Source organism: Triturus cristatus, chromosome 7, assembly GCF_964204655.1.
Source record: "Triturus cristatus chromosome 7, aTriCri1.1, whole genome shotgun sequence".
NCBI classification, from domain to species: Eukaryota; Metazoa; Chordata; class Amphibia; order Caudata; family Salamandridae; genus Triturus; species Triturus cristatus.
The window spans coordinates 1,618,754,066-1,618,826,154 of record NC_140590.1 but is presented as its reverse complement, the minus strand read 5'-3'; the positions used below and the strand labels follow the sequence as shown (position 1 = coordinate 1,618,826,154).

General features: G+C 46.8%; 1 protein-coding gene across 1 annotated transcript; it reads left to right on the top strand.

The window, feature by feature from the left end:
* The first annotated feature begins 36,349 nt into the window (after positions 1-36,349).
* On the top strand, positions 36,350-49,002 carry TCF15 (transcription factor 15). The gene is made up of 2 exons (XM_085619560.1): positions 36,350-37,689; positions 47,607-49,002. Exons 1-2 carry the CDS (start codon positions 37,216-37,218, stop codon positions 47,679-47,681), a joined length of 549 nt encoding a protein of 182 aa, XP_085475686.1. The 5' UTR covers positions 36,350-37,215; the 3' UTR covers positions 47,682-49,002.
* Positions 49,003-72,089: the final 23,087 nt, after the last annotated feature.

Sequence of the window (72,089 nt, the reverse complement as noted above, 5' to 3'; positions counted from 1 at the left end):
AGCTTCAATTGTTTTACCAGAATCTTTACACCCCAGAATGTCCTCCCACTCCTTCTCTTATTCAGAGCTATTTTGAGAATCTCCCTAAACCGTCTAATTCTCACCTTAATTTTCCGGATCTTGACCTCGATCTCTCACTACATGAACTCTCTGCAGCCTTGACATCCCTTACTAAAGGCAAAACCCCTGGCCCTGACGGCTTTCCTGTGGAATTTTATTTGCACTTTTCAGACATTTTACTGCCTAAACTTTTAACCCTCTTTTATTCATTTTCCTCCTCCGGCAAGACAGAAGGCACTTTTCAAGATGCTACCATTTGTCTGATCCCCAAAGAAGGTCGCGATCATCAATTTTGTAAAAATTATCGCCCGATTTCGTTAGTCAATGTAGACTACAAAATGTTTGCCAAATTACTTGCAATGCGCCTAGACCCCCTTATGCCTCATCTCATTGGCAAAGAGCAATGTGGCTTCGTTAAGGGTAGACTTACTTCGGACAACTCTCACCTTTTTCTTAACGTCCTAAATAAAGCTCCCTCACTCTCAACCCCTCTTGCCGCTATCTCTGTTGACGCAGAGAAGGCCTTTGATAGGGTTGACTGGCCTTTTTTGTTTGCTTCATTGCGGTGGCATGGCTTTGGCCCCAAATTTATATCCCTTATCTCTCTCCTATATTCTGCTCCCAAGGCCTCGGTACTTGTGAATGGACAACTTTCTCCATCTTTTAATCTTCAGAGGGGTGTTCGCCAAGGTTGTCCTCTCTCCCCACTTCTTTTTGTCTTATCTCTTGAACCCTTTTTAGTTTCCATCCGCAATAACACTTCCATTTCTGGTTTCCCATATGGTTCTAATCAATTGAAACTTTCTGCCTATGCGGACGATATCTTATTGTTTATTTCTGATCCTGAATCCTCCATACCCCCCTTGTTATCCGAGTTTAACTCCTTCTCTTTGGTTTCAGGTTATAAGATCAACTCGGACAAAACCGAATTTCTCCCTCTCACCTCATCCTGTCTCCCCCATCTTTTCTCTGCTACTGGTTTTGCCTGGAGTAGCTCCAAGATTAAATACCTTGGCATTTTGTTTTCCAACTCCATCTCATCCTCGGTTAAATTAAATATGTCGGCAGTTATTTCCAGGATTGATCAGGCGCTCTCAGCCTGGAATCCTCTCTTTCTTTCCTGGTGGGGTCGATTGGATTCAATTAGAATGATGATTGCTCCTATTCTAATTTATACCTTCTCTATGTTGCCGGTTCATATTCCTACATTTTACTTTAAAAAAATTGATTCTCTTCTTTCTCGATTTCTTTGGAAAGATAAGAAATCCTGAATTTCTCTTGCCACCCTTCGTAAGCCCAAATCTAATGGTGGGGTTAACTTCCCTGATTTCCGTCTTTATCATAGATCCTTTTCTTTACGTCAGGCCTCGAGATGGATCTCATCAACTCTTTCTCCTTTCACGCCCCTTTGGCTTCTCATTGAACACTCTTTCCTATTACCCTTCTCCTTTGCTGAGGTGGTACGATTCTCTGCCAGGAATCCCTATTCTCTCTGTCCCCTATTCAAATATACCTCTTCTCTTTTAAATCCTTTGGTTCTTCCCTCCATGGTCACACGTACGTCCTTTTTAAATTCCCCTATCTGGTATAATTCTCTTATTCTTCTAAAAAAATAGACCCATTTTTTGGAGATCGTGGAGGGTAAAGGGCGTAATGTGGGTCAACCAACTTTTTGACGGCATATCCCCTTGCTCTTTTCCCCAATTTCAACTTTTATTTCGATGCCCTCGTTCCTTTCTGCGGAAATTCACAACCCTCATGGCAATTATCCTTGATCGTTATTATTCTCTCCCCTCTACAACATCATCGTCACCTCCTCCTCCTCTTCTCAGTATTCTTGCTACACTCCCCAAAGCATCTCTCATCTATAAATCTTTTCTATCTCCTAATCCTAATCGTGTCAAAACTAAAGTGGAGCTTTCTTGGGAAACAGATTTTTGTTGTACTTGGCCGATTGCTCTTTGGGATAAGCTGTGGTCCAGATCTTTAAAAATTTCTCGCTCTGCCTCTCTTACTCAATCCTTATTTTATCTGTATCACAGACTCTACCTCTCTCCCCTTTCTTTATCTCGTTTTACCCCCTCCTCTGACTCTAAATGCTGGACTTGTGGCTCTTCTGATGCTGACCTTTTTCACATGTTTTTTCTGTGCCCGGTTGTTTCTACCTTCTGGGGGAAAGTGTGGTCATGCCTCTCTCGTATCTTCCCTCTCCCTCCCTCTTTCACAAACTCCTTTTTCTTTTTGGGTAGTCTTTCTGAACCTTTGAACCTACCCGTTCATCTACACGGTCTCTTTGACCTGACGCTTGCTCTTGCCTTCCAACACATTTCTTCCAACTGGAAATCTCTAGCTTCTATTTCCTTACAAGGCTGGTGGAATTCTTTATGCCATTTTCACAGACTGGACGTCTCCTTTGCCTCCACTTGTAAACCTGCTCGTAATGTTGATCTTTTCTGGTTGCCTCTCACCACGTATCTGGACTGCTTGGCCCTGAAGAAACCTATACGTCTCAATGCAGAAAATTTTAAACCACCTTGAATGTCTTGAACTCTCTCCTTTTGTTATCCCGTATAGGTTTATTTAGTACTATTGCTTGTTTATGATGGTAATTTTGCATCGCTGATTTATATAGTTTGAATATATGCCGTAATTATTAGATAATGCATGGTCCGTATTATTATCCTTATATCTTCCCCTTCCCCCTCTTTTCCTCCCTTATCCTATCCCTTCTCTTGTTTCCTTCAATGTTAAAATTCTCTTAAAAAATGCTTTGTGGGTTTCTAACAGTGATATCAGCAGTATTAAGTTTTTTCACTGGATTCTGTATTATTGCAATGTATGCTGATATCTTCCTTTTGTTATCAATTCTTTAATAAAGCTTTCAAACATAAAAAAAAAACCAGGGGAGGGAAATTGGCTACTGTGTTAGGGGCAAGGGCCTGGAACTTCATGCCAAACAAATTAAGATCAATGGAATCTGAAGAGCAGTTTAGGAAGGCCCTAAAGACATGGATCTATGGAACATCTGAAGAATCTTGCCTTGCACTCATCTAGATCCTAACTCTTCACTGCAGAAGCCCGTTATCTTATAGCGCCAGGAGGCTCATTTGGGAGCGACAGTTTGCGCTTTATAAATGCCACATTTCATTTCATTTCAATTAGAGAGAGGTGAGTGAGAGGTGGGTGAGGTAGAGAGAGGTGAGGTAAAGAGTTGGCATAGAGCGAGAGAGAGAGAGAGAGAGAGAGAGAGAGAGGTGAACAAGACTGGGGGGACCTATAAGAAGGTGAAACAGAGCAGGGAGAGTGAGAAGCAGAAAGCCATGGGAGAGAGAGAAGTTAGCAAAGGACAGATATAGAGGTAGGCCTAGCGAGAGATGAGGTCGAGAGAGACAGATAGAGGCAGACTAGAGAGAGCTATATTCAAAGCGATGAGGTACAGGGAGGTGAGGTGGAAAAAGATAGAGAGGTGGGTTAGGTACATTAAGATGGCGACATATGTAGGGAGAGGAGTGAGGTAGAAAAGGTTAGTAAGAAGAAAATTAGATAGAAAGTGGTGACAGAGGTGGTCGGAGAAGGGTAGACAGAGAAATTAGGTAGTGTGAAGGGAGGAGATTTAGCGAGTTGTGAGGTAGTGAGAGATGAGATATAACAAACAAACATTGGCAAAACCAATAGGTCACGCCTTTGGGGACCCATTGGCTTTGCTAATGCCTTTTAGCTGTGGGTTACAGTGCCTACAAAATATAATAGGAGCCACATTTTGTTTGTTTACCGATCCAAGGTTTTAGTAATTATTTATTGTCGTTGAGGTCATGGCTTGTGATGGTTGTCGGAGAGGCAAATAATACTTTGACAAAATTCATAGTGCATGTAAAATGTTCTACATTCACTATGAATCTCCGCAAGCCACTGTTAGCTTACCCGGCTAATCATAGTCGGGACCATTAACACAACTTCTGGTTCACCAAATGGATACAACTACAACTAGCTGAATCTGGAGCTGACCAACATAGTTCCAGTGCGCTGTACTTACGATTTCTCGCACACCTGCATCACCACGCATCAGGCGTGTGAGCTCTACCAACACAAACCACAATATCCACAACACGCGATAATTACTACCGTCTAATAGGGATTGAAGGAGTCCCGAGGATGAAACGCGTATTGTAGGCGTCTGTGTTTTTACTTGTCCTAGTGTTAAGGGGTTCACTAAGTCATCGAAGTCTAAAAGAACTGGAAAAAATAAAAGTATTGAAAAAAATATATATTCTGTGAGTAATCTTTTTATGGAACTGGTATTGTCCTGCCGTTGCCTTTGTACTTTATTGTGGTGTCACTCATTCCTATTCACTCCTTTGACATCTGTCGGTAGTCAGGTGTTTCCCAGGAAAGAGCACAACTTTGATACTTCATTGCAGTGGTTCTTAACCTGTGGTCTGAAGACCCCTGGGGATCCGCGAGGCCTACTCAGGGAGGTGGGAGGGGGGTCCGCGGCTGTGTTACCAAATCAAATAATATTAAAATGAATAAAGTATATGCAAATAAAGAAGCAAGATTGAAAATGTGAAACTTTTTCTATATTTGATTGTGAATTTCTTTGCTGTATACGTGTCTTTTTGTGTGAATTGTTTTGAAGTTCAAATTAGAAAAATTGCTTGGGCGGGGGGCTCCCCACTTCCAATAATAACTCAGTGGGGGGGTTCTCAGATTCCAGTAATGATTCAGTGGGGGCCACAGAAGCCAAGAGGTAAAAAGCTACTGCTTCGATGTATTCCTTCTAGACAGTCGCAGCTGCTACCAAATGGGGGTGGGAAAGTGGCGGAGAGGGGAGGAAGAGCGGGGGGCAGAGGGAATATAAAATTAAAAACATTTACCTGGTTATGGACGTCCGCCGCCCCGCCTCACCTCCGTCCTCTTCTCTTCTACCGGGCAGCAGGAACCAGGAAGTACTCAGACTCCCAGACTCCCCTGACCAATCACAACGCTGCTTTACAGCAGCGTGGTAATTGGTCTGAGCGCCATGGGTCAGCGCTCACACAGGGGCTGGGAGGCTGTGCATGTTCTCCACCCGGGCTGTAATGCAGCCTGGGCGAAGAACATGCAAAGTGCGACTCGGGCCAGCCAAAATGTCATGCCCACTTAGGAAGTGCCTACCACTCCTCCCACATAACGTTGTGTTATTATCATTTTATTTTTCCATTTTGAATTGCTCAGTGAGATGACACTCCTCCGTCTTAACGGAGGAGCCACCACTGCATATGTATTCAGGAGGATTCTATGGAATCTTTACCATTTAAGACGACTAGCCACTATTTGGAAGTGCAAATATTATCTCAGTGCTAGAATCTCCCTCGTGCGTGTGTGTGGCAGTGTGTAGCACAAAGCGTTTTGGTGCCACACAGATGCTGACAATATGCAGTAGAAATCTAAGATAGCACATGTGCAGGTGCTGTGCTGTGCTGTGCAGGTGCTGTGCTGAAGGTTGGCTTCACGGTTAGTGGGAAGTTATGCCCTGTTTAGTGCATGGAAGATTGTGCGGCCTCTGTGTGCGGAGAGGTCTGAGGGGTTCCTTGCATACACAAAGTGCGGTGCTCCTTCAGTAGTGGTTCTTACGTTACCCGCTGACACTCAGTGCGACCTTGGGCAAATACCATTAAGTCAGCTCAAGAATAGCAAATGGCCGGGCTTTCCCTTTACAGCCCCATTAAAGCATCACACATGTCAGAGCCCCCACCTCTGCCCTCTAATGAAGCGCCCTCTAAAGCACCCCGCTGTGATTTTACCACCTCCTCGGAGCCCCTTCCTCCCCCCTCCCCCCACCACACACATTTTACAGTTAACCTGTTTTCTCTTTCTCGGCCTGGGGCCATATGGGATCAATTCCTCTCCGAAGATCTTAGGGTTGGTTGGACTCGATAATAATATACAGGAACAAACACCACAATCTGTCCAGTTGCGTCCTGGAGAACCAAAGAGGAGTTCTGATGCGCGCTTCCGGCTTTGGAACTGGGGACCCAGGTTCGAGTCTCGGGGTAGGCTGAACATCCTGTGATTCTGGGACAACTATAACCTTATGTATTTTTCATTTGACATATTTTTCAACTTTCTAAAGTCTTTTTTAATTGATGCCGATAAAAAAAAATCAGATTTAAGGCGTCAATGCAACCTTGGTTGAACCTCGTTGTTGTAGGGTGCAGTGTGCTATAGGTGTTTTCTTTCCGTCGTGTTTGTTGCGCGATGTGTAGTGTGGAATAAACGGAGGAAGCGTTAAGACTGCCCTGCCACGATAAAGTTGACAATACAACAAATAGACGGTATGATGGGGCTGTTTGACAATTTAAAGAACAAATTTGCCATTTTAAAAGATCTTCGTACAGTTCAAAGAATAAAACAATATAAAAAGAGATCATTAATAAAAATAAAAAAGAATAAACATAAAAAATGGCCATGCTAAAGGTTGATGCATAGAAAAATATTCAATAACCGTGTTACAAGTGCTCTCCTATAAAAACAGGCATTTAAATTATGTCAGCATTGGTTATAAAGCAAATTTAAGCATTGTTGTATTTAAGAAAAAACTTTAAACTCATTTATTTATCTGAAGCCGGGACACTCACGAGTAGCCGTGCGCGTAATAAATTCATATAACATAACATAACATAAACACCCTTAAGTTTTTTAAAAACTCTTGTTTCCATGACTACAACAAGGTTTTGTTTATGATTGTTAAAATACTTTAAAATCCCAGGAAGTTTCAGCATAAAACCTAAAACTATCCCATATTCGCCTGTTTGGGTTGGATAAGAAGCCTTAACTCCACCTCCATGTTCTATCTTTGACCTCACACATGATGTCACTAATGGCACTATGGACAATTATGTCATGTATGACATCTTCTATGCCATGAGAGGACTACACACAGGACATAAGAAAAATCGGGCATTGCTGCACACAAAGATCATGCCGCATACAGTGGAGGACACAGCTGTATGTAGCATGCAGAGGGCGCTGTCACACAGCCGTGTGCTGTGCAAAATAGTATGGGGCAGAGGGAACACCAGGAAAAGTTAAACACCATGCCCTGTATGGAACACGGAGAGGACACGTGAAAGACTATGCCTCAATGCAGGGCATCTTGGCACCTTCATCATTTATTTATTTATAAGTTCTATATAGCGCTAGCTAGACCCGGGGGTATCTGAGCGCTTTACATACATTGGGGACAAAAGTTGCACTGCATAGCAGGACATAGAGATGCATAACGAAATAAGCCAAACATTATAATTAGGTAAACATTACATAGTAGGACATAAGGGTGCATGCGGATAGAAGCAATGCATTAAGATTAGTCACAGTGGTGAGGGGAAGGGAGGGCGCTCAGGAGGTTGAAACAGTCCAATAACCGTCTATCCTTGATGGACGAGTGGGCAGGGAGTCCGCTAGGTTATTGAAGTCTCAGTTCGTTGGCTTGGACAGTAATCGTAATCTGTGATCCGTGGACCCCTGGGGCAGAGGTGGCTCCTCCATTTGAGCGAAAGGCACGGCGCCTCACAATCCCCAAAGCTGGAAAAGAGAATGGTAATAAAGTGTATTTATTACCATTTTATTTTTCAGCAACCTGTCCCAAAGAGTCAGGACGGGCGGGGAAGCAGCAGAGAGCTGTGCGCTTTAAAATGCGCATGTCTCTGTGGCCGGTCGTCTTAGACAGCTGTGTTAGATAAAGCGCAAGCCTCTAGTGCTTTTGGGAGCACTGAGAGAGCCTTCTCTATCCAATCCTGGAGCTGATCTCATGCTGTGAGAGAAGCACCAGGATTGGGTAGTGCAGTTTGTGGCATCGGGAGCTTCCTGGAAGACACCCGAGGGAGGAGGATGTCATGCTGCGCAGTTAAGTATTTTTTGGGGGGCCCCCGCCCCTCCACCATTGGTACAAGCCGACTGCCACTACCTGGGGGACCGCAGCGCTTATTCAGGGAGGCACAGAGCCATACGACCTCCAACCATCATATAAGCATTTTGAGCTAACAGTAGCGGCTGTTTCTGCGAATCAGTAGTGGGGCGGGGAGGGGGCTTGTGTGGGAAGTGGGGAGAAAGAAAAGAAAAAATACTTACCTGCTGGGCCGCCGCCTCTCTTCCTCCTCTTCCTGGCTTCTGTTCGAGCAGGAAGCCGGATAGGCTCCCCTAAGCCAATCACAGAGCTGCAAAGCAGCATTGTGATTGGTAAGCACCCAGGCTCCCCTAAGCCAATCACAACTCTGCTGTGCACAAACACACACACACACACCCTTTTCCAGTCTCCGAGCAAGGAGCCCCAGACCCTTCAGAGCGGCCTCTCAACAACAGGCACGGAGAAGCCTGTCAATTCACTACAGGTGAGCACAGAAAACAGAGGCCCATTTCCAGAGTTGGTTCCTTTATTCAAAGTAGAATGCACCGTCAGCTTCTCTTTTTCCTACACGTTTCGGTGCTCTACCTTGATCACGGGTGGAAGCCACAGCCAAGTGCTTAAGTGCATCCACATTACTTTTTATATTTTGTAAAGTATTTTTCTACATAAATGCATAAGCCCATTCTTTCAGATAGCCAGGCATAAGAAGTGACAGGGAAGAACACAACAGCAGAGAGTGAGACAGCTACCAAAGAACATGAGAAAAAAGAAGAAAACACTTTTGTAACAAGAGTTAGGGAAGGAGAAAAAGAGAGAGAGTGACCACTGCAGAGAGCATATTCCCAAACCGTGTCGCGCCTGTGATGCTCCTGAATGGCGACTGTGAATTACAAAATCTGGTGACACTTAGATTGTTGGAGTCTTGGAGCTGGTGGTAGCCTGGTAGTAAGTTACTGATGGGAGAGGATTAACCCATGACTAGTGCTATGGACATAATGCTAGTCTGGCATGTGGTATCGAAGCCAGTGCCCGTCCCACAGTGTCTCCTGAACCTTCCTTCGGAAGATCTTTCCACCTGTTAAAAGAGTATGTTTGTAAAGCTAGAATCCATGGATCACCTGTTAGCCTCAAATTAAACAAACCTTGTGTGGCTCAGCCATAATGACAAACCATTGAAAGTCACTTCGCAACCTGAACTCTGACCTCCACCCGGCACTGCTCCTGACCTCACATATGACTTCAAAAATGACCACAGAAGAGCAGCTCCTCTTTAAATGTTGATTAAATTAGCTACTCCACTGGAAAGAACATTCGGATTTCGTTGTTGTTTAATACATTTGTACAAAAATTCACGCAAAAAGAACGATTTACTTTTGTTCAATTCTTGAAAGTTTTGTGCAAATTGGACAAGGTCAAAAAAATCGAAACGTATGTGGCGTCCCAAACACAGGGGTGTATTCACAACTTTAATGGTAACTCTGATGTTGGCCACAACAGAAATATGCCACTTATTGGTATATTGTGGGCATACATGGCATGGTGATACTCAACCCTGATATAATGCTGGCTATAGCATAACAGTAGCCACTTTTAGCACATGATAGCCATCCCTGGCTTGTGATGGTTATAGAGTGGCTTATGAGCCACAATTTATCCACATCAATCAGTCAATCAATCATAGCAATTGTAAAGCGCACTACATACCCGAGAGGGCCTCAAGGCGCGGGGAGGGGGAGGAAGCTGTCACTGTTCGAAGAGCCAGGTCTTGAGAACTCTTCTGAAGGTCAGAAGGTCTTCGGTCTGCTGTAGGCGGATGGGGAGGGTGTTCCATGTCTTGGCGGCGAGGTGGGAGAATAATCTGCCGGCGGCGGTCACTCTTCGGATGCGGGGGACGGTGGCGAGGGCGAGGTCTGCGGAGTGGGGGTGTAGAGGCTGAGTCGGCTGTTGAGGTACATTGGTTCGGTGTTGTGGAGTGCCTTGTGTGCGTGGGTGAGGAGTTTGAAGGTTATCCTCTTGTTGACAGGGAGCCAGTGAAGGTATCTGGCAGTATGATAATGATAAACTGATGTTTTGTACCAAGCGTATTTATTAAAATGAAAAGATGGTATATGAAGACATAAATATTATTTTCCCATGAAAAAAATTGTCAACTGATGTTCTGGCACAAAACGCGTGTTTCCCAAAAATGAAAAGACGGTATTAGTGTTTTTAATGAGAATAATAAACTTTTGTTTGGGGGGTCAGTGAGTTACTTTTCTCAAAATGAAAAGCCTCTATTTGATAGCAAATTATTTGTTTTTCCATAAACTGTTATTTGGTGCAAAATGACTGTATTCAATATGTATTTAAAGCCGATATCTGAGTGATAATCCCTGTTGCTGTCTGAAGCTCTACCCTATATGGTTAGTGGTGCCCAGCGTAGGTTTAGGAGGGCAGAATCCATGGCAGATTTTCACCATGTGCGTAAAATGTAAGTTTGCGTACAATGAATCTAAATTTATCTATTTACGTAGTCAGTGATTATCCTGAAATTCTGGCATGGACCCTAGCCTCCGACACCTGCGTTGGGCACCTCTGGTGTACTTCATCTGTTGTCTGAGCCAGTGTTTAAGTTGTAAAAAAAAATGTGTCAGGGCCCTCGTCAGGAGACCACCACAGTTTGCACCACCCTATGCCAGCGCTGTCATGTCATGTATATTGAATTAATAAACAATTGTTGTTCTGCTCATCTTTTAATTGTACAAAGAGCGCCACCATGTGTCAGCTGTGATAAGTGCCTGTGTTGACAATTAGGTACCGGTGCCAAGCACTGGAAACACCTACTCAAATTAAGCACTGGTCTCAACTAGTATGGCATTAATAATCTGAGTGATATCATTGCTGTATGAGAGTACACAATTTGCGAAGATCTGCTATTTGCGGCCTGAGATTATGAGTCTTGAATAATAAAGAGATTGTCAGTGGTGAAATTTAACTGAGAATCTGCTTGAATGTGAAAGATGGAAAAAGTAAAATACAGAAATGAAGGCAGATGAGATGAAAAAATAAGCATTGGCAAAGCTAGTGGGTCTGGTGTTGGTTGCCAGTCTTTTGGTTTAGTCACAGCTTGTTTTGTTTTTCCTGATTTAACTATATTTTTGAGGAGCTGCCTGGCCCTCCGCAATATAAACAAATAAACATTGGCTAAAAACAATATTTATTGTTTGCATCGCCACACACGCTGTGCCAAAGCCATCCCTGGTAGTGAAGATAACTACTTTGTGTGGATGTGCTTTTTTGTGAAATGGCAGAAAGCTGTCACTCACTACAAAGTCAGCCAGTGGCTGAAATAGAATGGCTCATTGTCCCATTTAGTGGTGGTGAGAAGAAAAATGTGAATGACACAACAAAAGACCAATAGTTGAAGAAGGCTGGCTGACAGCCCCTTTAAGTATCTATAATATATTTATAGATATATGACGGTTGTCAGTCGGTAGTTATAGTTAGATCCTTATTTCAATTCAAAAAGCATTTTTTCTTTTGCCTATATCTTTGGCGCCGTTTGATGAATCTTCACGAAATTTTCATATTTAATGCCCCGCTCAGGTCAGCTCCTGTCTTGAAAGTTTCGGAGTAATTCGTCAAGTGTGGGTCGATTAAAAAGGGGGGTCCCAAAACGTGTTTTCTCCGTGTTAATTTCCACAGGAAACTTTTGACACAGCTACAGCTCGAACTGCTGAACAGAATTACACCACATTTGGCAACAAGGTAGCTTTTGGTCCAGAAAGCACACTTTTCTTTAAATGGTGTGAATCCGTTCAGTAGTTTTTGAGATATTTAAAGATTTACAGATATCAATATTTGAGAATTGTGAGATCTGATTGGCTGAACCCTCCCGATCACGATCTTCACTCTAATTGGCTGCTAACACTTCAAACCAGGAACTGTTGGCAGCCATATTGTGACTCGGGAGAACCGAGTCACAAGAAAAAAGGTAAGAAAAGGATTTTAAACAAAGAAAAGGGGGCAAGGTAGGAAAACCCTGACCCCCTAGGCCTGGTCAGGGTTTTCCTACCTTGCCCTGGTCCCCCAGAGCCCAAAAAAGCATTAAAAAATATATATTTTTGGCGGGATTCACGCCCTTAGTTTCTTTTAATCCCCCGGGTGAGCCAGGTCCCGCGGATAATGTATAAGTGGTATGCGGGGGCCCACGGGGGACCCCCACAGCCCCGGGGACCGCCACCTCCGTAGGAGTTTGCAATTTATGCGCGGGGGCACGCGCCCTTCCCACTTTTTAATAATATTTGAAGCCCCGGGGATGTGGCCCACGAGGCCCCCCCAACCAAAGTAAATAAAATTATTTGGTTGGCATCAGGGCCCCGCCCAAGCTCTACTTTCGCTTCCATGAAGCAAAGCAGATTTGCTTTTAGGCAAAGGGAGCTGCATGTTTGCAGGTTTCTGGCACGTTATAGTTCATTGGACATTTCACTCGTACAAAACCAGAGAAATTCAGCCATTATAGTTAGTTGAGCTAACTATAACTTGCGCCCCCGCAATGCACTGCTGATGACGTCACATATTACATCACTCATGACATGGTTAATGACATCACTGATGACATCTCAAATGACATCACTGATGACATCATCCACTTAATATGTGATGCACCTCCTCACACCCTAATATACCGTTTCATACACCTACTGAAAAATACAGACTAACATTCTCGAAACCATAGACACACTAATACCAGTTAGTACATACCCACTCACTGATTCATAGGTCTACACACACATCCACTCACCCATACAGTTACTCATACAGGCAGTCACTCATCAATACAGCCACTGATATTTATTTATTTATTTGAGTTTTATATAGCGCTGGCTAGACCCGGAGGTATCAGAGGGCTTTACATGAGGTTCCACATTGTTACAAAGATTCATCAGTTACAAATTATATCTGTTGCAAGCATTAAAGAGCATAGAAGACAAGATGAAAGGAGCGTAGAAGGGTGAGGTAAACAGGTGGGAGGGAGATACGGTGGAAACACGAAGGAAAGTCTGCCCAAAGTCCGGCTGGGTAGGTGACGGCCGGGGGGAAGTCCACAGCCCATCTTCTCTATAGCTATCAAGGTAGCTCCACCGGGCATCGGTCAAAAAGCAAGGTATCAACGATCGGTGGAAGGTCAGTGAGGGAGGTAGTAGACACAGCGGGGAGACATGGAGAACTATGCCCAATGTCCGGCTGGGTAGGTGACGGTCAAGGGGGTGAACCAGGAACAATCTCCTCTATAGCTGTATAGCAGCTCCACAGGGCATCAGCCATGTTGCTCAGGTCTCATCGGAAGGGGAGAACAAGAGTAGACAGACATAGAAGAACAAGACCCCACTAGAGGATAAAGGGAATGGGGGAAGGGAAAAGAAACAGGGGGAAGGGAAGGAGATCAGTTCTGGAATCCCGGCAGTGGACAAAAAAGTATCTCAAGGGAAGGAGAGGCCTGTCTGCTGGGACTCAATGATCAGGGAAACATCTCCCCCGGATGACGCTGCTGCTGAGATCTCCATGGAAGCGGAGAAGACGGTGGTTGGTGTTGACCAGCTCGGCATCGGAGAGGGAATTGGGGTCTGCCATTGTGTCAGCTGGAGAAACGAAGGCAGCGGAGGCCGCCATATTAAGGACAGGCACATCATGACCGGGGCTATATAGATCCTTGTGTAGACGTAGATGCGGGAGCTGGTCTCAGTCACATTGAAGTCCTGCTCGTGTGAGACCACAGAAGGCCCAGATGCCAGGCTGATGGGGAGAAGTGTGGGGTAGATGGGTATGCACTCATACACCTATACAGATACTCACACACCACCACTCCCCGATAGCGTTACTCAAGCACCTAGTCAGTCACCCAAAGAATTAATCACACTGCCATTTACTCATTATACAGTTATACACACGCCACCTCACTCATACAGATACTAACACATACTTACTTTCCTATACAATCACTGAGACAAGCACACATTCATCCATACAGCCACTCTCACAATCACTCACTCTCACATATAGTCACTTATATACTCCAACACTCACATATACTGCCTTTCACATATCTAATTAGTCATACATGTACCATTGAGACATTCATTCACTCACCAACACAGCCATACACACACTCTCCCATCCATACAGCCCATCATGGACACACTCATGAAGCCATACAGCCAGTGAATGACCCACTCACACATCCATGTAGGGAGTCACACACACCCCACACACCCACACAGGCACTCAGGCACCCATACAGGTACTCAGACAACCAATCATTAACCCATATAGACACTTATGTAGCTACTCACCAACCTATGCCCCCACTTACACACCAACTGACAGACTGATACAGATATTCACACAGATTAGTCACTCACCCATGCATTCACTAAGACACGTTTAATCAGCTGTAGTTGTTGCTTATTTATTGTATACAACTAACCACCACTGACAAAGCCAATAGTCCTGGCTTGTTGTAGGTTAAATGTTACTTGTTGTATTATATATCTTGATGCAATTACAGAAGCAGCAAAATACCAGTCGGGCGGCACACTATATTAAGCACAGATTTTTAGCTTATGTGTTTTTAAGCCACACCCTTAAATACATCAGTCATGGCCCTTTGAGAGACCCCCACTCCACTTAAAGCCCTGATTACACCCCAGCAACAATCTCTGCTGAGTGCGAAGTGCAGCTGAAGTTGTTCAGAGCCTTCCCCACAGGGCCGGACTGGATGTAGCAGGCATCGGGCATTTCCCCGTGGGCTGGAGGGATGGGGGCCAGTTTTGAGCCCGTGGAGGGCGGTTTCGTCACTGAGAGCCAGTTTTGCACCCTGATAGGGCTGTCAGGAAGATAACCTGAGACTCTTAGCAGCACCCGGGTGGGTGGGTTGGGGCAAAAGAGGAAAAGTGCACTATTGTTAAGAATATGTTGTTAAATTCTAGTGTGTGTACATATATATAAACACTGCAATAAAAAAAATGTTTTTAAAGAGCCAGTTTTGCAGCAGTGCTGCAATATCGGTCCCTCTGTAACAAATGCAGGAGCGGTGTTTCTTGGTAGCACCCCCACCGCCTCACCTCTGCTCCCAGGGCTAGTCAAGCAGCATTCTGCCAGGGCTGGTGGCTGTTCCCAGTCCGGCCCTGCTGCCCCAGCGTAAGCCAACATTGGCCAAGGTTGTGCAGAGCCAAACCAGATACCTGCAGGCCGCAGACCAAGGTATGGTAGTCACGGCACAGGGCATGCTGATTGTCCAGAATCTCCTTTGTTTCCTTTACTGCAGGACACTAAATTCTAGTGTTTCCTCACCCCGGCCTTGAATACAGAACAGCCCAGGAGGGTGAGTTCGTTAACTGACTTTTTTCCTATCTACCAAGTTCTCTTGGTACTGGTGACAGTATGTATTGACTTTGTCTGTACTGCCCTTAGCCCTTAACATGTCCTCCATACATCGCTCAGTATCCATGCATGTCACGGTTGTCTTGACACCACCTTCTGTCTGGAATTAACCTGATATCTCAATGGAGTTGTTGTTTTTTCTGCTTTTACTTGTTATCTTTTCTCTCTCCGCAAGTGTGCTCTTTTATCTACGGTACCACACTTTTTTAGGGTGCTGTATGCGTGTCCACAATTGTTAACTCTTAGAGACGGTGGGCACCACCAAAAAGGTGTAGGTAGCCGAATTATTTCCCCGGTCCTGATGAATTGCCATTTACTATATTCTAAGGCAAGAAACATGTTGACCTATTGATCCCCCTAGCACATGCACTCACATAACTAAAGGTGAGCAATGTGCGGATTATATTTTTTGTTTTAACCAGGATGGTGACCATGCTTTATTAAAATTATTTAGTGGATCACCTACCCCTGTTTTAATATACTCACTCTCACCTCATTTGCACCTACACTCACTATTGTAATTAACTCTCCCCCCACACACACCTCACTCATCGGCGTTGGAAAAAAAGATCTCCGCTAGGAAGGCCCCATTAGGTGCCTGATCGGGCATTGCACCTGCCGGCCCGATAAGGAGCAAAGACCCGGTGATGAAGCAAGACACCCGCTTGTTGGGTGTGTGAGGGTCTTCTTTTCCAAATAAGGAGTTATCTTAACTCCTGTCTTTCACATCAGTTCCCTTACATCACCTTGGTACCCTCTAGTTAATCTATCACACCCTGCGTCCACTTTAGGAACTGCATACCCTTTGCTTTCATTCATGCTGAGTTTTTCCCAGGATGTGCAGCATGTGTCATGGGTGTGCCCAGCACCGGTGAGTGACAGCCAGAGGAAAACGGACTGTGGTAGAGACATACAAAGCAAAGCTGAGGTTGTGCAGGGCGCCGGTTAAGGTCTGTAGAGAATGACTGAACACGCAATGTAGACACTGGAGTTAGCGGAGAGTGGCTAAAAGAGTGCAGTGCAGGGTGCCCATAGCTGAGAGCAGATTAAATGACATCATGTGGCGTGTATGAATGACATCATGTAGCGCATAGTTGACTTGGCACATGCAAAGTTTAGCAGAGGGCGCAGACTGTGGCTCAGAGGTTGCAGCAATTGGCAGCCGGATTCAAAGTGTGGTTTCAGGTGTGCTGAGAGTGGCGCCACGTGTAACGCATGGCATGGGCCTAAAGACCATGTCTTAGGTGCTGCACAGCTGGGCACAGGGTTGCAGAGGGTGGCACTGGGCCTATAAACCATGGATTAGCCAGCGCATAGCCTGGCAAAGGTATGCAGAGAAGGGTGCAGGATTTGCTCAGCTCGGAACGGAGTGCAGAGGTCGGTTCGAGTCTTGCAGACCAAGGCTTTGACAGTGCATAGGCTGGCACAGGGATGCAGAGCGTGGTTTATGACTTACTGGCGGTGGCTGAAGGTCGCAGAGCATGGCACAGGGCCTGCAGAATATGGCTTAGGTGGTACATAGGCTGGCACAAGGATTCAAAGCGTTTAGTTTAGGATGTTCTGAGCGTGGCACAGCGTGCAGAGCATGACACAGAGCCTGCAGACCAAGGCTTTGACAGTGCATAGGCTGGCACAGGGATGCAGAGCGTGGCACTGGGCCTGCAGATCATGGCTTAAGCAGTACATAGGCTGGTACTGGGATATAGAGCATGGTTTAGGATGTGCTGAGTGTGGCACTGTGTGCAGAGCATGGCACAGGGCCTGCAAACCATGGCTGAGGCGGTGCACAGCCTTGAAGAGCATGATTCAGGACATACTGAGCACACCGTGGCACGTGCCTGGCAAATGAATGCCGATCGTGTCAATAGACGTGCTCAGTGTAGCACAGGCCGCAGAGCTTGGGTGAGAGGGCGGGAGTGCAAGGACACTGTGAGTGAGTGTGGGAATCAACACACTGGTGCATCGCTTTTCATTACCGTAATCCTGTGGGCTCCTTAATGGGGAAACGGCCTCAAAAACGCTGACTTAAGCACACGTGCAGTTTCCCTGCAAGCTGAAGCTTGCCGTAGTTAAGGCAGTCGGCGTTCTAGCTGTCTCAGGGAATGGGAGAGGAACATGCGGCAGGAAGGACGGACCGGGACGTGACTGGGTAAGTTGGGCTGGGGGGGCTGAGGTTTTAGGGGGTGGTGCTGGTTTTAGGGCTCAGGGAGGGGGGCAGGGGTTGGAGTAGTTTTTAGGGGGCTGAGTTTTAGGGCTATGGGCAGGGGGCGGGTAAGGGGCTGTTTTCAGGGCTAGGGGGAAGTAGTTTTCAGGGCTAGCGGGAAGTTTTCAGGGCTCATGGTGGGTGCTGGTGTTGGAGTCGATTTTAGGGGGATGAGTGTTAGGGCTAACCCTGGGCGTAGTCGCGCTACGCGAAGTGCACTTTACGCTATGCGTAGCTACACAAACTGCGTAGTGCGGTAGGGAAATGCTGTTCGCAATGATTGCACAGTGCCAGATGCTTGTCCGCACTGTGCAATCATTTCAAACAGCATCATGCACAGTGCAAGCGGTCGTTTTCTGCCGCTCGAGTAGATTCGTACTCGAGTGGCAGCTTTCACAACGCGGACTGGTAGTTTTTCATCTCGAGCAGTCGCGAGCATACGCGACCACTCGCAATGAGAAACCTGACCTCCCCGCGTTGAGGATCTCGCCGGGAGGTTTATTTTCCATGCTCGCGATCGGCAACTTGATGTTGTCGATCGCCAACGAGGAAAAAGTCTCGCCGGGATGTTGTTTTTGCTCGCTCACGGTCGCCAACTTGACATTGAGGACCGCGAGCAGAGTTTTTGCACTGTGCTACGTGCAATTCGCGTAGCGTGTAGTTGCGCAAACTACGCACACTCCGCAAGCGTAGTGTAGTTTTCCTCCCAGGCCTAGTTAGGGCTCAGGATAGCAAAGGGGCAGTTTTCAGGGATAAGGGCAGTTTTAAGGGCTCAGGGCGGAGGTACTGGGGTCGAGTAGTTTTTTGGGGCTAGGGGTCAGGTTTTATGGCTCAGGATAGGGGGTCTGGGTAGTTTATAGGGCTGGGGCGGGTAGAATACACCGCAGGAGGGGCGAGTTTTAGGGCTCAGGGCAGAGGGGCAGGGGTGTGATCTTTACCACACATGTCCTTTTACCAATCATGTTTTTACCACGAAATTCCAAGGTAAAAGGATGCGTGGTAAAGACGCCGTTGTTGTTGAGACCGCCTGTTGAGGCATCTTAATTCATAAAGCTGTGCGCATATAAACTATAGAAAACTGGCCGCACATATCTGCATTATGCGTTGGCAGTCCACTACTGTTGAGCTCTGCTTACTTTTTGTTTTCATGTGCACATTGCCGCACATATCATACATACGTGTGCACAAGAACAAAGGCATGGCATTATCTCTGCTCTTTTCATGTGGAAACAGTATCTCCGGGAAAACAGAGCCCTGGCAGTTGAAAGCCTGGAAGAAAAATGACGAGCCATAAGTCACGCTGACAAATCCGATTCCGGCGGATTCAGTTTCCTCGCAGTTACCCCCTCTCTCTCATCCCTCGCCCCTCCCGCCCTCCAGTACAGTGGTCTCGGGGCTCCCATTTCTCCAGGAATTCCCGCGGACTGCAGGGTTATGGGCAGGTTACAGGCGCGCGTCGGCGGGAAACAGCCCCCTGGACACCCTCTGCAAAAGAAATTGTGTGTTTGGCCAGCACTGAGGAGCACTGCGAACATTATTAATATTTACGATTTATGCACCGTTCTACGTATACTCGATGCTGCACCTGTGCGATGCATCACAATATGGCTGGGGCAGAGTCTGTTGTATAGCTGTCAACTTATCCCATGCTGTGTGTGGCGCCTCTAGCCTGTACTTGCCTTTTAGCCTGCAGCAGTTAGTATGCCGAGTTTTCAACCGCTACGCTTTAAGAGTGCAACTACAAGTCCCAGAATACAGTTGCGGTCAGCCAAAAAAACAAAAGCCAAGCCTGGCTGAAGATATTACACATGACATTAGGGCACTTGCATCTAAGCTGTTGGAAAACAGGTCGAGTCTTGCTTGTCACTGGTAATGCTGCCGCCCTGCATCAGGGCTGCCTGCGGGAATTATAGAACGTGGAGGACTGAATTATGCGGTCGTGCTGTCTAAATTATGTGGCTAGAAAAGGCAAATTATGAGGCATAATGCGGCACATTTTGATAGTATTACCTCATTTTGGTCTAATTTTTACACACAACAATATCTGAGCAAATGTTTTACCTCATTTGTACCAGTTTGACACTTAAATACATCAGTAAGAAACAGAAAGGTAAGCAGGCACCCTTTGCAAAGGGCCTTACACTGCCGCGTTTATTATTAACTGTAGACCCGTTTGAGCTAAGAATAATTTTTTATTAAAATCTGTAGATTATGCAGCAGATGATGGATTATGTGGCAAATGTAGCAAACACATAATTATGCGGAAAATTTCACAAAATCCCATAATGACAGTGGCCCTGAACCCTAAATGATGCGGCAGCTTCTAAACGTGTGATGAGACGGACTTCTCCCAGCCCTACTAATCACTGCAGGCATGGGTCTAAAGGAGGAAAGGTTCTTATTTCACAAGAATCCAGCTCACATCACCCTTTCTTGGCAATCCTCGTTGTGGCGCGTCTTATAGAAAACACCTAAACATATCTTGTAAGTGGCCTGATGTCTTATGTGTCACCTCTGGTATGCCCTGGCATTTTAGGCAATAGTTCTCTGTATGCTGGCATGTTCACCCCACACTTACAAAGTAGAAAGCTCAACTACAAGCCCCAGAATACAACATGCTGTTGCCTAAAAGTCAAACCTGGCTGATGTCAAACAGACACGCGGCCACAGAGCGGCTATGCTTAAAGCAAGGCCTGCTCGCATGTATGGAGTTGTTGCCGGGGGTGTAGCTTGGTCAGTAAGACTGGGGGTGTGTGGGCTTCAGAGTTTCAGACAATCACGCTAGGACATCATGTTAATTATTATATGAGAAGCAGCACATGAGGGGGGACTTAAGTGCCAGTGGAAAAGAGTGCAGATTGTGAGGGGTACTTAAAACATAGTAGTATGTAAAATAAACCATGTCTTTTTTAACACCTTCAAAACAGAGATGAGTGACTGTGTGTGTTTTTGTCTGAGTGAGTATTTAAAATTTCCCAAGTGAAATCCGACAGACGCCTTACCGTATTTATTTATTTATTTTATTTGAAAGGTTTTATAAAGCGCAGACATGACCCCAAGGGGTATCAGAGCGCTGTACAAACAGTATCAAAGATGAACAAGTAAAGGTAGTACATTAATACATGCAGGTAGTCAGGGGAACAGTAACACGGGAAAGAGCAAATCAGACAAGATTAAGTAACAAAACATTATAAGAGTATCAATGAGCGTTAAAAAACAAAAACAACTGCAACTCATTGACTTCAGGACTATTTCCGCAGGTAACTGTTCAGGAGCAACCCTTGGACTTCTCTTTTGAATGTGGCAGTCGAGGGGTTGGATCCGATCTCAGGAGGGAGAGCGTTCCAAATTCTTGGAGCAAGACCAGAGAAGGCTTTCCTTTTTGAATTTTTGTGGTTTTAGCAGTAGGTTATTAGAACTTCTAAGAGATCGAAAGCTCCAGCGCCTAACTATTTATCAAGTAATATATTTATTAGGGGGCGTGTAACATCCCAAATACCTCCCCCCGAAGCTACACCCCTGGATGTTGCACATACGTTCAGGCATTTCAGAGGGTCAAAAGAAACATCAGAAGCATATTTAATTATTACAGAAGATGGACAGAGGACTGTATGGTGGGGGGTCGGAAGTGGGGTTTGCTTGAAAGACACCAGAAAAGATAACAAAGCCTTGCGGAAAGACACACCTGAAAACAATGATTTGTAGATAGACCATTCAGGACAGGAGACAGTGTCCGTAATGGTCTGGAGTGAGGGGGTCAATCTACGGTTCGTGCAGAGTGGTAGCACCACAGGCGATAGTATCTCAAGTTCTACGTTGATGTGGCAATGCACCGGATAAAACAAAATGTTTGTAGATGCACAATTCTTCCTCCTGCTAAAAGCAGAAAGAACATGTTGCACAGTCCAGACAACTCATGATGGCTGATCACCAAGGTGGAGAGAGCAGTAGAAGTGGCACCTCTGAGCTGGCGTCTCCCACTCCACTTTCCAGCCATCTTAGAACGAGGGCCTAAACTCTCATGGTAACTTAGTCAAGGCCAAATTCACTTTGAGCATCCCTGGCCTTCATAAACAAACTTCCTCATAGGACATGCCCATTAACAATACCACAGTATCAAGCCTATTGTGCCACCCAACTCTCGGCAACACCTCACATGACAGTGTCATTGAGGAAGGTTATGTATGGGCAGATCAACATACCTTTGTGCCTTATGTAGAGGAGGTCAAAACTTGTATTCCTTCCCTGGGCAGCAGAGAGGTTGTAGTGCAGAGCCGGACTGGCCGTAGCGGGCATCGAGTGCTTTCCTGGGAGGCTGGAAGGGTTGGGGCCCGTTTTGCAGAAGTGGGGTTGTTTTTTGTTAGTGAGAAAGAGTTTTGCAGCGTTGCTGCAATATTACCCCCCAGTAACAAAAGCAGCAGCACTTCACACTTACGCCCCTGTCTGGGGAGGGGTGGTCCTACAAAATTGCCAGGGCTGCTTTGGGTTTCCAGTCCGGCACTGTCGGAGTGCGCCATATCGCAGTATGTTTTCATCTCTTCACAGCTCCAGCAGAGGTTGTAGTAGCGGTGCCAAGAGCTTGAGTGCAAGAAAGGAAAATATTGACTCTGTCTGCTTGCTGGGTAGCAATACAGTCATATTTGAAGCTCTGGGCCCCGTGCCACTGTACCTGCTGCACTATTGATAGCTACACTCCTCAACTTCTAATCCTTCATTACGAGTTGGATGGCATTCCCATTTAGGTGGAAAACTCCAGTATTGGTCGGAAACATGAATTAGAAGCTTTATGTTAAAACTGGAGTGACCTTGTGTAATTTTAAGCTGTACATGCCTCAGATAGGTTAGATTATTTTATTTTTTATTTTTAAAGTTTTATATAGCGCTAGCTTGACCCGAAGGTATCAGAGCGCTTTACATACACACTGTAAAAACAGAAGGAAATTGCATTACATAGTAGGAAGGCAGTATGGAAGCAAAACAGAGATAAACAAGTACAACATGAAAAATAGGTAAACAGTGAAGGGGAGGGAGAGAAAACAAACGAAGGTGGCTAACACAGTCCGGTCACCAACTATCCTTGAATGTCAAGAGAGAGAGGAGTCAGCTTGGATAATGAAGTCTAGGTTAGTTGATGTTGGTCAGGAAAGTATTTGTTGAGGAGATGGAGTTTCACGTCCCTTTTGACACAGGAGAAGGAGGGGTTGCATCTGAGGACTCTAGGGAGAGCGATCCACATCCTGGGAGCGTTGCCAGAAAACGATCGATACTGGGTGGTTTTCTTTTTCAGTTTCAGAGGGATAAGAAGGAGTGAGTTGGAGCTTCCTAGAGATCTGGATTGACCTGCTCTTACCAGTTTGTTGTTCAGGTAGTTGGGGGCCGGAGAGTGAAAGGTTTTGTGTATGATGCAGGCCAGCTTGTAAATACACCTCCCTTCCATGGGAAGCCAGTTCAGGGAGTTGAGAGCTGGAGTGATGTGTTCAATTTTTTTTACTCCAGATACGAGTTGAGCGGCCATATTCAGCACTGCCTTTAGCGGGGCTAGGTGAGCTTTTGAAGTCCCTGTTAGGATGGCGTTCCCATAGTCGATTTTAGAGAGAACTAGGGATTGAACTACTGTCTTGAGGTCATCATGGGGAAGAAAAGGTTTCAATTTCAGGAGGTGTTTTAGTGAGAAAAGAGCACTTTTTGCAGAGTTTTTGATGTGGGCCTCCATTGATAAGTTCTTGTCAAGGGTGATGCCTAGAGACTTAACTGAGTCTGATAGGACGAGGGGGCAGTTTAGGACAACCAGATTCTTGAGCCACTCTTGGATTGGTCGGTGGTTGCTTTATGGAGAGAATAAGATTGGTTCTGTTTTATCTGGGTTGACCTTTATGTGATTAGCGTTGAACCAAGTTTGGATCTCAGTTAGAGTGACATTGAGGTGTCAGATGTCGCTGGGAGACTTGATTTTAAAATAGATTTGGGTGTTATCAGCGTAAAGGTGGTAATTCACTCCAGCCTTTTTCAAGATGATTGTGAGGGGCTCCATGAAGAGATTGAAGAGGGACAGGGAGAGGATCGAGCCTTGCGGGACCCCAAGTGTGACTTTTGTTGGCTTCGAGAGACAGGAGTTGAATTTAATTTGTTACAAGCGGGGTTGAAGGAAGGAGGTGAACCATTTTAGTACTGTGCCATTAATGCCGGAGCGCTTCGACAAGGTCTCCAGAAGAGCTGGATGATTTACTGTGTTGAATACCGCAGATAGGTCAATAAGGATGAGTAGGCAGGCATCACCTTCATCTAAAGCCTTGTGAATATCGTCAGAGACGTTGAGCATAGCTGTTTCAGTGCTACAGCCTTTCCTGAATCCTGATTGAAACGTATTGAGGAGGTTGAACTTATCAATCTGTTTGTCGAGTTAGAGAACGCATTTCTCCAATGTTTTTGCAAGGAACGGGAGGTTGGTGATATGTCTGAGGTTGTTAAGATCATTAGGGTCGGCCCCTGGTTTCTTGAGAATGGGTGTGATTTGTCCTAGTTGAAGGGAGTCTGGGACACAGCCTTAGATGAGAGAGGCGTTGATGATTTTTGTCCAGAAAGGGGAAATGGTGTGGTTGAGTTCTTTTATAATTGTGGATGGGATGGGGTCCATAGTGTGGGAAGAAGGTTTTAGGTTACAAATTATACTGAAGACCTCGTTTTCTGACATTAGCTCAAAGTCTGACCAATACGCATTGTTTTTTAGCTGGAGGCAGTCCTGATTGTCCGTGGTAAGAACTCTTTCTGATTGGTCAAGGGTGGATAAGGGGGGGCAGGTTAAGAGGGAAGGAGGGTTTGCAGTTTGGATGAAGTATTGATCAATTTTTGAGACTTTATTAGTGAAGAAGGTGGCAATTTCTTCACATTGCTCTTTGGTGGCTTTGATTTCGTGAGAAGGAGTGCAGTTTCTTTGGCTTTTGACAATGTTGAAGAGTTCTCTAGGTCTGTTTTTTGCCAGATCTAGTTGGCTGCGGAAAAAAGATACCTTTTCACTAAAAATGTGTTTTTTGTATGCCAGCCGAGCAGATCTAAGTTGCGCTAGGTGCAAGGGGTTTAGTCTCCAAGACCTTTCCGTTTGTCTGAGTTGACGTCTTTCGTTATTAAGATACACGTTGAACCAGGGTTTAGATTTGGTTCGCCTCATTTGTTACTTGGGTACTGTACACTATCGGACAAGAGCCTTTTTCCTCGGGCATCCCGGAGGGCCTCATTTATGAAAAGTGGTGCATTGCTGGGCAAAAAAAGAGATGCGTCACTTTTCAAAGTGCCATCCTTACGACACCATGGATGCGTCGTATTTACAATATGGCGCTCCATGGCGCAAGGACTTACAGATATGTCAGGAATACTGACGTATCTGGTGGCGCAAAATGATGCATTGCTGGAGTGTGTCTGATAACTGATGCAACTCCAGCAAAGTGTCATTTACACATGGGCTAGTCCTAGGTGAAAAGCCCTACATCCCTCCTTACTCCTGCTTGAAGCAGGAGTAAGGATTGTGACGCAGTCAAGTGGTAGAAGTGGCGCAGTGAAATCTCATAGATTTCACTGCGTCACTTCTACAAGGCTTTGTAATAGAGGAAAGCCCACCCTGCATACATTATACCTGATGCGGGTATAATGTAGCGCAGGCCTTTACAAAGTGATGCAGACGCGTCACTTTGTAAATAAGGGGCAGTGTGGCATATTGTTTATGCCGCCGCAGCGTCACAACAAAGTGACACAACAGCGGCGCAAGCCCTTCATAAATAACGGCCCGAGTGTGCAACCTCCCCCACCCCGCAACTCCCCTTACCCGCCCACTTCCATTTGTGTCTGGCATGTAGGGAGAGTCTTGTAAATCTCATCATTGGTCACTTCCGGAGGAGCCTCCTTGCCTTGATTTATGGATGAACAGGAAGTTTAAACCACCTGGTGTGGTAAGTAGCAGGCGCATGACAGGCCATCAGGTTTCTGAAATATTCCCTCTTCTGCATTTGAAGCTGATCCTTGTGGTCACTGAATAATTTCACGCCGCTTCTCTGGAAGCTCTGTCTTCTATGGTAAGTGATTCATTGTGTTTCCAGAATAGAGGGTTTGCAGCTCTGGTTTCTATTTTAACAAATGGTTGCATTATTGGAATGAGAGGCTTGATCCCCAATAAGGCCAACTAAGTCACAAGTACCAGATTGCAAAAAACATAATCAAGCATTGGCAAAGCCACTAGGTCTTGCCTTGGCAAATAGTGTGATGGTTATTTGTTGTATTGCAAGCATATGCCATAAAAAAGCAAGAAAGGCCTCATTTCGCAACCTAAATGTGCCAGCCATGTGCTTGCACTAAAACTGCTAAATGAAAAAAATAACCTGTACATATAATTTCACTAGAACAGTAGTGGTGCTTCGCATCAGGCAGATGTACTTAGAGAAATTATAGAACCCCTTTTTACTTTTAAAGCACTTTACAGGAAAATATGTTTCTTGTTAGCGCAAAGAAAAAGTACTACATTTTGACTTATATTCTGAAGACATAGTTTAAACACACAAGAATGACTAGAAAATAAAAGAAAGATTAAGAATGGGGAGAAAAAGATTGGGAAAGTAAAGGCTCGGCCCCCCAGCACTGGCCTTTATTGGTGGATGTACACGTTAGGAGGAACACGCCATCACTCACAGTGCAAGATGTATCAGTTTATGGATTACAGTAACTCATTGCTTTTGGGTTGATATGGCTCATTGTGTCCAGGGGTGGAGAAACAGAATGCTTCGGGGACTGGTGTACCCAAATATTTCTTGCTTCTTTAGTTGGAGGATCTACTTAAATATTCGGTTGAAGTAGTTGGGATAACAGGTTACCTTTTAGTTTGCAGAAACTGATTACTTGGGTTGGAGTGAATGAATCCTTCGTGGTTGGAGTACATGATTACTTTTTGTTTTGAAGTAAATGATTACTTCACGAGTTTGAGTGAAAGATTTCCTATTGGTCAGGAGCAACTGATTATTTGTTGGTTTGTAGTAAATGGTTTCTTGTTGCTTCTCAGTGACTGCTACATCTTGGTTCGGAGTAGCTTATTACCTGGGTGGGAGTAACTGCTTATTAGGTTGACTAATCCTCCCATTTTTGTCTCAGGGATACTCATTACTTCGTGGACTGGCGTGACTGATGATTTCCTGGGTTAGTGTGACCGACTACTGCTTGAGTTTAAATAACTGATTCCTCCTAGGGGTATAGTAATACATTACTTCTTGGGTTGGTGTGTCTGATTACTGCTTAGATTAGAGTAATCCCTTGCTTAGTCAAAATGCCACAACGATGAGGGTCCAAAACCTGTGCGCACAGCGAGTAACAATTAGGGGTGGGCGGAATTTGCTAAATTCACTTTCGCAAATTATCGCGAAAATGTTAAAAATCTCCGCAAACATGCGGAAATATCGCGAAGATGCGGAAGTTTTGTTCCCGCCCGTTCGCGGTATTTTCTGCGTGGTCGCAGCTCGCCAACTTACCCATGCGGTTGCTCACGGGCGCGGCCATCTTGTTTTCACTTGTCTCGCGGTGCATGATCGCGAGAAGAAAGACATTATCGCGCGACGCATGACGTTACTGCAGGCGCGAACTGTCGCGAGACAGCGCAAATGGCTACCAACAATCCAACATCTCGTGGAGAACGCGACCGGATAGTGCAAACTTGTCGGCGAACGCGGGGATTCAGGTAAGGCGATCGCGCGCACGCGAGAATGTATTATTTTACAGCATGAGCAAGAAACAAATTATTGCTAAGCTGCAGAATGCGGAAATTTTGACATTTTCGCAGTTTCCGCGGAACGCGAAGATGCCAAATTATCGCAATTTCCGCGAACGGAACAGAATTTTGGCCCAGGCCTAGTAACAATATCGTTCTAAATTCTCTCTCTATTGATCAACTGTTGGTGCTCACTTTAAAATGGTCATCGTCAAACCATTCCCAAAATTTAACTTATTCACACATGCATGGAGCACCCATGTTAAACACAATATCTCAAAACAAATATTTTTGATTTAACCAATAAGAATATTTATCCTCAGTTCTCGTATTCTTTCCAACATGAAGAATGTCACGTTGATTCCACGCAAATGTCCTCTTAATTTTATGCCTCAATTAGTTCCATGTGCATTTCTCTTTCATCCTTGTTCCATATAAATGTCTATTTTTCATTCCACAATTATTTCCTTTTGATCCATCAATCGTTCATTCCATCCATTTATGATCCAATAATTCAATTCAATTCAATAATCTTTATTCTCGGTCATTTAGACCATCAAAGATATAAATGCATAACATTATTTAAAATTTAGAATTTACAATTTAAAAAAAAAAAAAGATTTTCAGTTACACACAAGCTTAAAAAATACATAATTCAAACATTAAAATCCATAATGAAGATAAACCAGTATCTTGTAACTTTAAGCAATGCCCCCCTCTTTTAAAATGCGAGATCGTGTGTGCCACATAGCCATTAAATACTTTGCTACAGCAAAGACAATCGGGGGTGACAAGTCAGTTTTAAGGATTCTAAACGCGGGCAAATATTTCCTGAAGCCCATATTTTTGAGAATAGGTAGGAGCCAATACCTCCTCGCTCTTTGGTAGGCTTTGCAAAAAAGGAGCACATGTAGGTCACTCTCATGAGGATGTGTGCAGGCTGGACACTGCTCTACTGCTGGGGGCTTGGACCAAGAGCTAGTGAAGGCCCTCAATGGTAAAGAGCCATATCTCCAGTGTAGATATAATTTTCTTGCCAGCACGGGACCCATGCCATCTAGTACACTTTCCATTTGGTAGGAATCTTTGAGTTGTATAAATGTGTGAGTCAATGATCCCACCCGTGTATTACCTATATTAGTAGTCAGCTTCAACTGGTAGTAAAGTTGTGAGAGTGCCTTTTGAGAGGTCCTCCTACTTGAGTTAGCAGGGTCAGTCCATAGTTCCGGAAGACCTAAGCTTTCGCATGTGCTCCTAATGTATTTTAGCCAGGGAATGTTACTGGTATTTGGTAAAGCCAAGAATTCTCGGAGCTCACTTCTATAATCACCAAGATCCTGGCTGCTCCATATTCGTCGCCAAAAAGCTAAGGGCTTTAAACCTAACTCCTCAGCAATTGGCCTTAGACCTAGATCCAATCTGAGGGGAAGCAGTGGGGTACTGGAGGGAAGGGCCACTAACTGCCTAAGAAATTTGTTTTCTGTGATTGTTAAAGTTTTTACAGAAACATGGCCCCAAAGTTCCGCCCCGTATACAACTGAGCCTCGAGCTTGGGATTTGTAAATCTGTATCATAGGGCCCAGTGGGCGGTAGATAGATTTACCCGCCATTCTCAGGACACCCCCCGCCTTCTGCGATAATTTCAGATTTGCCTTGATCGTATGAGTCCCCCATGTCATTTTCTCATTCAGGGTTACCCCCAGATATTCGAATGTGGTAACCCTCTCCAGTCGCACCGTGCCTAACAAAGGGTTGGGGCGTGTGGAGGGGGTAGGGTTCAGGATCATAAATTTTGTCTTGGAGGCATTGATTTCGAGGCCCCTCTCAGTACAAAACTCTAAGAACCCGTCGAGTATCCGTTGGATTCCCATGGGGGATTTGGAGAGCAGCAGGGTGTCATCTGCAAACATTATGGCAGGCACCCTGCTGCCATTCAATTTGGGAGCGTCAATGTCTTCTAACCTGGACAGATGGTCGATGACCCCGTTGACAAAGAGGCAAAACAGGGTGGGTGCAAGCACACATCCCTGCCTCACCCCCCTGTCAACGGGGAATCTTTCAGTTAGGCCCCCCATCCTGCCGCACCTGACCTGCGCAAAATTATCCTGATGTAGTTTGATCAGAATAGCCAGGATATCTGGCGGGACTCCCAAATCGCCCAGGACGCTCCAGAGTTTGAATCTAGGCACCAGGTCGAAGGCGGCCCGTAAATCCACGAAAACCGTGTACAGGCAGCCCCCCTCCACAAGTGCCGTCCTCCAGTAAATAAGATTAAGGCGAAAAATTTGATCCATAGTGGATACCCCCCTTCTGAACCCAGCCTGAAAAGGGCTCATAGTGGCGGTTTCCTCTATCCAATTCTCTAACCGGTCTAGAATGAGCCTTCCAAAGAGTTTTTGCGACACATCTATCAGGCTAATGGGCCTGTAGTTGGATGGGAGTAGGGGCGAACCTTTCTTAAAGATCGGGACCACCTCTGCGCCCAGCCAAGTACAGGGCACCTGCATACCCTTTAGAATCGCATTGAATAGCACCAGGAAATAAGGGGCCCATATATCTGGCTCCTGTTTAAAAAGATCACCAGGGAGGCCATCCAGGCCGGGTGCTTTTCCGGTTGACAAACCTGTTATGGCAACCCGAACCTCCCTTATTGTGAAGGGATCCCCTTCGATGCAATTATGGGCTAACGGGATGGGGCTGCAGCCCCCACGGCCTGGCGCCTCTGTATACAGAGATTGGAAGTGCTCCTGCCAGGTCTTGGAGGAAATATTTGGCTCTATTGCCGGGACAAGTTCCTCAGAACCTGAGCTGACAATTCGCCAGAACTTCCTTGAGTCCATGGAGGCTAGGGATCTAGCGAGTTCTTCCCATTTATTCTGGTCCCATTCAATCTTGGCGTTAGTAATCAGCCTCTTGTATTCGCGTCTCCTAGTTTGGATCTCCGACCTGCCTTTGCGGTTCCTAATACTCAGCAAGAGATCCCTCCTTGCACTGCGGCACATCGCATTTTACCAAGTGCACTGGTTCCTTCCACCCCCCCTCCTTGGACCATTATTAAATAAATCTACAGATAAAGTCGTTACAAGTTCTTCGTGATACTGCCAAATTTGTTTGTTATTGGCCTCTGAACTGGGTTTATCACTTAAAAACGCCATATTCTCCAAAGTGGGAATAAGGTTATTATAAAACCGAGGGAGCTTGGCTGTGCTTGCTGCTAATTTTTCCCACTTGATTCTTTTCCTGTTACTCTCAAGAACTAGGTCGGAGTTTGACTTGGGCAATTCTACTTCCCCGCCGGCCCAGCCAGGGAGGAGAAAGTCCAATTCCAGGGCGTTGTGATCGCTATCTTCTCTGTCAATGACCCTAAAATCAGCGACAAACGACCAGGAAGAAAGCTGCACTAGTATGTAGTCTAGTTTTGATTCCCTGCCTTTTCGATTAAATGTGGGTTTGCTCGGGATATCAGATTTAGCTCGCCCGTTGCAGGCCCTGAGCCCATATCTCAGAGTTAGGGCAGTAATCTGCACTGCCAGTGGGCTCCAAGCTTTTGGCGGGATGGATACTATCGATGGTACTCGCCATCTTACCTCTTCCTCTAGACAGGCCCCGTCTAAAAGACCTGGTAAAGGTTCATAATGTGAATTCAAGTCCCCACTTACTACAAAAGGGAACCCTTGAGGGAGCTCAGCCAAAAGATCCGCTAATTTGTCGATGGTAGGGGACTCCTGTGAGATGGTAACCGGCCTCGAGTAGACATTTACCACCGCCAGTCTACAGGAATGGGACCATTCCAGTAGTACCACAAGTATATCTTCTGATTCCACTGGGAAACGCGTGGCCTTACATCCCAAATGGACTCCGACCCAGGTTTCAAGTCCGCCCGATGGACGCCCCCTTCCCCCCCATTTCGCAGGAATGGAGAATACTGCGAAGCCCTGCCTCGCATGTTCCTCTCTTTCCCAAGTTTCCTGGAACATACATAAGTCCTTAGAGTCAGTATATTCAATCCATTCCTGGGAGTCGGACTTATTTCCCAGACCCGCCACATTCCAAGACAATATTTTTAGTGAGAAGGGCCTATCACTCCGAATAGTGGTGTGGGTACAAACATTCCCATTATCACTGGTCATGGTCTCTGTCTGTGTTGGGGGGATGCTTATTTCTTCCCCCACATTATGACATACCTTACCAGTCGGATTGCTCAAAGCCACATGGTGTTCAAGGGGATTGGGCGGCTTTGTTTCTTGGCTAGTTTCATCCGCAGTCTACCATACTACAGAGTTAGACTTCCCACTTGTATATATGGGCAGTCAGTCTACCATGTCTAATTGGCTGTATCTATTCTGGGTTGGAAGATGGAAATGCTGGGGGGGTCTCCGGGGATGATAGTTTTGCTCGCCTGCGCCCCAATTACCACCTCTGCCATGGCAAATTTCCCATCCCTCGTCTGCCATACTAGAGGTATCATGGGCTGGCTCCTGTCTTCGAGAGTTGGGTGGTACTCTCCATCCTCTTGACAGCCCCCCACCCATTCTCTCTAATTGTGTGTGGCGTGTATTAATTTCAGGGTTCCCTAAGTATTGACTTCTGGGATAGTAAATGGCTCCCCTTTTTTTTTTAGAATCTCCCCACCCGACCGATCTTTGTATCTGGGCCCCCCAGATCTCGTCCTCTCTATCATATGCTAGAGGAGGGTAAAAGAAGGAGAGGGGTAAAGATTGAATAGTGGTCCCCTCTTCCTCAATGGGCCATCCACATATATGCAGGACGGCCCTTTGGTCTTTAAAATTGACTATAACACAGTCACCGTTTATGGATTTAGTTAGATTACCCAACCACGGGACCCTTCGTACCATGAGAACAGGGCTCACTATGCCTTCCGGGAGTGGTCTATATGTACATAGCCAATTTAACACCTTATTCTTGAGGGAGATAGTGGATTCTTTGGAGGTAGCGTTCAATTCTGGTACCCCCACCAGCACAACAGTATATGGGGCTGCCTCTGGGGGGAGGTGTATTGGTCCAGGGTTTAACCTCTCACTCGCACCCTCCATCGCTGGTTTCGCATTATTAGATAAATTGGTAGGAGCAGAATTGCTTTCCCCAGTTTGAACTACCCTAATTGGGGGGGGAAGGTGTGTGATTAAACTGATTTGCATGTTTATTTGGAGCATCTACCGTCAAGTCAATGTTAGTACTTGTAGACGAGATGGATGTTGCCTGCTGCACTATATGTGAGGCACTTTTAGCCCGATTTATAGGTTGAGGGGATCCCCTTTTTGCTGCCCTATCGGGAACCTTTTTTCCACCTTTATTGGCTATTTTCAAACTATCGGCTAGTTGGACTGTTGATTTTTCTATAACCACTAACCTGGCTTCCATTTTCATTAGCCTTTCTTCCAGTGGACTTAGAAGGTTTCTTATAAGGGCACCTATATCCGCAAGGGTAACATCCTCCTCAGTATGTTCAAGTAAATTTAGTTCAGATTGGTTTCTTGTCTTCCTTGCTGAGTTAGAACACAAAGCCTCAGCTCTACCTGATTGCGGATTTTCCCTAGTGTTTGCACCGGAGCTTTTTGGTAACGTGTTCGTGGGTGGAACTAAAGTATTTGGCTTTCGCGTGCCCTTGAGCCCTCGACATTTTTTCGGGATAGCTCCTTCTCTAATTCCCTTTCGTTTGTTCGGTTTGGGGCCTGAAGAGTTGATAATATCACGGTATGGCGTGGGATTTATGGTAGATATAGGGTGGGGTTGGGCTGGCGGAAGAGTTAACATACTAAAATCTATGGAATCACTAGGGTCCTTACTACTTGCCTGAGAAATACAATTTGATATATTCAGTGACCCAGAGAGATCATTGATGACATCCACCCCTGTATCCAACGCAATGAGTTCTGAGCTTACCACAGGAGACTTTGCCTGTGCCAAGGAGCCCATAGACGATCTCCGCACCCAGTCCAGCTCTTGGGATATTCGCCTCTCAAGTAGCGTGATGTCCTCAATTAACAGTGACCCGGCTTTCACGAAATAGTTATCCAATGTTCCCTTTGATGTAGTCGCAAGAGCCGTGGCACTTTTACTCCTTGTTTCTCTTGTCGACATCTCTGCAGGGTAGGACCGGTAATATCCCTCTAGGACCGGCAAAATTCCAGGGGGGGTGGCCCTGGCCCGACCACTCCCGTCCTCTAACGGCCTCAAACGGCCCGCTCTTTGCCCGGTCTTCGCCCCGGGCTACGTCCCGCACGCGTCCCGCTGGCGCGGAGAGTGGGTGGAGTACTGAAATAGGGAAAGGTGAAGGGGGGCGGGAAGAATATCCAGCTGCGCCGTGAGTGGTTGAGCTCAGGGAGTGCTGGTCCTCGCAGTCCCGCGGTCGCGGATCCAGGAATGGCGAAATCGCACCCAGCAGCAGGAAAACAGAGTCAGGTGAGGCACCACAAGTTCATAGGCAAGGAGCGCTTTTATGCACTACGAGCGGCTCCCGCGAAGCGGGGGCCGCGAGTCGTTGCCTGATTGATGGTGGAGGAGGGCGGGAAGAGTATCCAGCTGCGCCGTGAGTGGTTGAGCTCAGGGAGTGCTGGTCCTCGCAGTCCCGCGGTCGCGGATCCAGGAATGGCGAAATCGCACCCAGCAGCAGGAAAACAGAGTCAGGTGATCCAATAATCTTATCAAGGATGATAATTCCAATTCCTTATTTCAAATACTCTCAACAGCTGACGCGTTTCGTCCCCTCCTGGGACATCATCAGGGACGGCCCATCCGTGAATTCAGCCTCCCTTGCTTCTTTACTTGGAGCAACTGTTTAATTATTGAAATAGACTAACAAAACACATCGGTTTTTATGATCAATTGCTTCTTGAGTTGGAGTAACTGATAGGTTCTTGGTGCAGGCAAAACTGAATGCTTCCGTAGTGGCAAACAGAAATGTGTTGGTTTGCAGTAAATGGTTGCTTCTTGATTCAGAGTAACTAATTACCTCTTAGGATGGAATCACCCATAACTATTTGGCAAAGAGTCACTGATTGCATTTTGTTCTGGGACAATGTATTACTTCTTGGGTTGAAACAAAAGAATAGTCTTCTGTGGTTGAAGTAACAAGTTCCTCTGTGGCTCCTATGATACATGAACAACATTATAGTTTAATAAATAAAACACAGGAGAAGGTTTTCTACAGCACACATCCTGAAGTCATGAATTCCGAAGTCCTCCTATATTTGATAATGAAGAAAAAGGAAGGAAAGTGAAATACATCAATTGCCTAGGATCACACAATTAGATAAAGTGGGGAAGCTGGGATTAATGCCAGGTTTTCTGATTTTACATTGTGCAATTCAGCCTCTACATCTTCAAACTTCTTAAAGCTACGCCGCCCTAGTGAAAACATAATATTCATAAGGCGCCCCCTCACTAAATTGGCAATGTTTAAATACGTCTCGACATATTTAAACACAAAACATATTTAAACATTGCTGGTAAATTCTGTTACTGTTTAAAAAATGCAACCAAATACATGATTGCTTCCTATTGCGTAAAAGTATCCACAGTGTGACTATTAAAACCTAAAATGCTGGTATCTCTCCAGACAAAGCTATAGCGCCTTCTTGTAGGTTTCACACGTATCTTGTGTGGTAGGCGCTGTCTGCCTCTTGATGTTTCCTTTATGGCGCGCCCGCGTGGCCAGGAAGAAGTTAAGGGTGTGAAAGGATGCTCAGAGCATGGGCCAGAACCCATTATTCATTGGCTGCTCCTCTGACAGCTGGAAATGTTTCTTTTTAGCCAATAATTTCAATCAAAAACTCAGCATAACGTCACCACTGCAGGCAGCCTCGCTTCTGTACCTCTCTGGGGCAGAGGAAGGCACCTGTCAGATATGTCGTTCATTGGCTGTTAACGGTGCACGGGTCCGCATTTTTTTTCTTGGAAGCCCGAAGTCGACTTGCCGAACGCTGCGCTGCTGAAAGGAGACTTAATTCCTCCTCGCCCCCCATCTTCCACCACCACCCCACACCTCGTGTGCTTTACCTCACTTTCGAAGGTTCTTTGTCACCCGGCTTTTTTTCCCCTCTGGTTCTGTTTCCTATTTTTCGCTTCCGTTTTTCTCCCCCGTTACTTTCTCTCTCTTGCGTTGGGTCAAAGTGGCAAATCAATTGAAATTGTCCGGTGGCTCTCGACCCTCTCGTAATGCGGAAAAGCTTCTGCTTGAGGCCCCCCGCCCCCTCTTCAAAAGGGAAAGATCGATGGCGCAATCCTTCTCAGGAAATGCGGTGAGAATATGGAACTCACTTCCCCCATGGCTCCGTGCCACCTCCTCTACCCGGATCTTCAAAGCTGAACTCAAAACTCTTCTCTTCCAAAGTCACTTTCAGAACTATACTTTCATACTCCGGCCCCTCTCGGAAGTTCGCTCTTCATTGTAAATTTGTATTTTTCCTGTGCACCCCTCACCCCTGCGTGCTGTGTTGGATTTTGTGTTTGTGTACCCTTCATTCTCAGGCCCCTCTTGGAAGTTCGCTCTTCGTTGTAAATTTTTATTTTTTCCTGTACATTCCTCTCCCCTGTGTGCTGGGTTAGATTTTGTGTTTGTGTACCCTTCATTTTTAGTCTGTGTAATGTTATATTCTGTACCACTTTTCTCTTGTAACGTAACTAGCTCTATTGTAAAGCGCTCTGACACCTTTGGGTAATGTCCGCGCTTTATAAAAATGCACTAAATAAAAAAAAAGTCTGATGCTGAAAAATAAGCCCGAGTCCATAGAAATGAGTGCCGGTGCCCACCACCGGCTCAAATTAAGCATGCATTTTAAATGAGGTCAGGTTTTTCAACAAAGTCCACAGGACGAACCACATTCAATTCAGCTTTTAATAAAACGGGCTGCCCTCGTGTTCCACAGTAGCAGACGGTGTTTTGCAGTAAATTAATATATCCTGTTCTGAACTTAGGGTGGATCCTCGATGTCAGGGGGTGCCTGGGTTGGGCTTCTTGCAGTGCTCGGCCCCTCCCAGTGTTTATATACATAGCCCCCTGTGTCCGCTCGCCAGAGATCACGGCTGAGGCAACAGCTGCAGGCTGCAAGGATAAACAGCTGGGGGGAGGGAGCGCAGCACTTGGGGCCACCTCTTCAGAGCCCTCGGCCAGGAAAGAGCAACATTCACGGTGGGGAGACAGCTCCTGCAGCAGCCTCGACTTCCCGACCTCACCCTCGAAGGCGCGCTCCGGAGCCAGAGACGGCGGGGGGACATCTAGGCAACGAGTGGGCGCCCCCAAGCCCCTCAAGAAACGCGGAGCCTGGACTGGCGACAGACCCTCCCCAACGCCAGCTCTCTGGTAGCCCTGAGTCGGAGTGACCCGCTTAGAACCTCGGGCCAAGCTCGACTCATTGGGAAATCTCACGTCACATTAACTAGTTGGGAAGCCTTCGGTGACACCTACTTGAATCAGCGCTGTCAGGCTGTGGAATCCCAATCACCGCCAACTGGTGGGTCCACCTACGTTTGAAGAACCCTACACCGACCCAGTGGCCATCAAAACCTACTTTAGACGTCTACTGGCTGGGAAGTCTGCATCGACACCTACAGGTTGGGTAATTTTACTACACACCAGCTGAGTGGGGGCTGCAAGGGTGAGCCTGGATGGTGAACTTTGAGAAACTATTCATTGGGTGAGGATCTCTGTGGCAACGCTGATTGGTTGTGCCACAAGGTGGTCGAGGAACCCTACACTGACATTGGCTGTTTGAAGAAACCTCCACGGACAGTGGTTGGTTGAGGAAACCTACAGTGTCGCCGAGTGGTTGAGGAACCCTACACTGATACTGACTACTGGAGAAACCTACATTGACAGCCGTTGGTTGAGGAACCCAACGGTGTCACCTGCTGGTTGGTGAACTCTACGGCCAAGCCACCACAAGCATGGCCTTCACCATGCTACGTCCCATTGCCACCCACGTCATGTACCCTGACGTCAGCATGCTGTCGGAGGGCGATGAAGAGAACCGCAGTGAGAGCGACACCTCGGAGCAGTCGTACGGCGAGAGCGCGGCCAAGAGGTGCAAGGTGGGCCGCAAGCCTGGCCAGGTGGTGGTGGTGAAGCAGCGGCAAGCGGCCAATGCCAGGGAGCGTGACCGGACCCAGAGTGTCAACACGGCCTTCACAGCCCTGCGCACCCTCATCCCCACTGAGCCGGTGGACCGCAAGCTGTCCAAGATTGAGACTCTCCGCCTGGCCTCCAGCTACATCGCTCACCTGGCCAATGTTCTGCTTCTGGGCGAGGGGTGTCAGGATGGGCAGCCCTGCATTGGACCCTTCTACGGTGCCAAGGGGGACCAGCAGGGACGCCATCCCCGCACCATCTGCACCTTCTGCCTGAGCAACCAGCGGAAAGCGGTGAGTTTTGGGCCCAGGGAATGGGTGACAGGATTCTATGCTGGAAGTGAAAGAGGCTTCAATGTGCGGCGAATAAATGCCATCTGGAAGAAAGCCACAGGCCTGACAGGGACCCTTACAGGGCAGGGTTAGGGAGGTGGCTGCCACTTATGTACATGTGTGATGAGCAAGGGACACGTGGGCAGTGTAGAGACAGTAGGCACCCTAGACAGCATGGTTAGGCTATGGCAGACAGAGTGGAGCATGAGCCCACGGACAGACAGTGTGAGGAGCTAGGATCCCATGGACAGACAGTGTGAGTGGATAGGGCCTCATGGATAGACAGTGTGACTGTGAGGGGCTAGGGCCCCATGGACAGAAAGCGTGAGGGACTAGGGCCCCACGTGCCAACAATGTGAGGGGCTAGGGCCCCACAGACAGACAGTGTGAGGGGATAGGGCTCCACGGACAGACGGTGTGAGGGGCTAGGGCCCCACGGACAGACAGTGTGAGGGACTAGGGCCCCACGGACAGACAGTGTGAGGGACTAGGGCCCCACGGGCAGACAGCGTGAGGGACTAGGGCCCCACGGGCAGACAGTGTGAGGGGATAGGGCCCCACGGGCAGACAGTGTGAGGGGATAGGGCCCCACGGACAGACAGTGTGAGGGGCTAGGGCCCCACGGACAGACAGTGTGAGGGACTAGGGCCCCACGGGCAGACAGTGTGAGGGGATAGGGCCCCACGGACAGACAGTGTGAGGGGCTAGGGCCCCACGGACAGACAGTGTGAGGGACTAGGGCTCCACGGGCAGACAGCGTGAGGGACTAGGGCCCCACGGGCCGACAGTGTGAGGGACTAGGGCCCCACGGGCAGACAGTGTGAGGGGATAGGGCCCCACGGACAGACAGTGTGAGGGGCTAGGGCCCCACGGACAGACAGTGTGAGGGGCTAGGGCCCCACGGACAGTGTGAGGGGCTAGGGCCCCACGGACAGACAGTGTGAGGGGCTAGGGCCCCACATACAGACAGCGTGAGGAACCTTGGACCCACGGGCAAACAGTGGAGGAGCTTGGGACTCATGGGCAGAACAGAGCCTGTCTGGAACTAGGGACCCACGGACTAAGAGTTTGAGGGGCTTGGAAACCACAGCCAGACAGGGTGAGGAGCTTGGGCTCCATGGACAGGCAGTGTGAGGAGGGTGAACTCCATGGACCGGCAGTGTGAGGAGGGTGAACTCCATGGACAGGCAGTGTGAGGAGGGTGAACTCCATGGACAGGCAGTGTGAGGAGGGTGAGCTCCATGGACAGACAGTGTGAGGAGGGTGAACTCCATGGACAGGCAGTGTGAGGAGGGTGAGCTCCACGGACAGGCAGTGTGAGGAGGGTGAGCTCCATGGACAGGCAGTATGAGGAGGGCGGGCTCCACGGACAGGCAGTGTGGGGTGCTTGGGCTGCATGGACAAATAGTGCGAGGAGCTTGGGACCCCAGGGCAGACAGTGTGAGGAGCTTTAATGCCATGGGCGGACAGCTGGAGAAGTTTTCTACACATATATAGACAGTGTGAGGAACCTGGGATCATGAGCAGACAGTGTGAGGAGCTTGGGGCCCGTTAACAGACAGCTTGGGGCCCAGTAACAGACACAGACAAGAATTGGGGCTCAAGGAGTGAGCAAGAGGAGCTTTTTACACACGCAAAGATAGTTTGGGTAATTGGGGCACTTGGGTGAGGCATTTGGGCACTTGGGCAGACAGTGTGGGGTGCTTGGGCTCCATGGACAGGTAGTGTGAGGAGCTCTTGGGCAGGCAGTGTGAGGAGCTCTAGGTTAGAGTGTGTGAGGTGCCCTTGGGCAGGCAGTGTGATGATCTTGGAGCCCATATACAAGTAGGCAGTGTGAGGGGCTCTAAGCAGGCAGTGTGAGGAGCTCTTGGGCGGGCTGTGTGAGGAGCTCTTGGGCAGGCAGTGTGAGGAGCTCTTGGGCAGGCAGTATGAAGAGCTCTAGGTCAGGCAGTGTGAGGAGCTCTCTAGGGCAGGCAGTGTGAGGAGCTCTCTAGGGCAGGCAGTGTGAGGAGCTCTTGGGCAGGCAGTGTGAGTAGCTCTTGGGCACACAGTGTGAGGTGCCCTTGGGCAGGCAGTGTAAGGATATTCGGGCCCATATACAAGCAGGCAGTGTGAGTAGCTCTGGGTGGACAGTGTGAGTAGCTCTGGGCAGACAGTGTGAGGAGCTCTGGGCAGGCAGTGTGAGGAGCTCTGGGCAGGCAGTGTGAGGAGCTCTTGGGCAGACAGTGTGTGGGGCTCTAGGGCAGGCAGTGTGAGGAACTCGTGGGCAGGCAGTGTGAGGCACTGCGCTGGCTGGGAGGATCTCTCTAGGGCAGGCAGTGTGAGGAGCTCTAGGGCAGACAGTGTGAGGAGCTCTAGGGCAGGCAGTGTGAGGAGCTCTGGTCAGGCAGTGTGAGGAGCACTAGGGCAGGCAGTGTGAGGAGCTCGTGGGCAGGCAGTGTGAGGAGCTCGTGGGCAGGCAGTGTAGGGAGCTCTTGGGCAGGCTGTCTGAGGATCTTGGGGCCCATATAAAAGCAGGCAATGTGAGGAGCTCTGGGCAGGCAGTGTGAGGTGCTGTCTAGGGCAGGTAGTGTGAGGAGCTCTTGGGCAGGCTGTGTGAGGAGCTGTTGGGCAGGCAGTGTGAGGAGCTCTTGGGCAGGCAGTGTGAGGAGCTCCTGGGCAGGCAGTGTGAGGAGCTCTTGGACAGGCTGTGTGAGGAGCTCTAGGGCAGGCAGTGTGAGGAGCTCCAGGGCGGCAGGCAGTGTGAGGTTCTCTCTAGGGCAGGCAGTGTGAGCAGCTGCTGGGCAGGCAGTGTGAGGAGCTCTTGGGCAGGCAGTGTGAGGAGCTCGTGGGTAGGCAGTGTGAGGAGCTCTAGGTTAGACTGTGTGAGGTGCCCTTGGGCAGGCAGTGTGATGATCTTGGGGCCCATATACAAGCAGGCAGTGTGAGGAGCTCTAGGGCAGGCAGTGTGAGAATCTCTCTAGGGCAGGCAGTGTGAGGAGCTCTTGAGCAGGCAGTGTGAGGAGCTCGTGGGCAGGCAGTTTGAGGAGCTCGTGGGCAGGCAGTGTAGGGAGCTCTTGGGCAGGCTGTCTGAGGATCTTGGGGCCCATATAAAAGCAGGCTGTGTGAGGAGCACTTGGGCAGGCAGTGTGAGTAGCTCTTGGGCAGACCGTATGAGGAGCTCTAGGGCAGGCAGTGTGAGGAGCTCTGGGCAGACAGTGTGAGGTGCCCTTGGGCAGGCAGTGTGAGGCTCTTGGGGCCCATATACAAGCAGGCAATGTGAGGAGCTCTGGGTAGGCAGTGTGAGGACCTCTCTAGGGCAGGCAGTGTGAGGAGCTCTTGGGCAGGCAGTGTGAGGAGCTCTTGGGCAGGCTGTGTGAGGAGCTCTTGGGCAGGCTGTGTGAGGAGCACTAGGGCAGGCAGTGTGAGGAGCTCTAGGTCAGGAAGTGTCAGAAGCTCGTGGGCAGGCAGTGTGAGGAGCTCTCTTGGGCAGACAGTGTGGGGAGCTCTTGGGCAGGCAGTGTGAGGAGCTCTAGGGTAGACAGTGTGGTGAGCTCTAGGGTAGACAGTGTGAGGTGCCCTTGGGCAGACAGTGTGAGGAGCTCTAGGGTAGACAGTGTGAGGTGCCCTTGGGCAGGAAGTGTGAGGAGCTCTAGGGCAGGCAGTGTGAGGAGCTCTCTTGGGCAGACAGTGTGGGGAGCTCTTGGACAGGCAGTGTGAGTAGCTCTTTGGAAGACCGTGTGAGGAGCTCTAGGGTAGGCAGTGTGAGGAGATCTGGGCAGACAGTATGAGGTGCCCTTGGGCAGGCAGTGTGAGGATCTTGGGGCCCATATAAAAGCAGGCAATGTGAGGAGCTCTGGGCAGGCAGTGTGAGGACCCCTCTAGGGCAGGCAGTGTGAGGAGCTCTTGGGCAGGCAGTGTGAGGAGCTCTAGGGCAGGCAGTGTGAGGAGCTCTAGGTCAGGCAGTGTGAGAAGCTCTCTTAGGCAGACAGTGCGAGGAGCTCTCCTGGGCAGACAGTGTTAGGATCTCTAAGGCAGGCAGTGTGCGGAGCTCTTGGGCAGACAGTGTGAGGAGCGTGGGTCCCATATAGAGGTAGACAGTGTGAGGAGCTCTTTGGCAGGCAGTGTGGGGAGCTTGGGGCTTACACTTGCACCCAGGCAGGCGGTGAGAGCAGCAGCAGGTATATGATATGAATACACAGTGCGAGGAGCCGGGCAGGTGCTTGTCTAGCACGGGGCGCAGGCACCACGTGGACCGACAGTGTGAGGACAGAGGTCAGAGTGAGGAGCGCGCGCAGTGTGATACACCGGGGCACCCGGAGAGGCATGGCGGTGAGACCTGGCACGAGTATAGGCGAGAAGGGCGTGACTTCCGTGGGCAGAGACGGGGCGGAGCTCTGGGCATATGGACCTCGGGGAGCAGGGGCAGTCAGTGTGAGAAGCTTTTAGACCCCAAGGACAGACAATGTGAGGCCCCTGAATTACACTTTAGTTCACAGATGCGAAAGTGAAGGCCAGGGGACACAGCAGGAAGCTGGGCACGTGAACATCATGTGGACAGCATATGGCACATGAACGGTGCGTAGAGGTTAGAACCCATGGGCAGAGAGTGTGAGGTACGGGGGAGATGGGCAGAGACTGAGGGGAGCTCTTGGTCCATGGGCTTGGTTTGAGGAGCTTGGGGCACAGGGGATGGAGGGCAGAGAATGTGAGGAGCTCTGGGCACATGCACACACATTGCAAAGAGTTTGGGGAGCAGGGGCAGTTAATGTGAGGGGTTTGAGGGACGTGTGAGGAGTTATGGAAGCATAGGTTGGCCCTGTGATGAGCACGGAGCCTGTGGACAGACATCACAAGGACCTTGGGGAAGGTGGGACAGACAGTGTGGGGGACTTTTCAGCCCCATGGATAGGCAATGTGCCGAACTTGGATACACAGGTACACATGGTATACCAAGGGACATAACAGGAGGTCGGGCACCTGGACAGTATGGTCACAGTGTGACACGTGAACAGTGTGTGAATCTGGGGTGAATAGGCAGAAAGTGTCCGTTGCATGGGCAGAAGGAGAGAGGAACGGGGGCAGGAGGTGTGAGGAACAGGGCCAGATATTCGGAGAACTTTGAGGCCCGTGGAAAGATGGTATAAGGGGTTTGAGACAATTGAAGAAGCAGTCTGAAGAAAGGAAGACCCAAGAAAGTCAGTGTGAGGAGTTTGAGGAGCAGGAGCCCCGGTGTCAGGCATTTGGGGCCCATGGCATACAGTGTGACGAGCTTGGGGCACATAGGCAGTCAGTATGGGAAGCCCAGGCCATATAAAAAGGCCCTACGAAGAGCAAGTCCATGTGGACATTCAGTGCGAGGAGTTTGGGCAATTGTCCAGGTGAGGCGATTAGCGCCCCTGGTCAGTTAGTGTAAGGACTTTGGGCCCATAGATTATGAAGAGCACGGGTCTATGGGTAAGCGCTTTTTGTTGTGTTATTGGGCCTATGAGCAATCAGCATGAGGCGCTTAGGTCCTTAGGTCACATGACCTGTTTCATCATAGGTCGGATAGACGCATACGCGTCAGTGCCTTGATGTCCATGGCTTAGGCGCTTTATTAATCGATTGGACTTTCAATGGGTAGCGTAAGAAGCTTGGGGCTTTAGAAGGAGGTGTGAAAAGCTTAGAACCCAGGACAGAAGGGGAGAAGCCTAAGGCCCTTGGGGGGACAGTGTGAGCAGCTTGTATGGCCATAGCAGTCTTCAGGCGTGAGTGCACCAGCCCATTTCTTGTCAAGGGCATTAGGAGAAGACCGACCAGAGGGCAAGTTGTGGCCCTTACCAAAACACACAAAACACTAACCCCTTCCAGGTCGCCCCCTCCCCTTCCTGCCCACTACCAACCAACACTGCGTTCCCTTTACTTAAATCACCACTGACAACTTGCTTTTTGGTGCCTTAAAAGGTCGCAGTTTATTCACTTCACATGTTTTCACACATTTTACACAATTGATAACATTTCTGGACATAACAACTGTTCCTTATTCAACGTTCGTGCTATCCACTTCTATTCTTTACATTTCTCTTGCAGTATGTCCCCAGCCTCCTCAATTTTACCAAGAGTGGAGTTGTCTGGGCCTCTGATTCACGGGTCTAGGCTTCAACTTGCTACCGATTTGGAGGGTGTCCGTCTAGACCTGCCCGGGCTGCAAGTGCCGTCCCGCTCGCCCTATACCCTTTCATGGGCCCTCCCTGCTCCCAGGGGCCCCTGCCGTGTGGCATCCCAAGGACCTTCATTGAGCATCTACTCCTGAGGCTGAGTCCCTGCATCTTTCTCCCTCGGTACCCCTGCCGTGGGGCATCCCAAGGACCTTCATTGAGCATCTACTCTATCTCTCCTGAGGCTGAGCTCCGGCTACCCCAGTGCCCCTGCTGTGAGGCATCCCAAGGGTTCTGCGGGAGCATCCCATCTACTCTTTCTATGGCGGCACGCCACCCTTGGCTACCCCAGTACCCCTGCCGTGAGGCATCCCAAGGGGCCTGCGGGAGCATCCCACCTACTCTTTCTATGGCGGCACGCTGCCCTTTGGCTCCCCCGGTGCCCCTGCTGAGAGGCATCCCAAGGGTCCTGCGGGAGCATCCCATCTACTCTTTCTATGGCGGCACGCCACCCTTGGCTACCCCGGTGCCCCTGCTGTGAGGCATCCCAAGGACACTGTGAGAGCCTTCCATCTACCTTTTTGTAAGGTTTTTCCTTTTACTAACTTCCTTCTGTTTGATCCACTCCCCCTCTATCCTTGCGGCTGCGACGCCCGCTTCTTTGGTGTGGGTGGGTGGAATTCTATGATTTCCTATGCGGGGGGTGATTGTGCCTGATTGTGAGCCACTGGCCCTTATTATCCCCCCCTTCGCCCTAACAGGCGTGTCCCCTGATTGGGGGGGACCGACCGCGCCTGCCCTTGGGGGACCAATCCTGGTCACCCCCTCTCTAGCCTCAATTTACATTTAGGGGGAGGGGGGGCATCCCGCCCCCGAACGGCTTTACACCCGTGCTCCCATTGGGTCCGGCTCTGCCGCCCGAGTCCGGCTTTCAACTAGTTTGCTGAGAAAGTTTAAGGAGAGCAGCTCTGCCAAGCTCACAAGGACCGGGTCAGGTCGGGTCTTCTCTTGGGTGGGTGGGTGGGGGGAGGTGAAGTGAAGGTGCTGCTGCGCGATGAGAGGGGTCCGCCTCTCCTTGTGCTAGCAGATGGGGAGTGTGGGCGGAGGAGGCAGATTCAAGGCGTACATTGGGGATTGAGGCGACGGCCTGAACTGGTGTCCCCAAAGACGGGGGGTGCTTTTGAGGGGTGTGACTTGTGGGCACTGGGTCACTCAGGAGAGAGCTTGGGTACTCTGACGTCAGACTCCACCAAACTCTGGTATTCGTAAGCTTATAGGTTCATCACGGTGTGGACCCCGGACCTGCAGCTGCACATACCTGTTCGTTTTCACGCATTGGATGTCGCCTGGCCAGCCTTCAGTGACAGCACGGGGTGGGGGTTGGGGTGCCTTCGCTCTGTCAGGACAGCGCGAAGATAGACCTGGGATTGGGTCAAGAGATATCTTACTTGGGTCATTTATAGGATAGTCGGGAGCGACCTGGCTGGCGGGAGGTTCCGGACCGGAGCCCTGGCCTCAGGTCAGCCACTGTTCAGTCAGTCTCTCTGGAGATAGTGAGGCCCCAAAGCTTGGGTCAGTCACTCAGGAGGCCGTACTGTAAGTGGGCCTGCAGGCCATGGCTTCGATCAGTCACTCAAGACACAGTGGTGTGAGTTGGCCCCGGCTCCAGCTTCCCTATTTTCAGCTGGTCACGGCCCCCAGCACACTCCTCGCAGCAATAGGAGGCCTGTCGGCTTGTATTGTTTCCGGCCCATAGACCGGGCTCCCCTGGACCCTCCAAAACAGGAAAGGGAAGCCCGGAAGCCTGCTCCCGTCGATGCTTTGCTTAGGGTTCTCCAGAGAGCTGCCACCACAGCCCTAGGAAGGGAAACGTTCCTGTTTTGCTGGCAAAATCTGCATCGTGCGCCAACTGCGTACCCGAAAAATCATCCGCACCCACCAAAGTTTAGAGTGCGTTAATCTCAGCCCTGCTACTAAACCGCATCACCGCAAAATGAATCGTCTTTCCGGCGGTCCACCCTAGTCCGGTCTTTCAGCGACACGAATGAACGTGTCATGTTAGGCTTCCATGACGTTGTGGCTTTCATGCCCTTGGCAGTTCAGTCTGAGTTTAAGGCATTTATTCATTGCGTCAGTTCCGGATAGCAGCCGTTACACCTGACTGGCACTCCAGCGCTGCAATGGGTCTCAGGAGTCATGAAGGATGTGGCAAGTGGGGAAATCGGGGTGGGTTCTGTTTACTTTCTGTAGCTTCTACCCATACCTCCACTCAGGGGCGTAACGTCCGGGGACGTGTTAGGGGTGTTTCTTCCCTTAATAAATGTATTTCTGATAAAAAGTTGGGTAGGGGTACTTCAGTCTAGTAATGTATTTTAACTTGATATGACAGTGTGATTGTTGGGAAATCTGAAGCCCCCCCCCCCCCAATCTTACTGAGCAATTTACGCACCTGCCTCCCCTAGTCCCTCCTCCACAAATAGGACGCTGCAGAGAGGATGTGGTCGGGATAAGGAGTCAACCTCGTGATGGTATTGCTAATCAGTGGGTGCATGATCTCACTTGCACTATGTGCACTGACACATCATGGGTGCCAGAGCATTATGGGAAAGTAAGGAAAGATGCCATTGACAGTGGAGCACCTGGCCACAAAGTTTGGACTGTAGAGATCCCCGCTCCCATAGCCGCCCCCCCCCCCTCATCTTTCCATCCATTTTTTCTTCTCATCTCTCTCTCTCTCTCTCTCTCTCTCTCTCTCTCTCTCTCTCTCTCTCTCTCTCTCTCTCTGTCTTCTACCTCTCAGATCACTTTCTCTCTACCTTCCCCTCCCTTCCTTTCTCTTTCTCTTGAAGGCTTCCTGTGCCTGCTGCAATTAACCTGGCATATGAGACATGAGGAGTGGCCCAAAAGGCCTATCCGGCTCTGGCCGAAGCATCACTATTAGCTTGTCAGCAGAGCATTTCATATGAACCCTATGATAAAGGAGACAGGGATGCTGACACAGATTAACTCAACTGATGGCATGAAGTAGCTGGTAACAGCCAACAGTACTGGGGTCTGAAGTGGTAGACAAGCAGCTACGTAAATCAGAGGTGAGGCATGTGAGGCTAGACTGAAGTCAGCCCTACCTCCCACTCATTTGGGTCATGCAGAACATGTGAACCTTCTCGCCTCCTGTTGAAAGAGTTGATCTTCTAAAATGTGGATGAGGTGATGTCTAGCAAATAGTCTTTTAATCAAATGGGGGAGAAAGAAGCTAGGATCCATTCAGCTTCCATGCGCTAATAAAGTAATCAAAGGGGAATGGATCACTTGTCCTGTTTTTACCAACCAGGGTCTGGGGGTTTCCTCCATCTAAAAAACCCTCATTCACGTAGTGCTCGTAATAGCGGTATATCTTGGTTGTCCGCTTTTATCTTTTACGAGAGCAGCCTCATCATTGGGTCTTATCTGTGCTTTCCTCCATCTGGAGGGAGACCAACTGGTTACTTGCAGTAGTGATCAGGAATAGTGAGGGTGAAAGTGAAGTGAACTTTAAAATTGCCTCCTTTCCCCTGTTTTGTATTTCTTCTGTCAGGGGTGGGGCAAGGTTAAAAGAATGCGTGGTGCCTGAATAGAAGGGCGACTGTTCTATGGCACCAGTGTTAAAGAGTGAGTGCCATAGAACAAGTCATCCATTCCCCTTTGATTACTTTGTCTAGCAAATAGTGCCATGGGTACTTGTGGAAATGCAGTGGCTAACTCTTCCTTATTTCCTTCTAGGCTGCTCGGAAGGAGCACGGCGGCGGTGGTCTCAAGGTCAGAGGGCTTAACTCAATGCGTGTTTCTGAAAGATGATCAGTGGAACACCGGCATGCCGGCTGGATCTCTGGACATGAGGAGATGCATCAACAGAAAGTCAACATGAGAAGAACCATCGCTGCCAGTCTCTTGTTGCACGGCCGGGGTGCACAAACTCACCCAGCGCTCCGTACGATCACTGTAAGTGAGACTGCGGTGAAGTTACTCGCCGTGAGCTCTGCAAGGTCAGACTTAGTGAGACATTAAGATGCAAGAGTGCCTGTGGCTCCTGTAAATCACATCCTGCAGGACTGGAGTGCAAGAGCTCTCTTCAAGCTTTATAAGTATACTCAGCAGGACTGGGGCGCCAGAGCTTGCCATGAGCTGCATTATGTTATCATCGGCACGACTGGTACAACAAAGATAGCTTAAGAGCTCTGTAGCATCACTCTTTATGAAGGCTGTGAGTAGGAGCTCTGTAAGATTACCAACCAATCAACTAGCTAGCTAACTTTAAACAACAACATGGACTTCCAATCTCCTTAGAGTTCTGTAGGATCTCCTTAAATAAGATCTGTACACGCAAGCTTGCTTTGGGCTTTGTAAGATCGCCTTCAGCTAGTCAGAGACAATCACATTTACCTATAGCTCCAGAGTCTCCATGGCAGCATGTTTTAGCAGAACCGGGGAAAGGAGGCATCTTGAGCTCTGAAATGTCACTTGGAACAAACCTTGAACAAACATGAATGTCTTGCTCAGAGAATTCACTTTCAGTGAGAATGGGACAAAAAAGCAGGCCCAGAGGCTGCAACAGAGAAGCTTGCATGGAGCTTTTTGTGAGATGACTTTCAGCAAGGTGCGCATGCTTGAATTGAGCACCATAAAATGTTTTTCATAAATTCTGTGACACATAAGCATGCCTGGAGCTCCATAGGATCAGTTTCAAAGATGGGGTGACACGCAAGCTTGCCTGGAGCTCCCAAGGGATCACTATCATGGAATACCCAACGTAACCTGGAGTACTCTTAGGTCACGACTGAAATCTAGAATGAAAAGGTTTGTCTGGAGCACTTCTAGATCAAGCATTTGGATCCAGCAGACCACATTCAGGTAGATTAGGAGTGAACAAAGTATGTCTGGCATGTGCTCCCCTACCCAAAGCCTTCTGCTCTCCTCTCAAGAAGTATACACAGCTGCAGACAGACATGTGACAACTTGACAACACTGGGAAGGAAAGCCTAGCCAGTAGAAATGTACGTCAATGAACTGTATATATGTTTCTAGTGTAATAGATGATATTAATGATAAACCAGAGTATTGTAAGAGGTGTTTATTTTGTTATTTGTTTATTGTTTGAAAATAAAATTATTTTTTCTCATCCCTTGGTATATTTATTTTCTTTCTATTTTTACGTTTTAGAAGGTGTTGTGCAGCTCTGAAATCTACAAGCAACATGGTCTACTTTTATTTCCAGTTTTTGTTTTCAAATGTAAAAATCTATGACACTTTCAATATTTGTTTTCCAAATTTTCATTGGTCTCAATTATCAACTGAGGTCCTGAGGGTCCCCAGGGCACTGATGGCCCCGAAGTTGTGGAATAGAGTGAATAAAGATTCGGTGGCTAATGAACAAAAGTATTTAGGATTAAGGGGCATAGTAATGCAGGACTACTATGTACATGCCTTTGTGAACCAGCAGTAATGCATACAACTCTCTATTAGTAAAAGTGCAAGGCAGCACACTTCCTCCTATGTATACTAATTGCATATGAATATATCCTCAGCATTCCCTTTTTATTCTCATTTTGGGTGTTATAAGTCAATCTTACAAAAGCATGTAAGAGTACCACTTTGCGTACTCAAAATGTCTCTGAGTTTGGGCTCCATTGTATTATAGCCGCCTCGAGGGTGAGGGAATCTCTCTTGTTGTTGGTAAGGCTCCATGGTGTTACCGTGGCCACTGAGGGAATCCCTTATGATGAGCATCGGGCCGAGGGATGTTCCTCTCTGATCTCGCCTGCTGTGGGTTGGGGCAGTAATGGTACAGTAGTCTTTGTGGATTCTAGCAGGCCATGTCTCAGTCAGTCCTCTGGTGTGCCCCCTGAATATTGAAGATGGAATACTGTGGTATAAGAATATCAAGGATAAAATATTAAAAGTAAGTATAGTTTTTCTCTACCTAACTCCACATCTTTGTACCTTGATGAAATCAATCTATCTATCTATCTATCTATCTATCTATCTATCTATCTATCTATCTATCTATCTATCTATCTATCTATCTATCTATCTGCCTCTCTGTCTGTCTATCTGTCTGTCTATCTGCCTATCTATCATCTATCTATCTATCTGTCTGTCTGTCTGTCTGTCTGTCTGTCTGTCTGCCTGCCTGCCTGCCTGTCTGTCTGTCTGTCTGTCTGTCTGTCTATCTATCTTTCTATCTATCTATCTATCTATCTATCTATCTATCTATCTATCTATCTATCTATCTATCTATCTATCTATCTATCTATCTATCTATCTATCTATCGTCTGTCTGTCTGTCTCTCTATCTATCTATCTATCTATCTATCTATCTATCTATCTATCTATCTATCTATCTATCTATCTATCTATCTATTCAAGGTGCTTAGATTTGGAGTTAGGAATAGTAAATCTATATGTACCTTTCAACATTTTGGTCTTTGGTATTTTTTCCACGATATTCTTGAGTCGCGATATCAGTGTGTCAATTGCAAAAAGAACTATTGATGGACAGAATGCAGAACAATGTCATACATTCACCCCAGTACAGAGATCTGGGCCTAAATCCATCGTTTTTTTGCTCACCATGCCATTCCAGTTTGGACCCAGCCATAGGCCAGGTCCTCCCTGGACACAAGCATCCTAGGACCGGTTTTGGGGTTTCACCCCTCTTCAGCCAGGATAGCTTGATTCCAGTGGCATGGAGAGCACGGGACTCACGTCTGAGCATACCCGTCCCACTCGGGCTGGATGAAGAGGGTTGCAACCCCGAAACCGGTCCTAGGATGCTTGTTTCCAGTCCAGGGAGGACCTGGCTTAGTAGTTCGGGCTGGAGTATTCCCATGAGGCACAGGGTCAAGACTGATTTGCATATGGCTGGGTTCAAACTGGAACAGCATGGTGAGCAAAACAACGATGGATTTAGGCCCAGATCTCTGTACTGGGGTGAATGTATGACATTGTTCTGCATTCTGTCCATCAACTGTTGTTTTTGCATTTGTCACCCGAGTGGGAAGGGTATGCCCGGACGTGGGTCCATTGCTCTCCATGCCACTGGAATCAAGCTATCTTGGCTGAAGAGGGGTGAAACCCTGAAACCGGTCCTAGGATGCTTGTTTCCAGTCCAGGGAGTACCTGCCTTGGCCGTTCGGGCTGGACTGTTCCCATGAGGCACAGGGTCAAGACTGATTTGCATATGGCTGGGTTCAAACTGGAACGGCATGGTGAGCAAAAAAACGATGGATTTAGGACCAGATCTCTGTACTGGGGGGGAATGTATGACATTGTTCTGCATTCTGTCCATCAACTGTTGTTTTTGCGATATCAGTGTGTGCAAGGACATTCTACAAACCACTGTAACCATACCAAGAACTATTCTAAAGGGGCTAACCCTTCTGTCACAGCCCAGAAAAACTAGTTCCTGCTGGTATGCTCTTTACGACCAGGCCCAAGGCTGCTCTTCTTTGCAGGGGAGAGCCTCATTTTGCAAGTGAACAACCGAGTGACTCCCACAGGTTTGAGGTGACCTGACAAGTCTACGCCACAGGGTAAGTCTTTTTCACAAAACACAGTTTCTCTGGTGGATCCTAGGATTGGGAGTATTTAGAAGTTGCATCTCCTAGGGGAAACTAGAATGGACAAAGCCTTGAAACTGCCCTGAATGTTTTAATGTATTGATGGGGCCCATAAGTGGTCAGAAAAGCAACTTTTTTTATTTTTAACTCGCTTTGTAACATCCAAAGTTAAAAGGGGTAATATTGTGGGTCAGAAACAGACATGGTTTCAAGTATTCAGTAACTGACTGACCAGGGTAGATGTGAAACGGGAAAAAAGAACAATAAATGGCAGATCAAGACCTCATTCAAGACATTCCTTCGTATAGTTGAACCACTGGGAGGTGAGGGATAGACCATGGACTCCGCAAGCATTGAATATTGCTGTTATTGTGTCACTCTCCCAGAGTTCAACTAAATCTAGATAAGTGAGGCTTGGTAAGCCAACAGACATAAGGCCCGATTACAACTTTGGCGTTGTGGTAAAGGGGCCACCACGCTGCCAAAGCCGCGTGAGCACCGCCTGCCAGATTATGAGTTTTCTTGTGTCTGGCGGGAGTTGCTTTGGCAGTCCCAAGGCCGTGACTAGTCCCAATGGTCACCGCAATGGGAGCGCCGAAGGCAGTTCCTGCACCGCATGGACTCTGCAGTCCATGCGGTGCAGGATCTGGGGTGCATGCACACAGGGGGGCACAAAATGTGCCCCCCCTGCATGAACCCCATGACCCTGAGGCAACAAGGGGTCCTTCAAGACACCCTTTGTTTCCTCACCGCCACAGTTGGGCTCACCACCATGAAAAACGCAGTGGTGAGGAAATAGTAATATACTTGGCGGTGATGCAGCGGCACCGTCAATCCTATTGTGGCCTCAATACTGCTGCAAGACCGCCAGGGATCTCTGCTCCCTGGAGGTTACGGCAGTCTCATGGTGGTCCGACTGTCCAACTTGTAATAGGGCAGTCGGACTGCCAGTGCGGCGGTGCCTGCATTGCCACCGCGGATACAGCAGTGCATCGGACCGCTGTAGTAATAATTAGGCCCATAGTGTGAAGTTGTCCTTTTCAAGTGAAGGGCTGGGTATGGCTGCCCACCAGCAGCTCAATCCTTTATTGATTTTTTTTTTCTAGCTGCTTAGCTGGATGATCCTAATATGTAGGAGTTTTGCTTTCCCGACTAAGTTAAATACCTTTTGCTATTTATTGTCGTAGCCACAGATTTCGTGAACCTTTTGTGCTTCGTCCAAAAGACATAAGTGCCATGAACTTCTCTCCCTGTCAGCATTGAAGGGAGTCAGCCAGCCCTCAGTCAGCCAGCCCTCATCTGCCCTCATCTTCACCCAGCGGGGCGGCCATCTTGGGAAGGGCAGAGGTGCCAGCTGAGCTGAATGTAGGCTGATGCTCCCACTCCTGGATGTCACCTGTGTGTTCGGTGTTTGTACACAAATATTTCTTCTAATCTTTCCTAGCGATTCTGACATTGATAGGAAGTTAAATGCTGTTTAATGCCCTCGCACGTTGATGAATACTTAAAATAACCGGCACATATTTAAAAATCACAGTACTACTTTGTGTCTGCCTCCACGCGTACAGTTAATAGCGGGTAGAACCACATGTGAATAGCGAAAAGAAACTTTAAAATGTTTTAGAGCCAGGAATCTTGTGGTTGGAAGTCTGGGTGCAGCGCCAGGACCCTCTTCCCCACTATTACTTTTCCCGGCTTGTCGCTTCGATTGGCTCAGTCATTGCCTCTACCCCGTTGTTCTATCGTGTAAAGTGCAAAACCACATCAGAAGGATTTCTTCTTTTAGGCTTCAGGAATAGGAGCATTGGGAACCCCCCACTTTAGCAGCTTAAGCGGATGCTCCCACTGAGTCCGATAAGCTGGTGAATTGGATTCTCATGAACATTAATTAATTGTTTATGGGCCTCGTATGTCTGCAGACAAAATGCCGATAAATAGCGCTGCTACTAAATGCCATGAGAGAGGGTTGTGAGCTTTCAGATGGCATGCTCAGTGAAGGGAACACTTGAAGAAAAAAAGTTGAATAGTACAAAACGCAGAGATAGGAACACGTTGGAAAAATATGAGCATGACAGAGAAAGATATGAAAGAAAAAATGAGGATGAGAGAAAAAATGGGTAGATACAAAGGGAAAAAGAACAGAAGGCGAAAGGAAGGGTGACAGGAAGGAAGGAAACATGAAGGGAAAGATGGATGAAAGGTAGGATGATAGGGTAAATAAATGGCTGCATGGAGTGAAAGGATTGACTGGTGAAAGTGTGCATGGATGGGAGAGTTGAAGGATGCACAGATGAAGAGTGAATGAATGGATGGCTAGAACATAGATGGATCCAATATCATATTGATGAGTGGATGGGTGACAAGATGGATGGAGCAAAGGGTGGGTATATGTAAAGGTGAAAGTATGGACGGATGGATGAATAGATAGAGAAATGGATGGGTAGATGGAAGGCGAATGAAAGGCACTCTTTGTAGGAAGCTTGCATTTGCTCGCTCGGTCTAATTTGAGATATGTTTCAAGTGGGGGGTATTTTAATTTTCGGGCTACTTCCTTGCTCAGGAAAGTGCTTTTTTCTGGAATTTTTTCAGTGCACTATAGTTTTCGGTAACTATTGGTTTCTATTGGACTTTATCAAGTTTACCTCTTCAAAGGCAGTTTCATGCAACAGCCATTAATAGAGCAATCATGCTTTGTTTAGCAATGGCTGGACCGCTTTGCAAAGTCCTTGCACCAAAGTCATATAACCAGCAAATGTTGTTTCCTATTTGCTGATAAATTAAAATATACTTGTTCCTTGAACATTGTCATAAATTCCATTTAGGGTTTCTATTATTCAAGCCATGGCCAGGCTAACAGGCGTTTTGAGGCACTCGTCGCTTTCTCAAGGTTTCCAGTCATTCTTTCACAATGTGTAGCTTTCACTCTGGTACTCTCTTAGAGTGATACAACTATTTAAGTTTCATTTTTATCTTGAATCAATCCAATTGATCAAGGATAAAAACAGACAGTAAACCTTTAAATAGAGGTGTCATGCTGAGAGTTTATAATTAAACTTTTCAGTGACCAGGTGTAAAGGAATAACTATTTTTTATTTGTCTACAAAAATAAACTTATTTTTAAAAAAGTACGAGGAATGTTATTTTTGGAAAACAACAATTACTGCAAAGCGTTTCTGTGAAACAATATAGTTGCCCACTGGACCACTTTCTGTCAAACAATGGAACACAGTGTCGTCAGATCTCATAAAACCAAGTTATGGTGAATCTTATAACTTTAATGGGTGCGTGACCACACAAATATTATTAATACACTATACAAATGCCATAACTTAACGGAGGAAGTGACCATACCTCACATGAGGAAGTGATGTTAAATTAGCTCCCACTGCTCTGTCCTGTTGTCTTTTTACGCATGGAGGCTGCAGGGGATGAGGTCAGTAATCTTGTATTGGCCTCTGTGGATCTCTCCTGTTTTTGGTAGGTGGGATCAGAGTTCAGGTGTCAGATCGTCCCCCGGGGGTATGCTCCGTCCCTATTTGTGGTCAATGAACTGTTGCTGCCGCGCGGTTAGATTAGCCCCGGTCTCTCCAGTTGCGTTTCCGGTTCACGGTCCGGGTCACGGTGGTTTGACTGGGCCCGGGGGACTCTGGGACGGCTTTGGAACACATGACTCAGTATGCGCTGCTAATGAGGGGTGTATTTTGCAGTTTGCCCTGTCTTGGAGCTTCCCCTCGGCGCGGCTTCTTACGCAGAGGGTCCGGTCTCGATTGTATCATTGTTTACGGAGGGAAGTGGTACTGAATAACCCGCTCTTCACCCCGAGGAGGCAGACTCACACCCTGTTCCCATCCAGGCCTAAAAGTGAAAAACAATGCGGGCGGAGGTAGGCGAGAGGGAATAGGATGAGCTAGAAAGAAATGAGGACTAGAGGGAAGGAAAGGGACGGAGAACAAGAGAAAAGCAGAGCTTTAGGGAGACAGAAAGGTTGGTGCTTGTTGTCTTGGCAACAGACATAAGGAAAGCAGAGGAGAGGGTGATGGAGTGGAAGACAGGAGAAGAGGCTAGTGGAAGAGGGGTACTTGGAGGAAAAATAGTGGCAGTCTAGTAGAAAAGAGGCTAGAGCCAGGGAGGTAAGTAAAGAAGAGGTGCTCGTGGAAATTTTAGTAGCAGAGAGGTGAGTTGCAGAGAGGCTAGCAGCAGAGAGGACAGTGAAGGGGCGGTTAGTGAGGTAGAAAAGGTTAGCGGTGTAGAGAGTCATGGAGGAGACGGAAGTGAACGGAGGAGGGTTTAGGAGTACAGTGGTTAGTGAAGGGTAGAGATGGTAGTCATAGACAGGATAGTGACAGAGTGGATAATGAATGGGAAGTTAGTGGAGGACAGAATACTAGCAGAAAGATTAGCTTGTGGAGATTCTAGTGTCGACATTGACTAGAAGCTGAGAAGTTAATAGCAGCCAGGAGAGGTTCGTGGCACACACCCCAGTGGCAGAAAGGGTGTTTATAAAGTGGTTTTAGTGGTTAGCAGCAGAGATGTTTAGAGAAAGCGGGGTTAGTGGAGGAGATTAGAGGCAGAAAGATTTGTGGTGGAGAATCTGGTGGCAGAGAGGTTAGTAAGAGCAAGCATACTGGAGGAGACGTGAGTGGCAGATACACTGGTGGCAGTTGTAGAGTGATTAGTGGTTGAGAGTACAGTGGGAGAAAGGTTAGCTATTGAGAGATGAGTTTAGGAGAGGAAAGTGTCAGGGAGTCTTGGGGTAGAGAAGTTGACGTTAATGGTATAAAGTTTAGTTACAGATAACTTAGTGGAGGCGCAGCTGGTGAAAAAGTGAGTACTGAGGAGGGCTCAGTGGAAGAGCGGTCAATTGGACTGCCATCTTATCTCAATGGACTTATTTTGTACCTCTAGCTATTTCATTCCTGTGACCAAAAAAACAGGATCCTCATTTGGAGTTTGCCTGACGACGTACTCCACAAAAAACTTGGCTGACAAACTAACGATCTCTCCACTGTACTTAGATTCAGGCGGATCATCATGTTTCCACTGGAGGAATCCCCACTTGCCCTGCTGGTGGATACCTCAGACAAACGGCTCGACAGTGTTCAGGTAGGCGGTCTAAGTACATCAGATTGTCCGCACTGTTTAGAGCTGACTAACCTTTTTCCCTGTTCGGAACTGGCAATCTTGAACAGAAAAAATATATACACTTCCACAGCCTAGGAGAAAACACCTAGGGTGTCGGTGTCAGGCAATTCGTTTTTAGTTCTACAAAAACAAATTCCGGCTTTGGGAGTTTATTTAGTAAAGCAAAAAAGTTTGCTAAGCGGCCGCATGAAACATAGTGGCTGTTCAACTAACTTTCACTGTGTCAGCCAGTAACCCACCAGGGCAAAGGAAATTATTACCTCTGACCACCATCCGCACACACACAGCAGATATGTGGCCAACCTCCTAACTGAATCAGGCCCCAGGTCTGTAATCCCATGTCCGCAGCTTTCAACAACGTGGGTCTGACGGTGGCGTGGATGGGCACAAATGAGCTGACACCAAAAAAGCTGAAAACCAGAGTCTATTGCACTTGGGCCTAAACTGCTGTAGCCTATCTGGTATTTTACTAAAATATCGAGTTGAGATAAAAATATTGTGCTCCCATAATATTGAGATAATCAAAGTATTGTTGTTTGAAATATTGCAGGTAAGAATATTACTTTTTAGTGTTCTATTTAATATTGTGTTAAAAATATAATTGTATTTAATATCAATATATGTAGTATATATTTTTTTTTAATGGTTAAATGTTTTTTGTAAGAGGATGTTATTTTTATGAAACCATGGAGTGGGTAGTTTTTTTAGAGGTCTTTTAATTTTATAAATGAGAATTTACATTTTAATACTTTCATTAAAGTATGGATTTATATTATTTCCATTTGTTGTTTTTTTGAATCTGAATTTAGAATTTATTTAAGTAGTTCTATTCAATTTTTTTTAAATTCAGTATTAGGAATTTATATGGGCAAAGGGTTGGGAGTGTTTTATAATATAATTTGTGAGATTTTGTAACATTTTTAAATGTATAATTTTAAAAAAATATTATTTTAAACACTTGAAATTACTTTTATTTGTAATTGTATTCCTTGCTATTTTGTTACAGTACACCCACCTATATCAGATATATTATCACATTATAAGGGGGTGTCATTTGTGTGTGTGTGTATATATAAAAAAAGATATATAAAGCAATCAGCATTTGTAAAGCACAACACTGTCACCCCTTGGGGTATCTGGGCACTGTGTCTCCATCGAAGAGCCAGGTGTTGAGTCTCTTTCTGAAGTCTGCCAGCGAGGCGGATTGATGTAGCTAGATGGAAAGGTTGTTCCAGGTCTTGGCAGTGATGTAAGAGAAGGAGTGGCCACCACTGTAACGGATGTGGGGGGGGGGGCTGCGAGAGCATGTGAGGGGGAGTGCAGGTGTCTAGAGGGTTGGTGGAAGTTCAGTCGATGTTTGATATAGGCCAGTCCTAGGTTGTGGAGGGCTTTGTAGGCATGCATGAGGACCTTGAACTGGCATCTCTTCTGGATGGGGAGCCAGTGGAAGTCTCTTAGTTGGGGAGTGATGTGGGCTCATTTGGGGAGGTCCAGGTTGAGTCTGACTGCAGCATTCAGTATGGTCTGGAGTCTTCTGAGGAGCTGGATAGAGATGCCAGTGTATAGGGTATTGCCGTAGTCGAGGCGGCTGGTGACGAGGATCTGGGTCACAGACTTTTCTGGTATTGGTTGGGATCCATCTGAAGATTCTGCGGAACATGCAAAGTGTGTGGAAGCAGGAGGAGGCGACTGTATTGACTTGTCGTTTTATGGTCAGTTGGCTTTCGAGGACGATACCGAGGTTGTGTGCATGGTCGGTTTGTGTGGGTGTAGGGTGTGGGTGTATGCCCGAGTTCTGCAGGCCACCGGCTGTGGTTCCATGCGGAGGTGTTTTTCCCGAAGATCAGTACCTCAGTTTTGTCAAATTGAGATAGAGGCAGTTGTCTCTCCTCCGCTTGGCTACGTTGGTCATGGCATTTCAGAAGTTGGTTTTGGCGTTGGAGGGGACCTCCGTGACCGAGTGGATCAGTAGAGTGTCGTCTGTGTAGGAGATTATGTTGAGTCCGTGAGATCTGATAACGTCAGCGAGGGGCGGGGGGGAATGTAGATGTTGAACAAGGTGGGCCTGAGGGATGATCCTCGTAGTATGCTGTATATGATGTCTTTGGGTGTGGAGGTGAAGGGCAGCTCTGTGTGCGTCCTTTAAGGAAGGAGGCAATCCACTTGAGGGCATCTTGCTGTATGCCTATGTTGGAGAGTCTGTTGATGAGGGTGTTTAGGGAGACGGTGTCGAACGCCACGGAGAGGTCGCGGAGGATCAGGGCCACAGTTTCTCCACGGTCGAGGATTGTTCTGATATCATCTGTGGCAGCAATCAGCGCGGTCTTAGTGCTGTGGTTGTAACGGAATCCTGATTGTGAGGCATCCAGTAGGTGGTTTTGTTCCAGGAGTTCAGTGAGCTGCTAGTTGATTGCTTTCTTGAGTATTTTGGACGGGTAGGAGAGGAGCGAGATCGTAGGATAATTTTTGAGGTCGGTGGAGGCTTTCTTTAGGAGGGGACTGACGTCTGCGTGTTTTGATCTGTTCGGTAAGGTTTCTGTGGACATGGAAGTGTTGAGGATGCTGGTGAGTTGCGTGCTGAAAGGGTTTGTTGCGAGGTTGTAGAGGTGGTGGGGGCAGGTGTCGGTGAGCGCCCTGAAGTTGATGGAAGACATGATGGCTGATGGTCAGGGCGGTGAGCGGAGACCAGGTGTTAATAGTTTGGCTGGTGTTCGTTGGTTGGTTGAAGTTGTTGTAGGTAATGGTGATCTTTCTGTGGAAGTAGTCTGAGAGGGTGTCACAGAGTTCTTGGGAGGGGTGGATGGTGTTCTCTATGGCTGTCAGGTTGGAGAATTCTTTGACTGTTTTGAGGAGTTCCTTTGTGTAGTTGGCCACAGTGTCGATGCAGGTGGTGATGCCTGCTTTCTTGGCTTCTTTGATGTGCTGGTGATAGGTGCTGAGGGTTGTTTTATGAGCTGCTTTGTAGGCGGAGTTCATGGTGGTGCGCCATCGTTTCTCCAATTGGAAGCAGTTTCACTTGGTGGTCCTAAGTTCTGGAGTGTACCAGCTGGCATGTTTGGAGGTTTTGTTGGTTTTTGAGGGGCAACTCTGTCGGCGCTGTCATTAATACAGGCGGCGAAGTTCTGGAGGGCCTGGTCGAGGTCTGTTGAGGCCTAGGGCTGGGAGGTGGTGACCACTGAGTTTCGGTGACCTTGCTCATGCTGTGGTGGGAGGAGATCTGACACCTAGTGATAGTGTGCTGGGCGTCGGTGATGGTAAAGTGTATGATGGTGTGGTCAGTCCAGGTGAGTTCCGTGGTGTGGCTGAATTTGATTCTGTCGCTGGAGGGGAAAAGGGGGTTGAGAGTGTGTCTGGCTTTGTGCGTGCGTTTGGTGACCAGTTGGATGAGGTCGATGTTTGTTTAGGTTCTCCAGGAGGGCGATGGAGTTGGCGTCGTTGGAGTTGTCAATGTGGAAGTTGTGGTCTCCGAGTACGACGTAGTGGTGAGAGTCGATTGTTAGGGGGGCGATGAGGTTGGGGCTGGTGTCGCAGAATGTTGCTCGGCGTCCCAGGGGTCTGTAGATGAGGGTGCCTATTGTTGTGGTCTTCGCATCACTTTGTAATAGGAAGTTGAGGTGTTCCATGAGAGGTGTGGGGTCGTCGTTGGTGATGGTGCTTCTGATGTTTTCCTTGAAGATGATGGCAATGCCTCCCCTTGTTTGTTGGTGCGGTCTTGGTGTATCATCTTGTAGCCTTCGGAAGTGGTGGTGGTGATGTCGGAGTTCGAGAAGGGGTTGAGCCACGTTTTGGTTTTGAAGGCAATCTGTGGACAGGAAAGTGATGGTGTCCCAAATTTTCTTGGCGTGTTTACAGAGTGGAGGGCGTTGAGTAGGATGCAATGGAGCAGTTGTGGGGTGTTCTTGTGGACAGGAGTGGTGCGGGACCTTTTGGCAGTGTCGGCAGGTGAAGGGTCCTTTGGTGGATCATGAGGAGGAGGAGATGTAGCTGTTGTTTCAGCGTCCAGTGTCCAGGAGTTCCTTGGCGGTGTACCGTTGGGTGGCGGGAGGGCCAGGGGTCCTGGTGCTGGGTGTTGTCCAACCAGCGGTGTCTTGGCGGCGCACCTGCATTGCTCGTCTGCTGTATGGCTGTGCAGCGGCTTCCATTAGTGGTCCTGGTAGGTGTACCGTCGGGTGACGGGAGGGCTAGGGGTCCTCGTTCTGAGTGTTGTCCAACCTGCAGTGCATTGCAAGCACACCCACTGCGTGGGGCGGCCTCCATTAGTCGTCCGGGTAGGTAGGTGGTCCTAGAGGTCCTGTGCACCGTGCAGGGACCTCGAACGGGCAGTGCGGGACCTGGGCTGCAAGATGGCACAGTGCCTGCCCCTCAGTGAAGTGTTCATTGTTATCCTCCAGCTAATTGATACCGTTGTCTGTGGCCAATGGCTGAAAATGCAGGGGGGCTTTGCTAGCACCCGCCTAACCTGGTCTGTCTGGGTGGGCCTTTTTGTTTCTTTGAAACCCTCATCCTAGGTGGCAAAGTTGCCAGAATGAATTAAATGAAAACTGTCTTACTCATACTACACAGCACACATCTACACAAATCAAATCAGAATTTTGTCTCCGACAGAAATCTTTATAAAGTCATAGCTCAAACAAGGGATGTGGCTACCAGTGGTGCGGCATGTGCAGTGGCACCCAGGCCCAGAAGCTCAAGAGGCCCACGGAACCATGATTATTGCTGTATTTTAATACATAAACCTCAATCAGAGGGCCCATGTCTTGCTTGCACTAGGCCCCAAGGAAACCTTTGTACGTGTAATGCTGGGATGCCTTACTAATGTAAGAATGTGCACTGTATATGTGTCGATTAACAATAACAACAGAAATAAGCAACTTAACTTTGTGTGGTACATGGGGCTTCAGTGGGTTAATTGTTAAAAAATTCTGACTATTTGGGAGGTGACCTGGGAAAAAATAGGAACTAAAAAAAGCCCATTTAAAAACAGCAGGGAAAGCAGAGGGCAGGGCCGGTGCAGCTGTGTCTGCGGTTCCCAGGTGAGGTCAGTGCTGGACAGGGTCCAGAGCGGCCCTCGGAGAGCTGCCTTGGGTCAGAACACTCAGCTGGCTTCCTGAGACTCGGGGACCCTTCCTGTCTCAGAGAAGGCTGGGGTTGGACAGTGGCGTAGGGTCTGTGAGAAGGAGTGAGACACACAGCGAAGGAGATGGGGCACTGAGAATGGGGCAGCAAAGAGGGAAAAGAGGGCTGCCAAGAGGAGACATGGAGAGGGAGAGAGACAGGGAAGGAAGGAAAACAGGAATCAGGAAAATAAATGGAGCTGAGGTAAAATACAAGGGTAAGAGAAACAGGCAATGGGGGGGGAGTGTGACACAAAACAAGGGAGGAAGGAAAGAAGAGAGACTCCGAGAAAAGAATGGGCATCAGAGGCAAGAAAGAATACGAAGGAAACAGAAAGGGATAAAAGAGAAAATAAGTAGCTATTCTCCAATATCTTTCATTTCTAACCAGTACACTAGCCTACTCCTACACAATCTGGTATGGCCCATCTATCCAATATTAATCACAGCCAAACACCATATCAACAAACCACTAGAACCTCAGTTAGCAAGAATACCAGAACCATAAAGGGCAACCATAATCCGAAAGATGACGAGACAAACGGTTGAAATGATGGCAGAGGGTCCACAAATGTAACCTAAAATATGTATGCTGAATGTGTAAAACATCCAAAGGGCCCATACTGTTAAAGATAATCTTAGTGTGGAGAACAACAGGAGAGAGAGGGAGAGGGAGAGTCAGAGTCACTCTTATTCCCCCTTGGCTATATATTCAGAAACAACAAAAGAGCAACTGTTTAAACCAAAAAGTTGGCTAGCACAGAGGAAAGACTTGCTGCTTTTAAAAGAACCCTCACTCACCAACCTGGTTGGTGACATGCTTCATCATTGGGTTCCCACCAGAGAGGCCGAATGCCTCCCTGGTGTGCTACGACGACTGATTTACAGCGGAGCAGGTTTTTTTGGAAGGGTACAAGGATGTGAGTGTTGTGAGTGATGTGAAATTTTAAAAGGTGACAGGTTTTTACCAAAAATGAATTTTAATGGTGTAAAAACCGGTGACAGTTAAAAGTAGTGTGACGGATGTTGGCTGGCTGGTTAGGTTGACCAGGACCATCCGATTTGGTAAAGTGAGTGAAAACAAATGGTCAACATGTTTCAGCTTATCTATGCACGTTCGCTAAGCATTCTTCAGGACCGAAAAAAGTTCCATGGCGGTATGCGCTCGCTAAGGCGCACCCTAACCTATGGAACTGTGTGAATGGTAAAACTCACGGTTCTACCTCAGTGGGCTTCCTGGGATTTCCTAGGCCACTAGACTCTGTAAAATAAATAAACATGACACACAAAGAAAGATGACACACAAAGAAATTGTACAATACATTCAATGGTCAATTCTTTCTGTGCTATCAAGAAGATGTCTGTGCTTAATAGCAAACTCGTGCTGATTACGAGAAACGTTTACACATTGTGACTATTTTGTTCATCTTTATCTCAAAATGTTGTATTTATTAAATGCAGCGACTCCGTAAATAAACGTCATTCCTTTTTAACGGAGGGGTCAAAACTACAGAACGACATCACTGTAGTGTGTTCAGCCCTCTAAATGAAGGCGATTACGTGCATCATTAGCCCGTAGAACTAATGTATGTAATAGAATCATTACTCCTGGTGCTCAGTGACTCATGCTCCTCAAAAACATATACAAGGGTTAAAAGGACGCTGAAATATGTATATTACAGTGCACAAATATATGTATGCATCCTAAAACGGACGCAACTAGCATGGAAAAGATGGCGGCTTACATAGAAAGAGGACTTGCTTGGCGTCATGGGTCCGGGATGGGGGATCGGTATGCTGACAGGATCTGGGACGAAAGGAGCCAGAATGTAAAAATACGAGAAACGGAGCATAAGTACAATGAAACCCTTTGTACCCCCAGTACACTTACTTCTATGCTCACATACTCCCGCAATGCACCTAACGCTATCCTCCTCGGCCCGGATGTTGCCGTGGAGTGGCTTTCCCGGATAGAAATGCTTGTTCCGCGACTACGTGACCCCAGGCGGGGCACGTGTGACGCGTTACGTTCCGGGTGAAAGCCTTGAAACCACTAGACTGCGCGGAAGAAAAGTTCAGACTAAACTTTATTAGTCAAAAGTGGGAAACCAAAACAAAAGTTTTAATCAGTGAGAGCAAGAGCTGAGCAATCACTGAAAAGCGTATTACTAGATGATTCTGTGTGCTGTGTACCAATGTAATTTATATAGTTCAGTGCCATCAGGGACTGCGCTAAGCGTTACAAAGACATATTAATAATGGGGACACAACTGATGTTAATTGCCTCTTTGCCATTCGTAATATGTCAATGATGACGGACAAAAGTACTGACCACTTTGAAAAAGAGGGGGCAAGATCACAAATTAAGTTTGGATCAATGCATCCTGTGTTGTAGGGATGTTGGTGTCTTATATCCCAAACGATCTTTAACAAAAAATTATTATTCATAAAGAGAATTAAAATAAAGAATGCATGGATAACACTTGTTCAGAGAGGAAAAGAGACATTACGCAGTTAGCGTTTAAGAACTGTACCCCAGGGGATATTATCATTTAATCCTGTGCGGTGTGTGGACAGACGGTAAATCCACCGCTGTTCTTTTTCAAAAAGCGTCTGTTGGTTGTTTAGACCTGCATAAGGCTGTTCGATGATCGTCCAACTTAGATCGTTTGTGGTGTGATTGAACAGTAGGAAATGTTCTGTCAGTTTTGAGGTGTTCTTGCGGCAGCGAATATTGCTCCGATGTTCACAAATCCGTTGTTTTATCTTACGTGATGCCATTCCCACATACCTGAGACCACAAGGACATGTGATCAGGTAAATCACATTGGTTGAGTTACAGTTCGTGTGGGACCTTTGTACCCATTGTTTGCCAGATTCCAGAGGTAGTTGTTTCGTCATGGAGGTTAAATGACAGACACTGCATGACCCGAAGGGTAAATGTCCTGTTACTGGGGGCAGGCCCCATACACTTTGGATCGTCCTATCGTTATTCTTGTCCAGTTTTCTGGGACGTGTGTGCACGAGCGTGTCTTTAATACTTCTTGCTCTTTTATAGGAGAAAAGGGGCAACTCCCAACTATGGTTATTACTCTCCAAAATTTTCCAATGTTTCTTGATAGATTTGCTGACAGCATTGGAAACTGCGTTGTATGTAGTTATGCACGTCAAAGGGGGAGTCTCAGTAGGTCTTACCGGATTATCTTCTAGAAGGGCTTCCCTGTTTTGATTCCTTGCCCTCTTACAGCTTTTTTTGAGGATCTTGTCAGGGTAACCCCGATTCTGCAGCTTAAGTGTCAAGTCTTCAGCCTGTATTTTAAAGTCCTTGACCTCGCTACAGTTGCGTCTCAGCCGTAGATATTGGCCAAAAGGGAGATTCTCCCGCAAAGGACGAGGATGGTAGCTGGAGAAATGAAGAAGGTTATTCTTGGCCGTGGGTTTATGATGCGTCCTGGTCTGGAAATGGTTGCCAGCTTTAGTAATGACCATGTCGAGGAAGACGATCTCGTTTTTATCATAAGAATGTGTGAACTTCAGGTAGGGGTCACATGTATTAACCCAATCGAAAAACTCCAAGAGTACATTTTCGGTGCCTTGCCAGATGATCAAAACATCATCTATGTATCTTCTCCAAAAGGATACATAGGGAGCAAAAGGGTTCCTTGCTGACAAAATGTGCTTGCACTCAAAGTCAAAAACGTACAACCTGGCCACACTAGGGGCAAAGGTGCTGCCCATCGAAGTGCCCGTCGACTGTAAATAAAGCTCTCCTTGGTATTCAAAGAAGTTTTTCTTGAGTGCAAGGGTGGCGCATGAAACCGCGAACTCCTTAGGTGTGACGTAGTCCCATGTGGATGTCTCTAGAGTCGTCTTGATAACTTCAATGGTATCATTCTGTGGTATACAGGTATAGAGACTTTCTATATCCATTGTGACTAGGAATGACGGTTCGTCTAGAATCACAATATCCTGTAATAATGCCAGCAGACTCTTAGTATCCTTAAGGTAGGTGTTGGTTGCCTGGATCAAGGGCTTCAGGAAAAAATCGCAGTAACGTGACAAGGGTTCAAGCAAAGAATCCATTCCCGACACGATGGGTCTGCCCGGAGGTGTTCTGTTTTTGTGTGTTTTAGGAAGGGTATAAAAGTACGGTAAAGTACCCTTACTATTGGTGAGGAAAACCGGCTCATGTTTGGTAATGTGACCCAAAGATTCTGCCTCTTTTACAAGATCCAGAATTTCAGCTCGAAGTTCAGTAGATGGATCCCTCAAAAGGCGGGTGTAGCTGACCCGGTCATCCAAAAGACGTCTACATTCCTTATCATAGGCTGCTGCGTCTTGTATGACAATGCCGCCGCCTTTGTCAGCTGATTTGATGACAATGCTGGAATTGGCCTGTAGTGACTGAAGGGCCTGAAACTCCTTTGCCCGCATGTTCTTAAATGAAGGCGTCTCTTGGAAGGATTCAACATCGTTGAAGACCGCCTGTTCAAAAGCAATGATTTCTGGTGGTACCATGTGGGGTGGTGGAGTGAAGGTAGATTTTAACCTCAGGCCTGAATCGCCTTGGCGGGTGGGAGCCTCGTCGCCAGGATGCTTCTCAAAGAAACTCTACAGTTTCAATTTCCGAAAGAAATCAGAGAGTTCACAGTGAAGTTTAAAACGATCCAATCGTGCTGTAGGGATAAATCCCAGGCCTTTTTCTAAGACTGCTTTTTCATCATTCGTGAGAGTGATGATCTTAGCCCATGCTGTGCAACCTTAAGTATAAAATGCCTAAACCGTCTGCTCCATAGTAAAATCAGCAAGGCCCTATTATTATATGGTCTTTCTTCAATTATAGCTAGTTCCAACCGAAAATGTTTGGAAATATTCCGATCCCTGATGCTGCTAAAACCTCTCGCTCACTCAGAGTGTCTCTTTTCCTCCATGAGTGCTTTTGAGGCATAATTTTTTATCACTACTTCTGTTATATTCCTAAATCCTTGGTACAGGAACATCAGTTATGACAGTTTTATGTTTTACATCACAATTATGTAACATAATTATTGATGTGTTACTAGCATCCTTTTTAGGAATTGAAAGGTATCAGGACATTTCTTTTCCAAATCTATTCCACATTTTTCACCAATTTGTCTGCAAATCTTGGAATTCTTTTCGCACAGTATTCCATTTTACAGCACTCCACTGTCTTTAGACTAAGTTTGTGATACACAAATAGCATATTCATACATACATACAAACATACATGCGTTTTAAGCCATGAATGACAGAAGTTGGTCTTTTTCATACTGTCCTTCATAGATTTGACAGGTTCTGCTTAGGGGGTCATTACCTTGCTAGTAAAGATTCTATCCATCCTAATGTATCACATTCTTTCAAAATGCTTGGAATGTACCACTGTGTATTTCCATACACTTCTGTAATGACAGGACAGTCCCTGCATGGCTCAATTTCTACAAAACCTCAAGTGATTACACAACCTTATTCGAAGTTTTAGATCAACTGTTCTAAACCTGTGGTCCTGAACCCCTGAGGGTCCCTAACACCTACTCATGGAATCCTCTAGGATGTAGAAAATTAAATAGTGTTCGCAGATTAATAAAGTACAAATACATAAAAAGCAAAATTGAAAATAGAAAGTTTTAAAACACTCTGAAAACATGAGGACATGTGAAACTGCATGATAAAAATTAATTTGGCATCCTTATCTCTTGATTCATGGCAGCAGCGCAAATACTGCAAGCAAAATCTAGGTTGCACAATTGGAGGCCTTAATAGAAGCAGTTGTCAATGCCAACAAAAGGAATGCTATGTACATTTTGACATTCCCATAAAAAAAAAAATTCTGTATATGTTTGTGAATTCAAAACCATCTTTCATAATCTGTGTATTGTACTTGTTTGAGATGTGTATATATATATATATATATTCACTGAAAAAACCATAGGTTTCACACACGTTATAGTTAGGAATTAGCATTTAAAAAACCTTGCAAATTCACTGAAAAAACCATAGGTTTCACACATGTTATAGTTAGCGGAAATTTTACTGATAAAAAACCAATGAAATTCCCCCGTTATAGTTAGTGCAGGCAACTATAACTCACGCGACCGCAATCCTCTGCTGATGCTAATACTGTATTTAGACACTTATTTGCCCATGTCTTCTTCCATACATTTTTAGCTATACATATATTACAAATATTTTTTTTTCATAAAGACACATATGTCATCAGCAGAAGATTGCGGTCGCGTGAGTTATAGTTGCCTGCACTAACTATAACGGGGGAATTTCATTGGTTTTTTATCAGTAAAATTTCCGCTAACTATAACATGTGTGAAACCTATGGTTTTTTCAGTGAATTTGCAAGGTTTTTTAAATGCTAATTCCTAACTATAACGTGTGTGAAACCTATGGTTTTTTCAGTGAATTTGTACGGTTTTTTAAATGCTAAGTTACTTTACGCCATTCGTGGCGTGCGCGCCCACTTAACGCAGTTCGTTCCGTGCGCGCACGGTGCGCTTCGCGCACCGTGCGCGCACAGTGAGCACGCGGTGCGCTTCGCGCACCGCGCGCCCACTTTACGCAGTTAGTGCCGTGCACACACGGTGGGCACGCGGTGCGATGACAAAGCAAGAAAGCACGTCAACAAATCTGTTTCTGCTTTCCTCCGTGACTATGGTATGGGTGCCATTTACCACAACAACTTGCGTTATGACATGCAAGACATTTATAGAGGAGATGGTGTGCACTTCAATGATGAAGGGAACAGAGTCTTCCTCTTGAACCTTAGACTCTGCATCGGTACTTACTTGTAGGTACCACTAAAAAATCATTTCATAAACACAACGGCTCTTTTTAGAGCCCCCTAATATCTAAACACTTAAATCTGATTTTCTTTTTTTTTTTTTTTTTTTTCCTACCGTACGCTTACCGTAAGCTTACCGTACGCGTACCCCGTGATTTTTTTTAAAATCAATAAATGTTTTCTTTGTACTTTTCTGTCCTTCTTTGACCCCCTTACAAATGTTAGGGGGTCTGTAACTCTCCTCATTGCCCCCTTTCCTTGTTTTCACTCTTTTTTTTCAGAGTGAAATACACAAAATGGCGGCCGCCGCTTCCTGGTTTTGGCCGATTCGAATGTTTACTAAGATCTAAGAGCCAATCAGAATCGCGCTCGCGCACGCCACCGTACGCTTACCGTAAGCGTACGGTAAGCGTACCGTAAGCGGGCTCAGATATATATATTGATTTAAAGGCTATTTTCTCAGAATCTACTGAACAGATTTACACCAAACCTACAAAAGGCACTTCCTTGACCTAGGGACTACCTCTCTGCCAAATTTTGAGTAATTCTGTTCAGCCGTTCGGGCTGTAGCTCGTTCTAAAGGTCCTATGGAAAAATGCATGGGAAAAACGCGTTTTGGGACCCCCCTTTTATCTCAGCCCCCGCTTGACGGATCCCCCCCGAGACTTTCAGGGTAGGAGCGGAGCGTAGCGCCCCACCTATTTTGAGAAATTCGCGAGGATTCGTCGACCGGCGCCAAAGTTATTCAAAATAGAATGTTGAGGTTTTCCTATGGAAACGTGGTCCTAACTATAACTACCTACTGGCGACCGCCAGTAGGTAATATATATATATATATATATATACACATATACATTTCATAATCTGTGTATTGTACTTGTTTGAGATATATCTATACACACACACACACACACACACACACATATATATATATATGCAAATCACAACAGGACCTTCGTCTGCTTGTAGCGTCGTGCACGCTAACTCAGCCACCAAGGAACCACGAACCACAAGCTCCAGGCAAATAAAATAGTTATTGTTGCTGTTTTCTTCTGATGCGTTTCGGGCACCCCTTGCCCTTGTTCACACATATATATATATAATTAAAACCATTCAATTTTAGCACCACAACTATGTACAAAATAACCATTTACGAAAAACAGAGCTCAATTCTTTGTTTGGCGAATTAGTACGTCAAAAATCTACTAAGGTTGGCCTAGCTACCACTGGACACGTATTTTCAATATTGCAGTATAGAATACTCTTCCTTAAATATCATTTAACTGGAATGTACATTTTAAAACCATGTTTGATGTAAAATTATTTCTGTAGTTTTATAAATTGGAATCAGGTTCAAATCATGAAAATTGTTTAAGGGGGGTTTAGTTGCTGCAAAATAGATGCCAGTGCCGTTGACAAGTCCATATTGGTTAAGGAGTATGAAACTAAATGATATTTGTGTAGATATGAACTAGTGGGCATCTAGTTATTTCAAGTGGCAGCTGAACTGTTTGAAGATTTCATAGATGCTGTGGCTAAAAATCACAAACCGGGTAGGGTTAGAAAAAGTTATTTGTGTTTTTTACTAAACATAAATGAGCGCTTGTTGTATCATCAGAGTGCAAGGCGGTGGCTGATGCAACAGAAGTTGAGTAATTGCTTCAGATTGTGAGGAGCAAGCGTATTCTCATGTATGTGCCTGACAGAAGTGCACCCACTGGAGTGGGTAACGGAAGAACTAAGGTGCAAGTTCAAGGGTGCGGTGTTTCTCAATCTGTACTTACTGGAAGAGTGAGTGGAGGAGAACAAGCAATGTTGCACAATTTTCAAGTCTTAATGAGCTAGAGAATTTGCAAGAAGTTAGCCTTCCACTAGGCACCCCACACTTCCCTTCTTTCTTTTAATGGGAGAAGTTTTATTATCTCTGGAGTTTCTTATAAATGTTATTCGTTTTATTCCGGCAATGTATTTTAATTGAGTGTTTATGTTTGGCTCATGTATGTGCTATAAGGTTGTAGTACAAGTTCTTAGGCTGTTCATGTCTGTAAATGTCCTTCTATCATGCTACCTTTTGGATCTGTGTTTGAAGGTCTGGCATTTACCATCCCTCTCTTGCTGCCTTTGGACAGTAGCTGTCGTGTGCTGTGTTTGAGTAAGCCTTTTCTCCCCACCTCCATCGTCTTTACATGAATCTACTGAGAAGAGCACACTTTTGATGTCAAATTTGTGCCAGTATTTAAGAACTTAGCTACAGAATGTTTGTCACAATTGTCCAGTGAGAGTAAAATACTAGAGAAGAGGGGCTTGAGAATAGCTTATTAACATCAAAAGAGGAAGACGTAGTGGAAAAGTAAGAGAGGGAAGATTGTGTACTTTCTCAGATGTGTGGTTACGTGTTTAGCTGAGGAAGGGTAAAGTGATGGATCACACATTCAGGATGGTGAGTGACAAGTTCAGTCTGGTTGATGACAAGTTAATCAGCAAGGATGGCATATTTTCTCTAAAATATTTCTGGGAGGATGGCTCGTGCTGATCATGTGAATGGCAACATTTTTGCCTTATTTTGGTGGTCTGGTATGGGCAGGTGGGTAGTTTGGTCAAGACTGGGGGAGGGGGGGAGCATCACATTTTCCGACAATTTCGCTATAATATCATGTTATTCGTTATGAGAAGCAGTGCATGGGGGGGTGGGGGTTAGGGGCCAGTGGAAAGGGGAAAGAATGAGGATTGTGAGGGATACTTAAAACACAGTATTTTGTAAATAACCATGATTTAAGGACCTTCAAAATTGTGTGCGTGTGTGATTTTGTCTGCGAGAGTATTTAAAAATCCCAGGTGAAATCCGAAAGACACCTTACCATACCTGAATGAAAGATCCTGTACCCAACTATTTATTAAATAATACATTTAGTAGTGGTGTATAACACCCCAAGCACCACCCCCCCCCCCTCCCCTGTAGCTATGCCCCTGAATGTCGGAAAAGATGTCGAGCGAGTAACTACAAAATATGTGCAAAGTTTAACTAGAGATAACGAGTTGAGGATGACTGTAAACCAATGATTCCTAAATGTTTGCCTCAATGGCCCTTGAAAATAGATGAATTTGACATCATGAGAACTTTCGATGTGTTGATTTTGACTCCATAGTATATGGTAGTTCTTCGGCTTCCCTATTATATGTTGCTGGAGCCCAAGATATCTGCAGATACCTATCCTCTACATAGAGTTCAAGGATTGATTTTCAAATATGATTCTGATGGACAACAGTGTGAATTTCACCGCTGCAAAAAAAAGACGTTTTCTTACAGTGCTCTGGCATTTGGAATGAGATCACTGATTTGCATCATTCAAATCTAATGGGTTGGTTGAATGGGTCAATATAAATTTAAAGAAGTGTGTACAGTTGGAACATATGCATGAAAACATTGAAGAAGTGTATTCATTGAAAGGTTAATGCCATTTGGTTGTTTTTCTGAGGAAGAAGCCGTACACCACATTGTGCCCATGGTGGATTTTTTTGTGAATGGGGTTTCAGGTAGTTAGAGAGCTTTGTAAACAGCATAGATATCAGTTTTTTATAA

Coding starts and splice junctions, on each gene's coding strand:
- TCF15 (XM_085619560.1), top strand. CDS start 37,216: ATGGCCTTCACCATGCTACGTCCCATTGCCACCCACGTCATGTACCCT. Junction 37,690..47,606: donor TGAGCAACCAGCGGAAAGCG/GTGAGTTTTGGG, acceptor ATTTCCTTCTAG/GCTGCTCGGAAGGAGCACGG.